Below are 72,089 nucleotides of genomic sequence, written 5' to 3' on the forward strand. Positions count from 1 at the left end.
TAATCACATATGGGTGTTATTATAGTATTTTTCACTCATTTAATGTAATGTTTAAGATATGAGGTTTTCCCTCTTTTTCTAAGAGCGCCCCTATTGTCATCAAATCACAGCGAAATACGTTTCTTACTATAGATTCTTTTTAGGGAGCAGCTATAAAATGATCCCAATATATAATTAGTTGGTTAATTTAGAGTAATCACAATTAGCATCACAAGGTATTATAGTAAGTGGCACAGAGTTTATTTGTAGCTGTTATCAGCTGCATGTACACAGTATACCACAGTGGCCTTAACTTTTTGAAGCTGCTAAATTCAATGTATGCGTCACCTATATGGTAATCAATGTACCCCTCCCCCTTTGGAATGCCCCGGGATATTTAAGAATCTGTGTATGTTTTTTTGGCTTTACATATGGAAACTTTACTGACGTTTGCAAATTTGCAGTTATCGTTGTATTGAATTTCATATACTCATCTAATAGGCTTATCCAACTGAACAGACCTCCACTTCTCCCCTGTGTGCTGTTTCCATACCCGCATGGGAATATGATTCTGGTGCTCTTCAGTGTGCTGGGTTCTCATCTGGGTTCTTAGGGTAAGCTCAAACTCTCCAATGATGAGTTGATTTTCCTAACATGTTGCTTGTACATATATATTTCCATATTGCTATATACATGTATTATGTCATATACATTTTTTCTAGATATCTTGCTTTCTCAAATACTCCCGATGAAGCAAAAGGACTGTAAAGCATGTTGAGAAGAACTGGCTAAACTATGTTTCAGATTGTACCATCTAGTCTATGGTGCTAATTAGTACCAGCTTATAGTAATATCAATCCAGTTGAGAGAGAGTTTTAGTGCCATTTTCGGCATGACTTTTATATATGTTTTTATTCCATTGATGTAATAAAGTACTTTTATTTTAACTTCATATATTTTGCAATGTCTATGGTGAAACCATGAAAGTCCCCACGGCCTCAAATACAACAATTGTGTGTGTATATGTATATATATATATATATATATATATATATATATATATATACACACCCTGTTTCCCCCGAAAATAAGATCTATCGTGATTGTCAGTGATGGCTGCAATATAAGCCCTACCCCCAAATAAGCCCTACCATGTTTCCCCGAAAATAAGCCCTACCCTGAAAATAAGACCTACAAGGACTTTAACTAGGACTTATTTGGGGGGTAGGGCTTATATTGCAGCCATCACCGACAATCACGCTAGGTCTTATTTTCGGGGAAACAGGGTATATATATATATATATATATATATATATATATATATATATATATATATATATATATATATAGTGCTGTGTTTACCTTCACTTTCAGCGCTCCTTTGGAGCACTCTGTGAAAGAATTGGAGGCCCAAGATCATTTCATCTTCTAGGCTTAGCACTGGATGCTGGATGCAGTTCCAGCATTTATCTGCGCAGGAACTTGCAGGAGCTGCTGAATCCCACTGCCATTTTAAACAGCACTGGGGCAAATAGCCACTATCCCAACGTAGCTTTAACGTGGTTGTATACCCTTTGTTTTAATGTTTACCTACAGGTAAGCTTATAATAAGGCTTACCTGTAGGTAAAATTAATATCTCCTAAACCTGTATGCGCGGAATGATGTAATCGTGGCTCCGGACACTCACAGCATCGGAACCGCGAACCCGGAAGAAACGCCGAGGGCAAAATGTCAGCTCCCTTGCCGTGGATCAGATACTGACGCCTTGTTCTAAGGTGAGTATTTCATAATGAGCTACATACTAGCTCATTGTGCCTTTGCCTTTCAGGTTTTTTTTTCTGTGCGGGTATACAAGCGCTTTGAAAATGGGCTGGGGACTAAAGTCGTTAAAGAGGCTTTCTTGCTGGTGGTGCAAACCTGTATGGTATTTCTGTTGTTAGTGTTCAAACTAAGGAGACAATTTGTTTTTCGGATGCTAAATGCCTGCTCAATCACCAAAAGATTGGGATTTTTATTTGTGTGGCAAATCTGTGTGATGTTTCTATTGTCAGTATCCAAAAAAAATACTTTATTTTTTTTTAATGAATGATAAATGCCTGTTAAATCACTGAATTGTGGCCTGCTTATACAGGCTTCATAACTGTACTGAAAAACTGTCAGGATTTTGTCCATCTTCCGTCTTCAAAAGAAGATACAGATTTTAGATTTCAAGGTGCAATCTGATGTCTCCCTCTTCCTCCAAAAATTGCAGCCTATCTGAAAAAGGCTTAAAAAATGTCCTTCAAAACTGTTACTTTTTCAGGCTTCAAATAAAAAAAAAAACTTTAAAAGGGGGCTTCTCGGGAAATGCATGTGTGTTTGTCGGGGGGAATTGCTAGGGAATGGGGATTTTTGTTGGTGAAGGGGGAAGAGTTTCTAGGAAAGAGGTTGTTGGAGATTTTGAAGGGGGAGGTTTTTTTTTTGCTGGAGTGGGTGGGATATAGGGAAGGAATTTTAATTGGGTGGAGGGTAAAATGGAGGAAAAATTTTGGCCTGTATACAATTGCCCATTTTTGTATGTATAATGTCAGAGTTGCCCATTTGTTGTCTACATATTGTCATGATTGTTTATTTGGTGTCCGCATACTGTCACAATTGCTTATATATTGTCACAATTGCCAGTTTATTGTTTACAAGCCACAAAAACAGTTTATTGTTCCTATATTGTTCCAATTGACTGTTTGTTATCCCTTCATAGTCAGAAATGCCTGTTTTTTTCCCACACGTAGCAACATTTGTGCATTTGTTGCACACATATTTTCACAATTATAGTGTATGTCACCCTATATATTTATTTGTTTCTATGTGTGTGCTTATATGTGGGCATTTTTATAAATCATAGTCTTTTTTATATTCATGTACATCTTCCATCTGAAGTACCTGGTTGATCCTGCCAGTCACCTTTTTTCTTTGTTCTAAACTGACCACACAAAGCGCAGAAGCTGATTTGTGCTTGTATGGTCAGTTTGTATCCTTTGGCTGGCCATTCAGAGGTACAGGACACTGTGCTTACACACGGGAAGGCTGTATTGGGTAGTTTGTTCATCCACCACTTCCCTGACCAATCACAGACTGCCTCAGACTCACACCCTCTTCCAATCAGAGTCTACCTCTTGAAAATGTCCCCTACTGAAGCACAGCCTGCATGTTGCCTCAGACTGAACAGACTATATAATACAGACATGCTGTATTGCACAGTGTCTGCACAGAGTCCTGTACACCCCCCCATCAGGAAGAAGAGATACATTGTATATTACCAACAACTTTAGTGGGGCCCCCGTATACTTCTCACTATCAAGGCATATAGTTATTATGTCCGTTTCACCATATGCACCACTATTAACCCCTTTGTTTTTGTTTTTTATTTGATTTAGTGTGCCATTATTTTCCCTGTTTCAACACTGTTTAAATTCTGCAATGTGTTTTTTTCCCCCAACATGATTATATATAAAACATTCCGTTAAAGAAGCCTTTACTACCATTATTTGTTTCTGTACATTATTACTGTTCACTTAATTTCATTATTACCAATAACATTAGCTTGATGCATGGAGGAGTATGGGGCATTAAAAAAGTATGGGTGTCAGCTACGCTAGGAACTCCACTAGAATGCAAGACATCTGATTGGGACAGAATAGTTACTATTGTACTTTGAGTGCTGCTGTATAGGATTTCAGGAAGCTAAAATCAAGTCTAACACAAGCATTTATAATAGTTTAATTTAAAAATGTAATGATTAAAAAATACATAACTGCATTTGTTGTTCATTTTTAATATCTTCCAAGCCCTTGTACACACGGTTGGACATTCCGACAACAAAATCCGTCCGATTTTTTAAGACGGATTTTGTCCGAAACTGGTGTTGCATACACACGGTCGGACAAAGTTGTCGGAAAATCCGAACGTTCAGAGCGTGATGACGTTCATTCGTTACGGCGGGACTACATTCAGGCTAGTAGCCAATAGCTTTGGTCTCGTAATTTGATCTGAGCATGCGTGGCACTTTGTCCGATCGGAATTCTCCACAAACGATCGGACAAAGTCCGATCGGATCATGTTGTTGGAAAGTTTTCTAGCCAAGTTCTCAAACTTGGTCCGTAGGATATTCTGACGGAAACAGTCCGATGGAGCCCACACACTGTCGGATTATCTGACAAACACGGTCCGATCGGACATTTTCCATCGGAATATCTGACCGTGTGTACAAGGGCTTAGCGCTATACGAAGAGAAAATTCAACATCAGAAATTTTCCATGAACACTCGGAGGGGTTTTATATTACAATCCATCTTTTAATTTATTGACATAATATACATACTATCTAAGCACCTTGCACAACTGTGTTTTGTTTAATAAGGGTTATCACGAATATGCTCCAGAATCTTTTTAAGAGCTAGATAGGTCTCCTGTGCAGTTGGTAGGATCTGAGAAGCTGGAAGCAAGAAGCCATAACGTCTTTGATCTCTCAACTCAAAGGCAAATGAATACTTAATTCCAATATCATAGCTCCAATCAATACTTCCTCCACTAGCTTGATCTGAAAAAATAATAATTATCAGAACAAAATTAGTTTTGTTACAATTAACATACTCATACAACATGGAGGCCCATGGGGGCATATTTAAAAAAAATAGTACAATAAAAAATAAGGGCGTTGCATTGTTGTTAACAGAAGATAGCTGGGAAAGCTGATAACATTGATTGCAATACCAATTATGTATTAGCCTTAAAAAAAACTAAAAAAAAAGAAGGCCATGCATTATACATTGAGCCATATTCACATCACCATTTTTGTAATGCAAACGGTCACTAGTGGAGGATTCGCATGGCCAAAGTCCTGACCAGGGGACCCCCTACAGACGTGCCAGCCAGATTGTTCACTCATTCACTGAGGTTTTTTAAGGTCACAAGAGCGCAACATTTTTTGTTTTTTATTGTATTTTGTGTGTATCCCACTTCGTGATGCAGCTATTTATTTTTAGTTTATTGTCCAGCGCAGTTTTTTCTTTTGCTACAATTTTCTTGTACAATTTTCCTTTAGATTTACCAAAAAACATATCATACGAGGTCAAACCTAACAACACTTTTAATTTGCATCAGGCAGGCCCATGCACTACATAGTTTGAAGTTAAATCTAAAGGAAATTGAACATACGTTGTATAAGAAAATTGTATAATGTATGGGTGTATAGAAGCTTGTTATTTACATGCTTGTTGATCTCTTTTAAAGGGATCAATACCATCCGGTATTAGGCCATTTTTACTTGTGGTGGAGGGCACGAGGTGTGCCTGGCTGTTTCTTCAAGATTTATTCACTTCACTGGTGGATGGTGTCATATTCCATTGTATTGGGACATATGTTGCTTTTCATCTTGTTTGGACATTTGTCATTTCTCATTGAGTAAATGCACTCTGAAGAAATGTATGTCACTGCTCTTTGAATATATTTTTCACCTTTAGTATATGTATTGCTGTTGAAATTGACTTGTGTTGATACGCACTTATTATATGTGTATACTGTGGAACGCTTGAAATAATTTTACGGAGGGCGCATGCGCGGAAGCGTCCAAGATGGCCGCATAGACCGGGAGCTCCGCGCCACCCTGGACTAACGCTCGCCGCCACGACGTTCTGAGCCCTCGTTTCTACCGGCAAACAGTCACTTCGGACTGGGGAAAACGCAGGCTTCACACGAATGCCCGGTTTTAGTCCCGACGGAACCCCAAACCCGCGCTTTCCACAGCGTTAGAGAGGTCAGGCCGATCCAAGATGGCCGCCGTTACCTCACAAAATACAGCCTGCAATGAGGAATCCATAGCGGACCAAGACTACACAGTTAAGCACCTCTCTTCAACCTCAACTTCAACTTCAAACGGCACAGTGAGTGAAATTCAACTCGGGACCCTATCCCCAGCATCCACAGACCCTCTTCTGAGTCATATTAGGGGGGAAAGTAACTCATCCATACAGCATATTTTACCTATAAGCTTTACCCCATGGGACATAGTTCCTAAAGATGCGCCCTCACCTCCCACAGACTTTGCCTCTATGATGAACGCATTTTCTCAAATGTTGTCCAGAGGTTTATCTCAGACTGCCTCACAGATCACAGCTTCCATCCATGCTGATTTGCAACAACTAGGAACCAGGATTGATGTAATAGAGCAAAAATCAGATCAGTCATGCCTACGCATTAACCAAAACACAGCCAGGATTCAAGAACTCCAGGATCATTTAGAAACAGCCACAGCCAAAATTGACGACCTCGAAAATAGGTCGAGGAGATATAATTTCCGTGTTAGAGGCATTCCTGAATCTATCAAGGACATTCATCTCGCTATCCAAGACCTCATCAAAAGCTTAATTCCCACTATTTCACAAGATCGTCTAGAATTAGACAGGGCTCACAGGGCTCTGCAACCTCTTCGCTCAGATGGTCTTCCTAGAGACATTATAGTGAAACCTCACTACTATTCAGTGAAAGAAGAGATAATGAGAGTTTCCAGAACCTCAGATTCTCTGACATTTCAGGATCATTCCATACAAATTTTTACCGATCTATCACCATACACAGTCCAAAAACGACGAGCTCTTAAACCTCTACTTCAAGTTCTGACGAGCAATGAAATCCCTTACAGATGGGCCTTTCCTCTCCGCCTGAATTTCTCTTATAATAATAAACCATACCACTTCTCGACGTTCCAAGATGGTGAACGGCTCCTGCTTCAATTGGGAATGATCACCCAGGAACTTCCACAGACTTCTACACCGAAAGGATCCTCGTCATCCAAACGCCCCTCACCGACAAGCCCCTTGACGCAAATATGGCAGAAACAGATGCCCAAGAGATCGAGGGAATCTCCACCAACCTGAAGATACACCTGAACTGTCCAATTTTTGTGGAAAGAAGGAAAAAAAAAAAAAAGGGACAGAAAAAAGGAAGAAAAAGTTTTTTGTCTTCCTTACGGTTTGTCCTTAGGGCCAAACCTTTACCAGGACCGGGTTGACATTTGGTCCTGTTTTTCCTGGAAACTTCTCCAGGCTTTTTCCCACAGAAGACATTAAAAAGGATATTTTTTTTTTTTTTTTTTTTTTTTTCTCTCTCTTTTCTAAAGTGGAAAATTTCAAAATATTTCTCCCTTTTGACATATAAATTTACTGTAATGCCTGTATTAGACCCCTCTTCCTTTATAATTTTATTTTTCTCTCCAACTGACCTTTCGGCTCTTTATCTGATGGTTTTTTTTTTCTTTATTTTTATTCTCATAATGGCTCTTTTTGACATTAAGTCATGGTCACTCATATTGTAGAGGAAGAGGGGGGCAGTTGCACATTATTTATACTTCCCCTATGTTTATTATAGTCTGGGCTCAGATTTTTTTTTGTTTTAGTGCCTTTGAGATAATCAACCTATGTGGCGAGGTTGTCCAGGGTGGGTACAATGCACCCCCCTGTTTACTTCGATAGGAGAACTATTTCTCCTACCGGGGTTTGTTTACAGCGACCCTTTTGGGCCGCTTTGGGATTTTTTTTCCCTTCCTATTTTATTTATTGTATACATTACTAATTTTTTTTTTTTTTTTTTTTTTTTTGGCTTGAATTGTTATTTTATATAATGCATATTCTGATGCACTTTTATTTGATTTCTATCTCCCTACTTTCTTCTTCCCCCTTTCCACTCTCCCTTTCTTACCCTTCCCAGTCTAATCACATCTTCCTTCCCATCTCCCTTGTACAGGATCAGGGCCTGGTTGGATTCTCCTCGTTTTTTTCTCACAAGCATTTCCTCAAAAGAACAGGTGTCATCTCCTATCTGCCAGGGATCACCACAAAGACAGGTATTCCTTTTGTTCATAGTATTTACTCCTACATGCTCTTCCCATGAACTCTACCTCACCGGTACAATCTGATCTCCGTATAATGTCCAATAATGTTCAAGGCCTTAATTCCCCAGTGAAAAGGCGTAAAATCTTGCAACAATTTCATGCCCTCAAAGCTGATGTTATCTTGATGCAGGAGACACACTTTCCCATTTCTTATAACCCCATTTTCCTTCACAAAAACTTTTCTCAATTTTATTTAGCTAATGCTACCAATAAAACAAAAGGGGTTGCGATATGCTTTGCCAACAAAGTTCATTTTCATCATTCTAAAACAATTAGAGACCCAGAAGGCCGATACATCCTGGTCTCTGGATCAATTAATACAGTAACATACACATTTGTTTCCTACTATGCTCCGAACTCCCGCCAGGACAAATTTTTTGAAAAGACTCTCTTGACGCTGAAATCCCATCTGAAGGGAATTGTTGTTCTGGCGGGAGATTCAAACATCTCATTTGACCTTTCCTCAGACAGATCCAATCCTACTAAGCCAATGCCCAAAAGACCTCCTAAATGCAGTCTTAGGGTTGCACATTCCATCCAATCAGCAGGCCTAATAGACATATGGAGAGAAATGAATCCCCGATCCAAAGACTACACTCACTTTTCTATCCCTCATAATACATTAACCAGAATAGACCATATCTTTATTCCTCCACATCTCATCTCTTTGGTTGAATCCTCCAAAATTTATGATTCCTCTCTCTCTGACCATTCCATCGTTTCATTAATTATTAGAGGGGGAGGAGGAGATAAACGACCGTTCCAATGGAGGCTTAATGAGTCTCTTCTAAACAATCCAGCTCACTGTGCGGTATTAAACTCAGCCCTTTCGGACTACTTTACAGATAATAATACAGACTCAATTTCGCCAGGCTCCCTGTGGGCGGCACACAAGGCGGTCATGAGGGGTAAAATAATTCAACTCTCAGCCCGACTCAAAAAGGAATACTCCGCAGAGCTTATACGACTCAAAGAGGAATTCCAAACACTTAGCAAAAGTCATAAAAAACATCCTACCCCAGAGAGCCTGGCTGAACTTGATAGAGCACGCATTGCACTTAATCTCTCACTCACTACCTCAGCAGAAAAACATCTGCGATGGACAGGTGCTCGCTTCTATTATCAAAAAGATAAAATAGGTGCCAAACTCGCGAGTAAATTGTGTCCGCGAACTCGTACCTTGGTCTTCCCTAAAATCAGACAATCATCGGGTACCCTTACACAAAATCCGGTAGAAATTTTGAAATCATTTCATGATTTTTATGAAAACCTCTACTCTAAGACAACTCATACACATTCCAAAGCTAGAAATCAGTTCCTCGATCACCTCGATCTACCTTACATACATCAAACTCATAAAGAACTAATGGATGATTCCTTCTCCCCTGCCGAAATACTTGACGTCATAAAAGCCCTTAAATCAGAATCAGCACCGGGCCCCGACGGTTTCTCAGTCAGATATTATAAGACTTTTGGACCAAAATTAGCTCCCTACATGGCTCGTTTCTTTAATTCTCTCCGGGATGGAGCCCCCCTCCCGAATGATTCTAATACTGCATTTATCTCTGTTATTCCGAAACCTGGTAAAGATACTAGTGAAGTGGGAAATTACAGACCCATTTCGCTGATCAATAATGATCTTAAAATTATGACTAAAATATTAGCCAACAGAATGTCCAGTTTTATATCTAACTATATTCATAAGGATCAGGTGGGCTTCATCCCGGGGAGACAGGGAACGGATCAGGTGAGAAGGGCAATTGACTTAATATCATTATTGAATTCGCACTGGGACGGGGGCCCGGCACAAGAAGGCCTTCTGCTGTCTTTGGACTTGCAGAAGGCATTTGATTCTGTTTCATGGCCATATCTTTTTGAAATTCTCACCAAATGGGGTTTCGGAGCAAATTTTATGAACATTCTGAAATCCCTATATTCAACCCCCTCTGCTCAAGTACGTCTATTAGGCCACCTCTCTCAACCATTAGATATCCATAGAGGTACTAGACAGGGTTGTCCCTTGTGACCGTTAATCTTTATTATAGCTATAGAAACTCTAGCCATCGCCATTAGAGCAGATATAAATATTAAAGGTGTTCGTTGTGGTTTAGAAGAGCATAAATGTGCTCTCTTTGCTGATGATATGCTTATATTTCTGACCTCACCCTTAATTTCCACCCCCAACTTACTTCATCTCCTTCGGGATTTCGGAACTATTTCAGGTCTCCAAGTTAACATTTCCAAGTCAGTTGCTCTCAATATTTCGGTTCCCTCATTAACCATCTCCCGACTTGCGCCCTTCTTTCCCTTTTCCTGGGCTAGAGATAGGATTCCCTATTTAGGTATTTCTCTCACCAAATGTGTCAGTAATTTATACAATGCTAATTACCCACCCGCCTTCAAATCTTTAGAAGCAGATTTAACTAAATGGTCTAAAGAAGGATTGTCTTGGCTGGGCAGGCTCAATGCAGTCAAGATGAACCTATTTCCTAGAATTTTGTACTTATTCAGAGCCCTTCCCATACCTATTAAAAAGTCGAATCTCAACAAATTCCAATCAAAAGTGATTGGATTTGTCTGGGGAAAACAGGGACATAGACTGGCGCGTGACATCCTGTTCCGCCGGACAACCCAAGGTGGTTTAGGACTTCCTAACCTCTTTTTATATTATCAAGCAGCACAACTAGCACAATTTTCAGCAATATATACTAAAACCAATTGTCCAGACTGGGTTTCTATTGAGAACCAGGCAGTACCTGACTACACATTAGATCATCTAATATGGAGACCAACAAAGCAAAGACCTGCCATATTGTCCCCAACGCTTTCTCAATCCCTAGCACTTTGTGACAGACTATACAAAAACGAACACCTGATTTCCCCACTGAGACCTCTCGTACATTTATTCCATAATCCTGATTTCCCTCCTGGCCTGAACATCCAAGATTTTCATTGGTGGTTGAACAAGGGCCTTTTCAGAATTGGACATTTTATTACACCAAATGGACCCATCTCAATGGGACACTGCTACTCCAAACTAGAGATGCCCGATTCAGAACGATTGAGACTTTCACAGATTAAACGTTTTATACATTCTCTTGAACTTGACAAACCAAATAGTTACAATGTTACGATTTACGAGCAATGGTGCTTAAAACATGGTCATCGCAAAGGAGGTATTTCCCTTATCTACTCGTCCCTGGCAGATAGGAGTGACAAACCGACATATGCTCGTTCTTGGGAAGAAGACTTGGACATCCAACTAGATACGGAATTGTGGTTTCAAGTTTTTAGACGTTCTTCCAAAGGTATTTTAAATATTTCCTTAATCGAAGCTAATGTCAAAATTCTAACGAAATGGTATTATGTTCCTGTGAGACTTTCAAAGATGTACTCAGAGATTTCACCGCTCTGTTTCAGAGGATGTGGTCTTTTAGGTACAATGTTACATATATGGTGGTCTTGTCCTCGCATACGAAACTTTTGGAATAACTTTATACATCTAGTGAGGAAGGTCACGAAAGCCCCAATCCCACAAGATCCTTCATATATCCTTCTGAACCGCAGGCTACACAATACCCCTAAACATACTCAACAACTAATCTTTTTTATGTGCTTGGGAGCCAAGATCACTTTAGCAAAAGCTTGGAAAACTTCTAGGGTTTCTCTTGTGGCTACCAGGCAAAAAATTTCATGGATTATGATTCAGGAACAAATAGTAGCTAAATTACGGAATACCACTCAACAATTTGAAATGACATGGGATCCATGGGCCCAACACATCCAAGTACAATTGTTTCCAGGACACCTTCTGTCTTAAATTCTACATGGATGGAGCCAGGACCCTGAATCCTGTACAACTCTCCCTTCCTTACCCTCCCTCTTCTCTCCTGACTACACTTTCTACTTTTCCTTTTTTTTGTTGTTGTTTTTCTTTAAGCAGGATTTCTCATATTTAGTAATTGATCAGATGTTACCTTATTCTACTACATTTTTCCTTAGTTAACCTTTGTGGTTCGGACTAGAGTTTACTAGTTCTAAAGAGTTCATTTGGAATTTAATTGGGAATTTTGCAGTCCAGCTGTTCACTTCCCTCCGGGGAGCACAATTTCTGGGTGCTGTCCGGGGGTTTAAAAGGACGTAGATGGGGAGTTCTTCGGCGGGAGTCCCCCGAGCTATCCCACTCCACAGTGTGAGCCCATTGGGGTGGAGTGGTGACCTTGGGGGTCTCCTTAGAAGTTGCCGATATGTTTATATCTTAAATCTTCTACACCTCACATTTAAATCTAATCAAATTCCTTCCTTTTTTTTTATCTATGTTTCTGTATGTATATTTATATATATATATATATATTTACATATATATATATATTTTTTTAATTTTTGTGTCCCTTTTTCTTATATACATCTTTATTACAAATTTTCAATGAAGTGGATCTTTACACTCCAAGCCCTTCTTGACATATAATAGCCCCAATTATATCTGTATAAGATACCTTGTATATCTTGACCTTTTTTTTTTTCTGATTGATGCATCCTGCGTCATTTGAATTCTCTGTTTTTTTTTATGTTATGTTTTTGCTTTACTTCTATTTTCTGTCTATACATGATGTATTTACCAAAGTATGAAATTCAATAAAAATTATTGAAAGAGAAATAATTTTACGGTGTCAGATAATCCCTGCTGAAAATGACTATATCTGATGATATATAAGCATGATGGTCAGTGGAAAGAATACTCCTTACACTTGTGGACATTGGGAAGAATTACCTAATTACAGATAGGTAAAAAAAAATCCATGGTCAGTGGGAACTTATCTGACGGGCAGGAATTGTTCATTGCACAAGGAACACCTAGAAACCTCTGGAGGAACCCTGGGTTTCTATAGAACCCTACTTGGGAAACTCTGGTTGAGAGCATCAAAAAACAAATTCAATTTTACAGTATTTTTTGGCTTTCTTCTTCCAAAGTGGCATTTCGTTATGCTGACAGGTTTGGTATAAATGTAATACACACTAAGGCCGCGTACACACGCGGGGACTGTTCGCCCAACTTTGTCCGCTGAACAGTGTTTCGGCGGACAGTCCGCCCGTGTGTGGGCTTTCAGCGGACAGTTTCAGCGAACAGTCTGTTGAACAAAGTTTTTCGGAAATTCCGAAAAACTGTCCGCTGAAACTTGGTTTCAGCGAACAGTCCCCTCGTGTGTAGGCTTGTTCGTCAAACTAAGTTCCTTGCATGCTCAGAAAGGATTTACACGCCGAAAGTTGTAATGCAGTGTATAGGACGTCGTATTTTCCGTCCCGTCGTACGTGCCGTTCACGTCATCGCGCACGGTTTCAGCAAACTGTTCGTTCGTCGTGTGTGGGCAAGTCCGTCCATGCTAATTTTGAGCGGACTGTTCGCTGAAACTGTTTGACGGACAAAGTTGAGCGAACAGTCCCCGCGTGTGTACGCGGCCTTACAGCCAGAGAAAATGATTACATTTATATTCATGGCATGTGAAGACATCAATGTATATGGTTGTCCTGTGGTAGTCCTGTGGCTAGAAGAGATCTAAAGATGGGTAAAGGGATTTTAGAAATTTGACTTACAGATAGTGGAGACGATTGTTCCAACCTTGTACTGGGTGCCATAGAGAGAACTCAGTGCGCTAGCAGCAGCTTTACCAACTGTGTTCTAGAAAGAGTAAAGCATATCCACTTAACATTCATTTATGTAGGCTGAGATAACTTCTGTAATCACCTTATTAGCTAGGACTAACCAATTGTTTGGAGAAGACTAGAAATTAAAAACAATTCAGTGGATGTATACCTCCTATCATTTTGAAATGCTATATAGACATACACAAACATATGCTTTAAACTGTGTTTCCCCAAAAATAAGACCTACCTCGAAAATAAGACCTAGCATTATTTTCCAGGAAAGCTGCAATATAAGCCCTACCCCGAAAATAAGCCCTAGTTTAACTGCTTAAGGACTGCCTCCTGCACATTTATGTCGGCAGAATGGAATGGCTTGGCACATCAATGTACAGGTACGTTGCTCTTTAAGTGCCAAGCTGTGGGTTGCGTACTCGCTGCCGGCGGCACACTCCCGACCCGGTCCTGAGCTCCGTGACCGTGGCCGCGGGACCAGCAAACCCGATCGCCGCTGGTGTCCAGCGATTGGGTCACAGAGCTGAAGAACGAGGAGAGGTATGTGTAAACAAACCTCTCCTCGTGCTTCCTAGTGCGGCTGTCACTAATCGTCTGTTCCCTGTTATAGAGAAAGGTGATCAGTGACGTCACATGCCAAGCCACGCCCCCAACAGTAAAAAAACACACACACATCACACTTAACCCCTCCCCACCCCCTAGTGGTTAACTCCTTCACTGCCAGTGTCATTTACACAGGAATCAGTGCATTTAAATAGCACTGATTGCTGTATAAATGGCAATGGTCCCAAAAATGTGTCAAAAATGTCTGATGTGTCTGCCATAATGTGGCAGTCACAATAAAAATTGCAGATCGCCGCCATTACTAGTAAAAAAAAATATTAATACAAATGCTATAAAACTATCCCCTATTTTGTAAACGCTATAACTTTTGCGCAAACCAATCAATCGCTAATTGCGATTTTTTTTTTAACAAAAATATGTAGAAGAATAGGTATCGGCCTAAACTGATGAAAAAAAAATGTTTTTTATATATATTTTTGGGGATATTTATTATAGCAAAAAGTAAAAAATATAGAATTTTTTTCAAAATTGTCGCTCTATTTTTGTTTATAGCGCAAAAAATAAAAACCGCAGAGGTGATCAAATACCACCAAACGAAAGCTCTATTTGTGGGAAAAAAAGGACACCAATTTTGTTTGTGAGCTACGTCGCTCGACCGCGCAATTGTCAGTTAAATCGACGCAGTGCCGAATCACAAAAAGGGGCCCGGTCCTTTGGCTGCAAATTGGTCCGGGGCTTTAGTGGTTAAAATACTTGTAAAATCCTATAATCCACTCTATTACAGTAGTATATAAAATGTACAATGTGTGTTCCTGTAATATAATTGCGGGGAAGAGAGCTCCGGCAGATCATAGAAGCACAGAGGGGTGCTATAATGAAGTCATTTGGCAAATTATATATTACAAAAACACACACATTATATTCTACTGTAATAGGATTTTATAAGCATTTTAACGGCGTTCACTGGGGATTGCTGGCAGTAAGACAGAGGGGGAGAGAAGACAGCACATTACATGGTAAGATCTACCCTGGAAATAAACCCTACTGTGTCTTTTGTTGCAAAAATTATTTTCAGGGAAACACGCTATGAGTATAATTACTGTGAAGATTGTCACATGGCCAGATATAAATATGGATGGATAGTGTCGTATAGGCTCAAATTGTGCAGGAGGTGAGGAGTCTTCAAGGGTTATAATGCAAATGACCATAATCAAACTGCTATTTTACATCTAGCCATGTGACATTGACAGTCATTTTTCTCATATCTTAAAGTGAATGAATGTTAGTAGCTAGTAATAATTAAAAAATTTTGTATTTTCCCCAGGAATGAGATAATCTGCAAAAATTACTCATCTAAACTCCTTATTGTAACTCTTTGAGATGAAAAATTAGCTCAAATAGTTAAGTGGAACTCCAAGCAAAGTCCCTTTTTATCACTGCGTAGAAAAGCTCTATTAGGCCTTTGTCAATGTCCGTCTATGTTCTGATTACTGAGATTTCCCAGATCTATCCCAGTGTCATGGCAGAAAGTGAGGATAAATCTCCCCATTGGAGAATAAGAAATGCGAAAACTAAACAGAAGTTCTTATCCCATTACCACTCCAAAACAACAAGAAATGTTTTTATCTGAAAATCCATGTTAAGTCTATCCCAACTCTACTCATTAAATGCAGCTTGTAAAAAAAGTTACATTTTCTTACTAATTCTATAGCAATAAAAAATGCATGAGAAATAACAGGTAAGTTGAGTCACCAATCTCTTTAGAGTTGTTCTGACAGTATTTATAATTCTAGTCATCAAAGACTGCTTTCTGTATATACAGTATTTCATTTTATTGCACAAGCCAACATGACTGACTACTATGAATAAATATTGTATGTAGTGCAATGTTATTAAGTGCTTTGAATCTAAGCCCTTGTACACACGGTCGGAGATTCCGACGGAATGTGTCCGATCAGACCATTTTGTCGGATATTCCGACTGTGTGTGGTCTCCATCGGACTGTTTGGTAAAATTTTCAGACAAAATGCTCCGATCAGACATACTCCGATCATGTGTAGAGAATTCCGATCGGACAAAGTGCCACGCATGCTCAGATCAAATTCCTACATCAAAGCTATTGGCTACTAGCCTGATGGTAGTCCCGTTGTAACGAAATAACGTCATCATGTTCTGAACGATCGGATTTTCCGACAACTTTATCAGACCGTGTGTATGCAACAGTTTCGGACAAAATCCGTCTGACAAAATCCGATGGATTTGGTTGTCAGAATCTCCGACCGTGTGTACAAGGGCTTAGACTTGGATAGACTTACCAGCTCAGTGTAGTCAGCAGGAAGGGTGCGCTTGTATCCGTAAGGGAAAAGCAGAAACTGAGAGTAGCTGTGGATGGTTATAAATCCTTTGATTTTGCCATGACTCCTAATAAAGTTGGCAATAGACTTTACTTCCACCTCTGATTCTGCACTGGGTCCATGGTATGCATCAGAACAGGGGTCAGAATCAGCTCCTGGCCCTACATTAAAAAAATAATAGTTTAGTATTATTGCTGCATGTATGAAGTTTGAATTTCTAGACCATACACATAGACATTCAGTCTTAGTTTTCAAACAATTCAGTGTAACTGACTGAATAAAATATGTATTTATCTATGTACAGTATTTATTTATTCATTTATTTATCTTTCTATCCCTTCTTTAGATATGGCATGCTAATTTGTTGGTTGTAGATTGGTCATTACAGAACTAATAAAATGCCTATATGTCAACATCAAGTTTTTCATGTGAAACATTTGTAAAAAAAAACAATGACAACTGAAGCCAATAGCTATACTTTCATTACAACTTTGCAGGTTGCATATAATTAGTATTATGATTCTTTGAACATATTGTCTAGTGAGAATCTGAATCCCATATTAGGTAATATTACACACCCTACTGTTGTGGTTTATCTTATCCTCTGTAAAATGTGAAATCAATAGTTTACAAAACATATCTGATAACAATAATAAAAAAAAATCAAAACCACCTTTTAATATTTTGGGGTGGTGGTAGTGGCAAACAGTGACTGAAATGTGGATATAATCCAAGGTTTGTAAAGTTGTAGTTACCTCCAAATCCTGCATCCCAGTTTCTGTTGGGGTCAACACCTTCACATGCACTACCTTTATTGATGGAACGAGTTTTGCGCCACATACGGTTCTAAAAATAATAATTAGTAATATGTTTAGAAATAATTAAAGGGGACATACAGGTATGCCAATTTGCCCACTGCTGCCATTGTGCCGACGTATATTGGTGTGCACCAGTCGGCGAGTGGTTAAAGTGGCTAATCTATCATTAGACAGTTCAGTCTGTAGAGACAGCCACAAGACATGCTCTTGCATTGCCTCTTTAGTTATGTCATAGTGCTCTGAAAATCTTTTTGTAATGCATTAAATGTTTATTTCTAAAACAAAGACTGTGTAAGTAAAGTAAATATACATATAACTCATAAACTAAAAAACAAAACAAAAAGAACATTACTTTAAAAGGTAACATAAAGGTTTATTTTTAACACAGCCATAGCAAATAGTTACATGGTTATACAATTAGTTAGGTTGAAAAGGACATACATCAATCATGTTCAACCAATAGAAGACTAAATAAATATATAAATAAATAATGCACAAGGAATAACAGTACGTTTGGTCTTAGTAATGGCATAATTTATAGAATAAAGCTTAAAAAAAACTGCTGGCTGAAATTCCACATGGATCTTCCTACCCAACCAGCCTAACCTGCAATACAAATATAAATAGAAATGCTCCCCTTGTTATTTTCCAACATACATTCCTGCTATAAATCCAGTTCCTTTAGAAAGGCAACTAATGAAAGCAATCTCAATTTATTTCACTGAAGAATTCTGCATGTATGTTTGTACTGTCACAGCAATTTACAAAGAATTATTGTATGCTTTCTTCTCATATCACCTTTGGAATACTAAGAAATAGACTCAATTTGGTATTGTTACATTGAATTGAACTTGGTACCACACAGAAAATATCATTAAGGTTAGATACGTACTGTTGTGTGAGAGTAGACATATCCATCAGGATTGGTGACAACCATGAGGAAGACATCATAATTATCCAACAAAGAGGTAATAGATGCGTCCTTTCCATAGTCAGAAGCAAGCTTTAAAAATACAAATCAGATTTTGATGTAAACAAATGTACCTTTAAAACAGGGGGGTATTGGCAGGGAGTTATTGTCTGGGGCTTTTACATTCTGTTTTTTAAGGATTTCGATTTGTTTAACATCATTCTCCTATATTTTACCAGTTGGTTGAGGTACTAAGAGGTTTACAAAGGTTAAAAAAATGTAAAAGTTTACCAAATGATATATATAAGTTAACCTATACAATTCTTCACACCTATGTCATAGTAAGGGTTCTGACTGTTATTGGATTATGGGAAGCACAATAATATTTGTTACCCTCCATTGTGTAGATTGTAGTTACCTTACGTGCAGTCCACAGGGCAGTAGCTTGAGTAACCCACTCACGTGAATGAATACCAGCATCTATCCAAATGCCAGGGTGGTCGGTTCCAGTGCTGAACTGTAAGTTGAATTTATGTAATTTTTTAGAACCTATCAATATCAAATCATTTTTTTTACAACCTATCAATATCAAATCATTTTTTTTACAACCTATCAATAAGGTCATGTAATGCATATTTCACTTTTTTGGTGTTTAAATATTGTTTCCTTCCCTAGAAAATCTAACTTTGTTATGTGCTTTGGTATTAAACATGTACTACACACAGCTTATGCCAACTATGGCTGTAGAAAGTCAATTTAAAAATATATTATCGAATATATAAATATGTAATTATTATCTACTGCATACTGTATCTCAATAATATAATCACCTTAAGAGCATTAAGGGGACGCCCTTCAAATGAGTTACCAATATGTTGTTTGCTGACAATTGAGCTGTAATCTGATATAATTAGGTCAATGGCATAGTTTATCTATAATAAATAAAGAAGACAAAAAAGAGATTACCGAAAAAATACATTGCTTCATACATTTAACAAATTATAATATTATATAATACAATACATATTATGTTCAAGAGAAAAGTGACTGAAAGTATACCTCAAGCCAAAATATAGGGAACTAATATATATATATATATATATATATATATATATATATATATATATATATATATATATATATATATATAATTTTTTCTTTCCGGCTCATTCCATAGATTTTTGCCTCGCTTACTGTTTTGTAGACAATGCAAAAAAAAAAAAAAAATAGGGAATTCCCCCTTTAGACAAATATCCATATTCGAGGATTCCTACTTTATTACTGTTCTAGTGACAAATCAAAATGTTGTATTTTTCTTCACTTTCAGATCTGGTGACAGTGGCCACCAGGACAAGTAATGGTAGTGAACCCTCCCACCTTCACAGCAGAGACAGCAATAAAACCCTGGCAAGGGTTTGGCATTTGATATACTTTAATTAGAGTTTGATTAATACAATTAGAAAAAAAAAATGGTCTTCCTTTCATATATATATTTTAACATAAATTATTCTGTTTAATGCCAGAGCCTGATGTAGAGTTAGACATATCTGACCTGTATATAGAGATGGCAAATAATACAACTTTTCTTGCAGTTTGGATGTTAAATAATGTTCTGCTGCCAGCAATGGAAAACCAGCTCATTGTGAGTCAGTTTTGGGCAGTATTATTTTTATTCTGTTTAACCGCTTCCCGACCGCCTCACGCCAGGCATGTACTGGCCATCGGGACTACCGGGAGTTTCCCGGTGGGCCGATGGCTCAGTGGGCCACTCTGATGTAAGGGGGCTGCTGATGGGACACTCTGATGTAAAGGGGCTGCTGATGGGACACTCTGATGTAAGGGGGCTGCTGATGGGACACTCTGATGTAAGGGGGCTGCTGATGGGACACTCTGATATAAGGTGCTGCTGATGGGACACTCTGATGTAAGGGGGTGCTGATGGGACACTCTCATGTAAGGGGGCTGGTAATGGGGCACCCTGATGTAAGGTGGTGCTGATGGGACACTCTGATGTAAGGGAGTGTTGATGGGACACTCAAAATGTAAGTGGGCTGGTCTGGATAAAGTCCAGGGCCAAATTTCTGTCTCAGTCCAGCCCTGCCTCACGCAGATATACTGCGGCAGAAGGGCACGTACAGGCAGATTAACGTACCTGTACATGGACTTTAAGAGGAGTCTTGCGGGCTCGCGCTCCGCCGGGGGCTCCATAACTGTGATTGCGGGTCCCGCAAACCTGAGGTCCGCAGGGATACCCACAATCGTCTCACGGTGAGGAAGAACGGGGAGGTGCTAATGTAAACAAGCATCTCCCCGTTCTGCCTAATGACACTGTCACTGATCAGCGTTCCCTGTAATCGGGAGCTCTGATCAGTGATGTGTCACACACAGCCCCCCCCCCCACAGTTAGAATCACTCCCTAGGACACACTTTACACTTTTTTTCAAAATTGACGCTTTTTTATGTTTATAGCGCAAAAAATAAAATCCGCCAAGGTGATCAAATACCACCAAAAGAAAGCTCTATTTGTGTGAAAAAAGGATATCAATTTTGTTTGGGAGCCACGTTGCACGACTGTGCAATTGTCAGTTAAAGCGATGCAGTGCCAAATCGCAAAAAGTGCTCTGGTCAGGAAGGGGGTCAATTCTTCTGGGGCTGAAGTGATTAAAGTATACGGTAAAAGTAATGGTATATGATGTGTAACTGATTCATGCATGGGCCTTAATGTGGAAGTCCAGCCCAGTATGTAAAATATTGTTATCTTTGACATTCATTTTCTGTATAGCTGATTGCTATCAGTCAAAGCCAGACAATCAGCTTCTTCCTGTTCTTCAGGGACAACCTTATTTCCCTTTATCTGAATTCTGCAAGCTGCCTCTCACTTCCTGAAAACGTTATCCTTCTCTTTTACACAGGCATGCCTACTGTTCATTCTAACTGCCCCTGTCTTGCCCAGCTCTGCCCCATCCCTTCTCTCCTTAGACAGGCAGAGAAGGATAATGTCCCCGTTTTGGTTCCTAGGTGCCTGAGAGAGACATAAAACAGGCAAGCCTGGTAAGTATGTTCTGTTCACTGCAGCACATGGCACACACAGAGACACACACACTTCTCACAAACAATCGTCTCACGGTGAGGAAGAACGGGGAGGTGCTAATGTAAACAAGCATCTCCCCGTTCTGCCTAATGACACTGTCACTGATCAGCGTTCCCTGTAATCGGGAGCTCTGATCAGTGATGTGTCACACACAGCCCCCCCCCCCCCCCCACAGTTAGAATCACTCCCTAGGACACACTTTACACTTTTTTTCAAAATTGACGCTTTTTTATGTTTATAGCGCAAAAAATAAAATCCACCAAGGTGATCAAATACCACCAAAAGAAAGCTCTATTTGTGTAAAAAAGGATATCAATTTTGTTTGGGAGCCACGTTGCACGACTGTGCAATTGTCAGTTAAAGCGATGCAGTGCCAAATCGCAAAAAGTGCTCTGGTCAGGAAGGGGGTCAATTCTTCCGGGGCTGAAGTGATTAAAGTATACGGTAAAAGTAATGGTATATGATGTGTAACTGATTCATGCATGGGCCTTAATGTGGAAGTCCAGTCCAGTATGTAAAATATTGTTATCTTTGACATTCATTTTCTGTATAGCTGATTGCTATCAGTCAAAGCCAGACAATCAGCTTCTTCCTGTTCTTCAGGGACAACCTTATTTCCCTTTATCTGAATTCTGCAAGCTGCCTCTCACTTCCTGAAAACGTTATCCTTCTCTTTTACACAGGCATGCCTACTGTTCATTCTAACTGCCCCTGTCTTGCCCAGCTCTGCCCCATCCCTTCTCTCCTTAGACAGGCAGAGAAGGATAATGTCCCCGTTTTGGTTCCTAGGTGCCTGAGAGAGACATAAAACAGGCAAGCCTGGTAAGTATGTTCTGTTCACTGCAGCACATGGCACACACAGAGACACACACACTTCTCACAAACCATTATATGGCTTCAACATTAATGACGGCGACTGGTTAGCACGATCCGCCGGCCACGAGCAATCACAGGCATGAGAGGCGAACAGGTATGTGTGTGTAAACACACAAATCCGTGTTCTCTCCTGTGAGGAGAGACAGATTGTGTGTTCCTAATAGCTAGGAACCACGATTTGTCATTTCCTCTAGGTCAGTCCCTTCACCCTACAGTTAGAAACACACACAGGGAACACAGTTAACCCCTTCATCGCCCCCTAGTGTTTACCCTTTCCCTGCCAGTGACATTTTTACAGTAATCAGTGCATTTTTATAGCACTGATCCCTGTATAAATGGCAATGGTCCCAAAAATGTGTCAAAAGTGTACGATGTGTCCGCCATAATGTCGCAGTCCCGATAAAATTTGCAGATCGCCGCCATTACTAGTAAAAAAAATATTAATAATAAAAAGGATATAAATCTATCCCCTTTTTTGTAGATGCTATAAATTTTGTGCAAACCAATCAATATACGCTTATTGCGATTATTATTACCAAAAATATGTAGAAGAATACATATCGGCCTAAACTGAGAAAAAAAATTGCTTTTTTTAAAAAAAAAATTGGCATATTTATTATAGCAAAAAGTACAAAATATTGTGTTTTTTTTCAAAATTGTCACTCTTTTTTTTTGTTTATAGCGCAAAAGATAAAAACCGCAGAGGCGATCAAATACCAACAAAAGAAAGCTCTATTTGTCAAAAAAAGAACGGCAATTTTGTTGGTACAGAGTCGCACGACCGCGCAATTATCAGTTAAAGTGAGGCAGTGCCGAATCACAAAAAATGCTCTGGTCATTCAGCAGCCAAATCTTCCGGGGCTGAAGTGGTTAAAGTGGAAGTCCAGTCAAAACATTTTTCCCCATCTATGCACCTTTGAAAATCAGCTACTTTGAAAAGGTGCCTGCACTACTTTGCTGCAACTTTCGATGCAACTTTGATCCAGGGTATAGAGTTGGACTCAAAGTCGCACTCTAAATCGCACAGCTTTGTAGTCGCACTAGTGGAAAGGTAGCCTAAAGCCGCGTACACACGGGCGGACTGTCTGTCCAACTTAGTCCGCTGAAACACATTTCAGCAGACAGTCCGCTCGTGTGTGGGCTTCAGCGGACTTTTTCAGCGGACAGTCTGGCGGACTAAGTCTTTCGGAATTTCCGTAATATTGTCCGTCCAACTTTGGTTTCAGCGGACAGTCCGCTCGTGAGTAGGCAAGTTGGACGGACTAAGTATGGCGCATGCTCAGAAAGGATTTACACGGCGAAAGGTTACATTGCTGTGTATTGGACGTCCTATTTCTAGTCCCGTCGTACGTGCTGTACACATCATCGTGCAAGCTTTCAACGGACTGTCTGTTCATCGTGTGTGGTCAAGTCCGTTCATTCAAAAGTAGGACGGACTGTCTGTCGGATTGTCTGACGGACTTAGTTGGCCAGACAGTCCACCCATGTGTACGCGGCTTAAGGCTAAAGTGCAACTTTGGAGTGTGACTTCTGACTTTGAGTGCAGCTTTGATCCAACTTTACACTCTCTGGATCTAAGTCACATCATTAGTCAACATCAAAGCATTACAGGTACCTTTTCAAAGTTGCTGATTTTCAAAGTCACATAGATGGAAACTGGTGCCATTGAAATCAATGGGCTATGACTTGTCATGCAGCTTTATGTGTCCAAAGTCGCATGACAAGTTGCACTAGTGGAGACAGAGGCTTAGTGTGGTTCCTTGTACTAATATCATTGTAGACTGTGAGCTGAGAACCCTGAGCACTTCCAGCTGCACTGACAGTCCCCCCTCCCCCAGTGTCCAGCTCCCTTCTCCTGTGCAAAGCTATACTGAATTTGTGCAATATATAAAAAAAATGGATATTTATTATAGCAAAATTAAAAAAAAGTAAAAAATATTGTGTTTTTTCAAACTTGTCCCTATTCTTTTGTTTAGAGCGCAAGAAATAAAAAACACATTATTTAATTAATTAAATAAATTAATTTGGGTACAGCGTTGCATGACCGCGCAATTGTTATTCAAATTGCGACAGTGCTGAAAGCTGAAAAATGGCTTGGGCAGGAAGGGGGTGTTCATGCCCGGTAGGCAAGTGGTTAAAGTTATTTACTGCCAGAAACAAAGCATTGATATTATACTGCTGGACACCATGCACAGAAGGTTATGAATCAGTAGTTTGTAAAATCAAATAGATTTGATTTCTTACAGTATCCAAGGTGTGATAAGCTCCAAAGTCAAAAGAGCCAGAGTTGCGTTCTTTTCTTTCATTGCTTTCCAATTCTTCTTTCTCTTTGTTGATCACTTGCTACAAGAAATATGTAACAATCAATAACTAGAAAAAGCAAATCCAGTAATCACATTCAAATATTCTTATAATCATTACGCACATTTCAAGTTTAAGTAACCTACCTGCAGGTCTTCTATCATGATAGAGTAGTCAAAGTTGTTGTATTCTAGATAGGCTTTCACAAACTGAAGACTTGTGAAGGGAACTCGGACATCAACTGGAATATCAGGTTTGGCAGGTTCAGTCCAGAAATCAAGCTTTAAAATGTAAAAAGGGACTTGTTATGCATATTACCAGTCAGGTAGTATCTGATACGAGGTTAAGTCACTATAAAGTTTTATAATAAATATTGCTATGTAATATGTGACACGTATCACTAGTGGTACATATACTGACTCTGCATGGCACATGTCTGGAAGCCACTGAAAGCCACTAGAATAATCAAATGTGGGAACATATATTTATGCTACTAAGGACCTGCACACACACGCCCACACATGACCGGACTTTTCCGGGCAGACTAGGTCTCTCCAGCCTTAAAGAAGAGGAGGAGAAGAAGAAGAAGAAGAAGAAGAAGAAGAAGGCAGTGGCGACGACAGCGACAAGACTGGGCTAACACTCGTTAAAGAGCTGGAAGAAGAAAGCGGAGGCCCGGCAAGAAGAACCAAAGAGCGGGACAAGACCCCAGAAGTTGGAAGAAGACCCCCGAAGTCGGAAGAAGACCCCCGGACGGCAGCGGTGACGAAGGAGAAAGTCAGACTCCTCTGCTAGTAAAAGAGCTAGCAAAAGAGCAGAAGATAGCGGAGGAGCCTGGCCAGAAGACCCCATGAAGACGGAAGAAGACCCCCGGAGCTGTCTAATAAAGTACTTTAAAAACCTGTGTTGTGTTTTTTTTATGTACATGTTTTTCCCCAGGTGAATGAGTAGGGGTACATACTCATTCACATAAGGTAGGGGGCCGGAATCTGGGGGCCCCTTTATTATCAGGGGGCTTCTGGATTCTGATAAGCCCCTGCCCGCAGACCCCGAAAACTATCGCTATGAGTAAGCACTGGGTTTCGTGTGATGTTTCGTGTGATATGGAATCCTTTTACTTGAAGAAATAAAGGCATTTTCATTTTTTACTTAATCCGGAGTGCGGCTGTCCAGAGTTTTGTTCGTTTCTTGTATACCCCGAAAACTATCGGCCGGGGTTGTCCGGAAGAGGCCCTTGTCCTCATCAACACGGAGACAAGGTGCACCCCCCTGTTGAGGGCACGCGGCCTGGTACAGCTCAGGAGGGGGGCATTTGCTCATCTCCACCCCCTTTCCTGACCGACCAGGCTGCATGCTCGGATAAGGGTCTACTATGGACGCTGTTTTATCTGCGTAGGGGTTCCCCTTTAAATCCATACCAGGTGACGGGGCTAGCGAGGTGTCAATCTTGTGGATGGAGGCTGTGACATTGACTTCTTTCACTAGTTCTACCTGGAGCCACGTTCAAAATGAACGGACTTTACTCCATGTGTGGGCAAGTCCGTTCATTTCAAAAGTCCGGTGAACTAGCACACAGACGAGCGCATTGTCCGCCGGACTTTTGGGAAGAAAAAGTCAGCCGGAGCCCAAACATGGGCCAATTGGCTGCTGGACTCTCGTCCGATCATGTGTACACGGCATAAGAATCACTTTTGGAGGAACAGTGTCTGATTTAGATGCTGAATGTTCTACAGGCAGAGCGTGTCAGGCATATTGAGCAAATTTGAGGACTGGGAAAAGGGACTGTTTTTAAAGACCCTGAATGAAAATTAGGTGCAGACTTGCTAGAATGTGAAAGGATGCCTAAAAAGCCAGAGTATAGTGGAAATAAGCTTTAGTAAGGTGCAAAGCTCTGTATTGCTACTAATACTTAGTACTCAATTTACTTCTATATGAAAGAAAACAACCACCAAACCAGGTAGACAAACCTAATATATTGTTACCCCATTTGGTCTGTATCTAGGCAAGCATACAATGGATTAACAATGGTAATAACATTGATGACTAGACATAAGATGACATTTGGCATCCATATCAGCATAAACAGTAACAAGGCCATCTTAAGTGCAGCAGTGAGCAGTAGTAGAGCTTAATCTACCAAGAGCTAGAACTATACTGCCAGAGTGCATTCATGGTGGCGATCCTATCGTGACTGGGTATGCACTGTCTAAATGAAAGGAAGGATGATAGTGGAGGTAACATGGGGACAAAGGGGGGGGGTTTGCAGAGTATCTCTGGGTGTTAGTGCACTTAACAACAGTCTCAGTAAACCTGCATGCAGTATAAGTAAAGTATAGGTATGGTATAGTCTTGACACAGATGCAAGGGTGAATGTGGTTCAAATGCGGTAAAGATTCAGTATAATGCGGTATAGGTTTCTATATGTGCAGTCTAGTTTTGGAATAAGTGTAGTATAGAATGCAACATGAGTGCAGCATGGATTGGGTACACTTGCTGTCTTGGGCTGAGGGGCCCAGTCCTCGCTAGTTGTATCAGTAATGGGCAAATAGCCCTCTCACCAGTCCCCAGGATGCAGAAGTGGGGTCCCCTTGGTCTCTCTTCAAAAGCCTTCAATAATCGGTGGCGGGAAACAGGAATGAGTGGATGCTTCAGTATGCCAGTGGCAGTGGGGTGTGTGCTGTGATGTGATTTGGGCAGTGCTGCACTGCCCCCGGGTGTCTTCCCTCCCAGCCTCAAGCTCATATGGACGCTCTCTCTCTCACTCTAACTCGCTATGTGCCAAAAGGAAGAACTTTCCTAGGCAGTTTAATAGTGTAGCCATTACATGGCTTCTGTCTCAAACCACAACTCTCAGGACTCCTGGGATAGAGGTCCAAGGCCTTGCTTGGCTTTAGCTCTCCCCCTGCTGGTGGGAGGATGGTGCAACATAACATCAGTATCTCAGTAAAGGGAGAGAAGAATAAAGGGCAGTCTCTCCATATCCATATTGCAGTAGCCCAGACCCTGGCAACAGCTGAAATAGTTTAGTTGGTGGACACTGGCAGCTAAACAAGCTAAGGAAAAGTACCAGTTATCAGGAACAGGCTAGGAGTAGTATCTGGGCAGAGATGGTAGAATAGAATAGAAGAGAATAGAATAATAGTACGAAGAGTAAACAGAGGCCATCGTCAACAGCAACCAAAGCCAAATGCTAAAATTTAAGCAAAGCCTTCATTTTATTTGCTTTTTTCGTGATTGAAGAACTTGTGAAGCAGCAGGAAACAATTTCAATAGGCCTGGCAGCTCCCAAAGAAATGTCAAACAGTAAAGTGAATAACAGTCAAATCTACATAGTCAGGGTAAATTTAAAAAAGAATTAAGGAAAGTACATTTTTAATGCAAGTCTACTGTAATAGACCTACATCTATATGAGCCCTATGGCAGGAGTTATGTTGATAAGTTTCCTAAAATTCTTTCCTGACTGGCAGGAAAAGTGGACAGCATACATTATTTTTGTGGCTGCAGCATCTCTGCTAGACTATAATATCACTTGTAGCGCAAGTAATAGAGAAAAGGTTGACAGACTGGGCCCCTTCACATAAAGGAACTTTAAAAAACAAAAACAAACATTTAATCTTAACATTTTTGGGGGGAAAAATGTTTTAAAGTTATATACTGTAAAGAACATTTTTGCAAATAATGTGCTAGTGTTTGTACCTGCAGATGTGTAAAAGTTTGTAAATCTTGCAGCAGACCGAGTTGCTCATTGTTGTTTGCCTTGACCCGCAGTACCTGCTCTCTGCAGAGGAGAAACTTATAAAGTTTACTATATTGTGTAATTTAAAACTATGGCACAATGCATCCACCTGCGCCACTAAAATGAATATCCCTCTGCTTTAAGGACAACCATTCATATATATTTTATATCACGTTTAACTCACAATATATAGTAGAGTAATAGGTCTCATGTAGAAATTAAAGCCTATGTTTTATCCAAATAAAAAAAAAAAAACTGAAAAATCTGCACAAGAAACATTAACTTACTATCAGTAGGATGTGTCCATTGTGCTGATGGCTCTTCTTTTTGGAAAAACCCTCTTCCATCTATACCACCTACACTGTAATCTTCTGGGGTGGTAGTAAATAGAACTAAGAGACCCGACTAAGCCCGCCCTTTACGCCCAGCTCTGCGATTCATAGACGCTGTAGTAAATTAAACGTGATCGATGAATGGAGTATGAGTAGATGATTGAACGGTTCTGGTATGAATGGACTCCTCATGTACTAAGATTGGGAGTAGGTTATCAGCTCCTGGGACTTTAACACCAATGTATTTTGCTGAAACAAACCTCTTGTTTTACCCATAAAAATTCTGACTTCAATACATTTGTAGTACATTAATTGTCAGCTCCTGGGACTTTAACATAGATTAAACTATGTTGTCATAAAAATGATTTCTTCCCAAGGTTCTACAAAAAGTAGTGAGCAAATATATGTTCTTGCAATTTGTCTGCCTAACAGACTACCCTTCCCTGTCTTTTCCATTTTTAACAAAATGTGCCAGCATCCAAGATTTTATATGGGTTGAGTTTCCCCCTGTTAATTGAAGGAGGCAGGCAGGCTACTCGGGTAGCCAGAATGGATGCTAGGATTATAGGGTGGTTTATTGCTTAAAATATGGCTATATCACTTGTTATCCATGCATAATTGAAAGATTTGGATTCACTAAGATACCTATGCCCAGTCATGAGCAACAACAATTTATTCATTTTAAATAATTTTTTTAAAAAGGCATATGCTCTGTCTAACTCTGGTAACAATAGACAGTTATTTAAAATCTTTTTATAGCATGTGTCTCTTCGATTAACTTTCCTTTCAGCTCCATCCATGTACTGTATAGTAGTTTAAGAGCCATTACAGAAATAAACTACTGTATTTATCGGTGTATAACACGCACAGGTGTATAACACGCACATTCATTTTAATAGGGAAGTTTCAGGAAAAAAACTAAAATTTTTGTATTGGCGTATAACACGCACACGCTATTTACACCCGATTTTCATGGTGAAAAAGTGAGTGTTATACGCCAATAAATACTGTATTTATAGAATTTCCAACTGTGCAGAAAAAAAATTGTTATATACGTGCAAAAAAAAAAGATATTTGGCATTTATGCCATTTTTCTGTTCCTTGTTCTTTGTTATCTGTAATGTTAAAGTAGAACTCCAGCCAAAAAGTCTACTAAAAGATAAAATTAAAAGTATTTTCAGTCTGGATCTCTCTCCATGGCCAACACAATTTAACCCATTTTCTCTGTGCTCAGACTGTCCTAGACCCACCCCTGACTCAACAGTAAAAGCAGCAGTGCCGGCATTATTATCTATTAGGGGCGCGTGGGCGCCGCCCCCCTATCCCTGCGTCTAGCCACCTGATCTACATCCAGGGTGCCGGACCATGAATTCCAATGGGGGGGGGGGTTGAAGCATGTGATTAGAGCCAGAGGCTCTAATAGGCTTCAAAAAAGGGTGGGGCCGGGCGCAGAGCACTGCGCTCTGAACCCACCCAGGTGTGTGATAATAGAGAAAGAATATTTGCTATCGGCACGCCAATCCTCCTCCCAGCCAATCAGGAAGCAGATTTCGAGACCTATTGGACACCTAGGAGGAGGAGGGAGGATACAGACAGCGGAAGCCGCCGTGATGCAGAAGAGGAGGAAAGGGTACAGGAGCCACTGCCTGTAGGAGCCCGCAACCTGCCCACAACCTAGTTGGGGTAAGTACCGTGCTTGATGACTGACCGGGGGGGGGTTCTGCTGGTGGTTGTTCGCCACCCCCCCAAAAAATAAACACCAGCCGCCACTGAAAAGCAGACACAGCCAGTGTTAAGTTCACCTCCCTGTCACTTTGCTTTTTTTATTTATCAGCATGTTCCTTCTCAGCACAAGTACTGATTGGCTCTTTCTGCTGCTTCCTCTCACACTTGAACCTCTCTAAAAGGAATGCAAGAGGCTGATACCTGGTCATATTCAGGCACTTACACTGCTCGGATTTAAGAAACAATATATATTTAATGATGTTTTAATAATTAGCGAGCTGCATACATGTGTGTCTATTATACATGCCTAGACTTCAGCTTTAAAAAACATCAAAATTGCCAGTTTATCATGTTTTTTGACAAGAAATCAACAGCATTTAAAAAAAAAAATTCTGTTGGAATAATCCCCTGAAATGTTGAAAATTTTGAAACATTCATACATGAATATGCTAAAAACATCTTTTAGACCAATTTACAGTTCTGTGCACTGGGTATATTTTCCTGCATCTTAAAAGTTACGTTTACTGAGAAGAAAACTTTTAGTGGACCACCCTATATAACAGTGTAAGGGTCAGCTCATTGGCCTTTCAGGCTGTCTTGGGGTGGGCAGAACGATTCATGGCTTTACTTTTACATTGTCTACTATCTTTTTACTTAGCTTACTTTAAAATGCAGTTAAAGTTTCAGTGGTTTTGTTTACACCAATGTGTATTAATGCAATTGGATTCTCTTCAGCTGAGGTTTCTGGCAGGAATATGTTCCATAGGGATGACTAGTGTCCAGGGGCGGACTGACAACTCATGGGGCCCCCGGGCAATAGGAGATTATGGGGCCCCCAGGCAATCAGAGATTATGGGGCCACACAGTATATACACACACAGTATACAATCACACAGTATACACATACATGTACACACAGTATATACAGACATGTTTCTATTGGCTGAGAAGGTACTGGAGAGGTGGGGCAGCTATAATTTCAGGATTTTTAGACCAAAAAGATGTCGGTAAGGGACATTTCAGAGACAAATGCCAAGAAATCTTCACTGAAGGCACAAAGTGCCGTATACCAACTTATAAGAAAATAAATAGTAGTCCATTCATATAAAGGCAACAAAGAGTACTGCTGTATCTTGTGATCCTTATTTTATGTTGACTATCTGTGCATATTCTGAGATATCTGCCCTCTCATGAAGAGGGCAGATGTCTCAGAATTGTATGCTAAAATATATGTCTAGTCTAACTAAAATTGTATTACTCATTACTGTAGTACTCAATACTTCAATAGTCTCCACATTAATTTAGCTTTAGTTGGCCATTAAAGGTTTCTGAACTGAAATTTGCCTGGGACAATGACCCTTAGTAAAAATTTTAAAAGAGGAACTAAAAACCTATTTCTAATAGTTTTTTTAAATGTTGTCTTTAACTTTATAACATCTGCAAACGTGTCAGCAAAAATCTGGTTGGTTGTGTGTAACACACTTTGTGAGATTAGTTCTAGGAAACATCTTCAAAACCTAATCTAGTACCTACCCATGTCTATTAAACTACACAAAAATGCTAACATTTTTGAATATCAGCAATATGCACTCTGCCATCTTGTATACTTACCCTATGAATGTTTTCTTGGATAGAACCCCTGCCACCAGGGCAGTGAGGAGCAGAAGAAGTTTCATGATGGAAGTTGAGAATGCTACAGAGTCAGTGAGGAGTATTTATGCAAATTAAGATGGAAACCAATAGGTCAGATTGATAAGCTACAGATGGTTTACTTATCTCAATGTCACTGATACAAGACTTGTTACTTCATCTGACATGTATATTTAAACTAAAAATACTATTTAAACAAGTAAAACCTGTTAAAGCACTGAAATCTAGACTCTAGCCGTGGAAAAAAATCAACTTTACATCATGGTACAAAGCTTATCTTTCATTCAGGAAACTTGTGAATGTTAAATAAATGTTTCAGCTAAATTGGTAAACTATATCAAGTGTTTGAATTTAAAAAGCCTTGTGAAGAAATTCCACTACGAAACATTCAGCTATTTGTTTGGGCACACTTTGTTTCGATATTTATATGTGGAACCCTCAACTCTCTAAAACACACACTAGTCACCCCCATACTTAAAAGCCTTCATTGGGCCCCACCAGTCTTAACAACCTATGCCCCATCTCCTTGCTCCCCTTTTCCTCCAAAGTCTTTGAACGTCTAGTCTACTTCCAACTGAGCGACCATCTTTGTAAGGAAAACCTTGGCAACAAGTGCACAGTGGTGCGCAGACATGGACAATCCAGGAGATGCTCAATAAAAGACATGTGCGAGGGCGCATGTGGTACCAATCCGCCTATTTAAACCTGCTAGTGATATGCACAACTTGCTGAGTGGTCTCTTCAGCTAGTGCTTGATTACCCGATCCTGAACCAGTTTCCTGCATCCCGACCCGGCTTGCCTGAACCACCTCTTGAACTCTGCCTGCCTACTTGTGACCCCGGCTTGTGTTTGACTCAGCTTCTGCCTGATGTTCCTGTGCCTCATTGCCCACATGTGTACCGAACCTTGCCTGTGTCCCGTCTTTGCCTCTGCCTCACGACTCGGTACCTGCTCTGCCCGGCTGCTGATGAACCCTTGGCTTATGTCTCAGCTACACTTCCAGCTACTGATTCAGCCTGTCCTCAGTTCCGGCCCAGCGCTCTTAAGTTACCTGGTTCCTGGCAAAGTACAGCCAGAGTCATCCGCCACATCGGCCCTAATGCCACTCTGTGTCCTCCACTCTCTGTCATCACTATCAGGGGTGTTGGACAGGAAGTGCAAGAGAAGCCCCCTCAGGAGCTCGATCTCCACCAGGTATGTGACAATCTCACTGCATTTTGCCCTAAACGCTCCACAAAAACTGCTCTTGTAAAACTCACAAATGATCTACTAATGGCTAAAACACAATGGACACTATTCTGTACTTTTAGTCTTGGACCTCTCTGGTCCCTTTGACACAGTGGTCCATCCCTCCTCCTTAAAAAAAATCCACCCCTTTGGTCTCCATGACTGTAATCTTTATTGGTTTTTATCCTACTTATCCTACTGCACCTTCAGCTTCACTTACAATTTTACATCCTCCTCTCCTCTTGCCTTCTCTATCAGGGCTCCCCTAAGGTTCTGTTCTTGGACCTCTTTTATTCTACATCTATGTCTCCTCCCTGGGCCAATTAGCTTCCAATACCATTTCTACACTGATGACACTCAAATATATCCCTCTACCCCTCAGTTCACAACATCAGTCTCCACACACATCACTAATTTACTAACAGATATATCAGCCTGGATGTCACACCACTTCCTCAAACTCAATCTATCTAAAAACTGAGCTCATAATATTTCCTCCCCCACATGCCTCTTCCCCTGATTTCTCTAAGTCGATGACATTTCAACCTGTCCCCCCATGCCAAGGTGCCAGGTGTTACCCTGGACTCTGAATATTCGTAATCGGCCCAAAATTGTAGGTGCTGGTGTATCTCAGGGGTTCCCGATGTAATCAATAAATGAGTCCAAAAATGTCCATAGATGGGCTCACTTGGGTGGCAGCTCAGTGTACAAGCAAGAAGCAGCTTGGGGGTAACTGGGGAGAAAGCAGAAGTGCCATAATAAGTGTAGCATATATGAAATTTGATGTAAGGCCTTAGGAACCTGTGGCTACTTCCATAGCCATATAAGTCCTTATCCAAGAGGGCACTGTAAAGATCTGAAGAAGGAGAAGAAGGAACGCATGCTCCACAAACACATTGCCTACGACATCCCATCACATTCGGGAAGTGACGCCACGAGTAGCAGCATGTGCGTTCCACGGCTCCAGGAAGTGTCAGGAATCCACCAGCAGCGTCCCTCTGAGCACCAAGCCACAGAAGGCCATCCTGACACACTGCTCCACTGATGGGAGGATCTACAGTGCTTTATGCTTTTGATGGTTTTACCGTTGTAAGTGATACTCTTGTTCCTGGTATCAAATTCTATATATGCTACACTTAGTATGATGCATGTTTCTCCTCAGTTACCCTGGACCCTGAACTATCCTTTCAGCCCCACTGTCCAAAGCTTGCTGCCTCAACCTACGCAACATCTCCATTTAGAAAATCTGACAATGGGGTCACACCAGCTCAATTATGCAGTAGGCACACATGGGAAAATGATATGGCAGATCCGACTATAAATATAGTTAGGACCCAAAGGGCATGTAGCACCAGCAATACATAGCTTCTACGAGATTGTCTTCAAAATATTAATGCGCATAACTTGTGTTGTGAGATAACAAAACATAACAACTCAGCTAGATCAAGGTTACTATAAAAAAATAAATAGGAAATAAAAAGAGGGCAGGAAAAAATCAAAAAGGAAAGAAAGAGAAAATCTAAGGTAAAGAGAGTAAGTCCAACCAGGAATCCATCTCTCACAAACCTAGGAGTCAGCGCCTTGCGTCCAGAACTTGTAAATAAGTATGCCAGGGGGTCAAAATCTTTTCAAAAGGGGTTTGTTTATCCCGCAAGACTCTCACAATATTCCACATAATCCAGATGAGCTTACGTTTCATCAGGGCTAAATCGATAATCAGGCTTTTCCAAGCGGCAGCAATAGCAATTTTAGCCACTAAAAACATAAAGTAAATTAAAGTTTTCATGTGTCTAGGGATATTTTTAACTGGTTTATTTAACAGGGCAATGCAGGCATCTTTAGTGATATTGACCATGGTGACTGAATATATAAGGGAATGAATCCTCATCCAAAACATGTCCACCATATGCGTAAAGCTGTGCCCACCTGATCACAACCCCTGAAGCAGGAAGCCGACGAGCCCAAGTACATCTTTGAAACACGATCTGCTACCAAGTATCAACTGGTGTAAACTTTATACCCTGCTTCAATTGGGGCAACATTCATAATGACTTTGTAAATATGCGAATTCCAGGCCCGCCGATCTTTTGCCTCAGGAGCTATACCCAGATCAATCTCCTGTGCTACCTGGTAAGAGAGTTTGTCAGATGGGATGGTGAAAAGATTGTACAGCATGGAGTTGCACTCCCGCATTTGAGTCTCTTGCATACATCAATTTTCAACCATGGTACATACAGCTAGGTCAGGACTGTTTGTCTGTAACGTACTTAGTAAATGATAGATTTGCTGGAAATGAAAACTTTCCGAGGAGGGCATCTCTGAGCTACGCAAAAAAATACAGCAAGGGGCATACTTCTTTATGGTCAAAAAAATCTCCTATTCTGTAAAGTCCTTGTTCAATAACCAACTATATTGATTAGATTGCATGTCCCGTGGGAATAGGGAGTTATTGAAAACGGGGGTTAAAGGTGTGTGTGGGGAGTGCAGGGGCCATGGTTTGAAGCTCAAATTCCATAAATGTATAGAGTTGAAGGGCGTAGGGCACAATATAGCTTTGAAATATCTCGGGGGGGATACATAGCATGAGATCCATGGGAAGCTGGGAGCAAGCTTTGGCCTCTAGGGACATCCAGTCTGGCCTATAACAACTATTATTAAGTAGGCATAGTTTTGTAAATTGTGCCACCACATAATATTTTTAAACACCTGGGACCCCCAATCTTCCTAGATCCTTAGGAGCATATGGACACAGCCCTGCCACACCTCCAGTTACTGGGTCTATGAAGAATTAGTAAGCAAAAAATTATTCACTAAACCCACAATATGCTTATTTCATCACTAAGTTTCCTTTATAATGACTTTTTAAAACAATAGTGTGATATTAAAAAGGTTTGTGTAAATGGTTTAGTGTAGTGTAAAACTTTTGCTAGTTAAGTAGTGCATTTTTTATAGAGGCCTACACATCTGTCTAAAAAGAGAGACAACTGAGAAGGAAATATGGACAGAGGGATTTGGCTCTTAGTGGGGGAGAGTTGGGAGGTATGTGCCTACATTGTGCCAAGCTAGACCAGCATGTAAGTATACAGTAGAGATGGAGTTCAGCTTTAAAGTGGAATTAAACCTCCGCCATTTAAAAAAAAAAATGTGGGCCTCTGGAGCTTTTAGCCATAATGTGCTATTAACACAGCATATTAGCACATTATGGCAGACTTTCCTGGTAAATGATCCCTCCAGCATCGGTCACAGGAGCTGCCATCTCCTCCTGGTCTTCCAGGTTCTGACTCTCTGTCAGCTTGGTTCACTGTGCTGTGATGATGTCACTCTCACATTGGACTTTTTTTTTCACTGAAACGTGCCAGTACTCCATTCTGACACCTTCAACACAGTCCAATAAGTGTGCTGATGATCGAGGAATTGGCAAGATTAGTAGGGGCTGAAGTCGGCTTGTGTTCTCTGTGTCTTTTGTCTGTGACATCACGCTACTCTGCACTGCACAGTGCAGGGCTTGCCTCAGGAGAGGATTTAACTTCTGTCACGGAAATCCACCTCTTTGAGAGAACCCATAGAGACCTGCTCTGACCTTCCTGACTACCTCCCTCTGCTTTACCATGCTGCCTCTCTTACCTGTAGTGGGAATGCAACTAAGGTATTTCACACCTGGATATTAGGCTTGTCTGCTCAGTGATGCAGACGGGACACTTCTTAGGGGTGACTCCAGATATAAAGGGGGTAATGGGGACTTTGATATGATGGTGGGATCCAGACGTAAAAGGGGGGAGGGTCCTGATGTCAAGGGGGCTTCAGATGTGGAAGGGGGAGCTTGATTTGTAAGGGGAACTTTTAGATGTGAAGGGGGGACTCTCATATGAAGGGAGGGCCCTCATGTGAATGGGGGATCCAGATGCTCCTGGTGTTAAGGGATGTAAACACATTCAGTGTTGATGGGGGAATTCCTTCCTCTGTGCTATTGTATTCTCATAGCAGGAGGTTTCTCCACTGTCTAAATACAATGATTACTTATGCCAGCTACAGCCAATGGCAGTAATCACAGGAGAAAAAAACCTGATAGGCTTGTTATTCTGAAGTCGAATGAAAGATTGACTTCAGTACAACTAGCCTGCTTATAGATAGATCGAAATTCATCCAGGTTCTGCTGAACTGGCCAAATTTAGATCAGTCTATGGCCGGCTTGATAAACCCACCAGTTGCACCAGCATGTTATACAAACCGTTTCATTGCTTGTATTTTTTTTGGGGTGGGGGGGTGCTGCTGGGAGTTGACTAGGGACAAGGGAACTACTGAGGGGTGTGTGGTTGGGGAGACAAGGGTGACTCATGAGCGTGGAAGATTACCTGCACCTACAGTGCCTTAAAAAAGTTTTCCTACTCCTCAAAATTTTCCACATTTTGTCATGTTACAACCAAAAACGTAAATTTATTTTATTTTATTGAGATTTTATGTGATAAACTAACAAAGTGGCACATAATTGTGAAGTGTAAGGAAAATGATAAATGGTTTTTAATTTTTTTTACACATAAATATGTGAAAAGTTTGGCGTGCATTTGTATTCAGCCCCCCTGGGTCAATACTTTGTAGAACCATCTTTTGCTGTAATTAAGTCTTTTTGAGTATGGCTCTACCAGCTTTGCACATCTAGAGAGTGCCATTTTTGCCCATTCTTCTTGCAAAATAGCTCAAGCTCTGTCAGATTGGATGGAGAGCATCTGTGAACACCAATTTTCAAGTCTTGTCACAGATTCTTAATTAGATTTAGGTCTGGACTGAGCCATTCTAACACATGATTATGCTTTGATCTAAACCATTCCATCAGGGGTATTGCTAGGTCTACAAAAGATCTGGGGCTAGAGCCCATAGCAGCGTAGTAAAGAAAGTCATACGCTTGGGTGAGCATACACATGTATATACAGTAATATACGTGTGTGTGTGTATATCCCCAGAGAACCCCCCAACTTACATCAGAGTCCCCAGAGAGCCCCCCTTACATCAGTGTCCCCAGAGAGCCTCCTCCTTACATTAGAGTCCCTAGAGAGCCTCCCCCTTGCACCAGGGTACCCAGAGAGCCCGCAACACTTACATCAGGATTCCCAGAGAGCCCCCCTTACATTAGGTTCCCTAGAGAGCCTCCCCCTTAAATAAGGGTCCCCAGAGAGCCTCTCCCTTAAAATTAGGGTCCCCTGAGAGCCTCCCCTTTGCATCAGGGTCCCTAAAGAGCCCCTCCCTTACATCAGGGTCCCCAGAGAGCCTGCCCTCCCCTTGGGGATCACTGCAGGGACTCTGGGCTATGGGCCCCAGATTCGGGGCTATAGCCCCAAAAGCCACCCCCCCCCCCCAGTGATGCCATTGCATTCCATTATAAATCTGACTGTATGTTTAGGGTCGTTGTCCTGATGGAAGGTGCAGTCTCAAGTCTTCTGCAGACTCTAACAGGTTTTCTTCTAAGATTGCCCTGTATTTGGCTCCATCCATATTCACATCAACTCTGACCAGCTTCACTGTCCCTGCTGAAGAAAAGCATCTCCATAACATGATGCTACCACCACTATGGGGATGGTGTGTTCAGGGTGATATGCAGTTTTAGGTTTCCACCACACATGGTGTTTTGCTTTGAGGCAAAAATTTTCAATTTTGGTCCCATCTCATTTGGTCTCCCTGGAGTACCTTCTTCCACATGTTTGCTGCGTCCCCCACATGGCTGCTTGCAAACTGCAAACGGGACTACTTATGGCTTTCTTTCAAAAATGGCTTTCTTCTTGACACTCTTCCATAAAGCCCAGATGTTGTCCTGTGGACAGATTCTCCCACCTGAGCTGTGGATCTCTGCAGCTCCTCCAGACTTACCATGGGCCTCTTGGCTGCTTCTCTGATTAATGTTCTTGGTAGGTTTGCAGTTGTACCATACTCTTTCCATTTTTCGGATGATGAACAGTGTTCTGTAAGATGTTCAAAGCTTGGGATATTTTTTTTATAAGCTGACCCTGCTTTAAACTTCTCTACAATTTTATGCCTGACCTGTCTGGTGTGTTCCTTGGCGTATACGATGGCGTTTTTTTTTCTAATAAACTTCTGAAAGCATCACAGAACAGATATATTTATACTGAGATTACATTTTACACAGGTGGACTCTATTTACTCTTTGATGTTGCATACTTACATGTGTTTAACATCATTAATACACATGTATTACTATTTGAATTTATGTATTAAATGTAATATTTTTTGTATTAAAAAAATCATTTAATAATATACATATTGTTGAACAGTGAAGGTTTATTGGCAACACATGGAAGCAAGTCATTGTAATTATCTGTGTGGATAATTGCCTTTTTTATTTTAACCACAAGATGGCAGCATGTGCCTCTTTGCCATGGGTCTATCGTTTTAATTTATTCTTTGCCTTCCTGAGGTGATGGACATGTGGCTCTACCAATGGCAGCATGGAATACTCTATTCACTTTATCCATGATGGGCTAGGCTTTTTTATCCAATGGCTGGCTTAGCCCTTCCTTCTCTGGGCTGGCTGCTCAGCTGTCGGCTAATTGCCAGCTCTCATCTCTCTCCACAGTTACCAGCTGTTCCGGATCATGCTCGTCTGACCTGCCTACTTAAAGCTGTCCAGCTCACTTCACCTCTGCCTTCGCCTTGGTCACATCACAAGAAACCATCTCCTGCGGTTCTGTTTAAAGACTGGCTTGTTGACATCCCTTCTGGCTCCTTATCCTGCTTGCTGTTGCTCTACTTGGATCCCTGACTTCTGGCCTGGCTGATTACCCGATCTGGTTATTGAACTCTGGCCTGGCTGACTACTCAATCCGGTTACTGGACTCTGGCTATGCTTTGACTATGCTTTTTCTATTTACCTTTTTATTTTTATGTAATAAACAAGTGTGATTTAATTGTACTTCTGTCTCGGTCTGATTCATGGTTTCTGACAGGGCCTTTGGGTCATTTCGTTTGACCAATGACAAAGCTACCTTGTCTTGCCAATGAAGTATATATAGCATGGGTGCAGGCGGGTAGGTATACCCCTGATGACGTCATTTATGATGAAACGATTGTCGGGACGCTACGCACACACGCTCTGCGCATGTGTGGTTGCCTTTATGCATATTTTATGGACCTTTAAGGAATTCTTTTTGCTTGTTTGTACCGGAGACTCGTTTTGAGCCATAATTTGTGTATGCAGCATTACAGCATTTGCCATTAAAAAACACCTAAAGAGACATTATCACACTATTTCCTGATCATCGCCCAGTGTTTGTAGAGGTTTTTGGTGGGTGATGCCCAGAACATCGGGATATTCTTTGCAGTGGATCTTTGATCCAACAAAAAGCTTTGTGACCCCCCTGAGTAATGCTGGCCATACACTATACGAAAAATCGGCCAAATTTCGGTTCTTTAGACAAGTATTTGATCAACACTCCATATTTCACATGGGATCCCCTCCATTGAATTACAGCCATATAAGAACTTTTCACATTTTGCACTGTTATTTTAACCATATTTGGCACTTTATATGTTATTGCACTTTACAGTATAACGTGTGTTTTTTATGCATTGTGTTGGTTATACATGCATTCTTTTTGTCTGTATTGCTATTGCATATAATTTACAGCAGGTATTGCACATTTGCACGTTACAGATATCACATGCTACACATGCACAAATCGCATAATTTTTAACGTTGCACTTTATATTTTATATTTTGGTTTAGTGGCCAATATCTGGGTTATAGTGTTCAGCTGCTGTATTATTTTAACCTTTACTCACTAAGTGCGGATATAATTTTATACATAAAGCATGCATGTGTTAATATAACCCAGCAGTTTATCTTGATGAATTGTTTCTCTCTCGAATTCTCCCTTGACGCTGATTATGGTAGCCATAAAGCAATTCATCATGAATCATCATGTAATAACAACACATTACCACAAGGTGTCAGAAGATAATAAGGCTTTCTACATGTGATCTGACTTCTTGTCTTTTTAACAACACAATCAAATGATGTCAGTTTAATAACTGCAGCAAGGGACTAACTCGTCCTTTTTTTTTTGTAATGTTTTGGCAGCTCTGTATTTCTGCGATTTTGCTGCACTTCTCTGGAGGGCTGGTTCATTTCTGCACGATGCGGCTACCAGAAGTTACTTTACTGTTCCAGTCCTCGGGGGCAATACCGAAGTGTCCCTGCACATTATGTGATGTTTTTGTCTGGCCTGTAGTCTAAACTAAGCAGAAAATATGTACAAAACAAAATAATAAAACAGAATGATACCAATGCACCTAGAAGTAAGACAAAGTCCTGCTTTGCAGAGGTCAGTAAGTTTGGTAGAAAGTAATGAGATATTTATGTAATATAGTCAAATATAGTGAATATCTGGAAGAGTCTAGTTTTGAGAATTAGAATTCATTACTGAAAGCTGATCTTGGTGAACTTGTGGGAATAGGTTTAATTGCTAAGCTGTCCTCTGTTGGTCCTTTGTGGTTAGTATGTCGCACTACTGAAGAGTGTGACACACTTACCATATACAGGGGAATCCCACCCTTCTCCTCTGTATTGACAGTTGCAAAAGCACCGCTTTAACACTCTGCTAAATGCAGGGCCGTCTTTAATATTGATTGGGCCCTGGGAAAAAGTTTCTTGCCCCCCCCCCCCCATGCAATTTTGCTCTCCACCTGCTCTGAGACATACAATAAATAGCAGCTAGACTTAAAATCAGTTTACTGTATCAGATCAGGCAGCAATTGCGATTGGTTGCCAGTGCTTACAGCATATCATTACTGCTTAATGACTGGTTGCTAGAGGTTGCAGCACACATTACGGCTCACTGATTAGTTGCTAGAGGTTACAGCAAATGATTTCTGCTTGTTAATTGATTGCTAGAGATTACTGTTAAGTAATACTGCTCACTGATTGGTTTCTAGAGGTTACAACACACCATCTCCTCACTGCAGGGGAGCATGATACACATATGAATGCCACCTTTATTTACATATCAATGCTGCCAGCCGCATCTATTTACTTAGTAATGCTGCCAATATTTACATATGAATGCCGGTTATTTACATGTAAACACAGGGTCTGCAGGTGAGTCATCTGTACACAACAATAAGGCAGATCTGGGCAGCATTAGTACCATCACTTCACACTGAGATATCAGTACACAGTACAGGACTAAAACTTCAAGGGACAAGGGAATTTAAACTGGGATAGTTGGCAAGTATGAGGCAGCTGCTTTGGGTCCCACAACAATGACAGGGCCCCTTTTGCCCTGCCTTAAAGACGGCCCTGGCTAAATGATATCATGAAATATTACTGGTACTGATTATACAGTACTAGAAGTCATACACATGTAAAAATATTCTGCATCAGGAACAAAATTAGCTTCTCTCTATATACAGTAGAAGTTTACCTACTTCATACAGTGCACCTGGAAAGTATTTACAGTGTTTCACTTTTTCCACATGTTGTTATGTTACAGCCTTATTCCAAAATGGATTCAATTAATTATTTTCCTCAAAATTCTACAAACAATACCCCATAATGACAACGTAAAAGAAGTCTGTTTGAAATCTTTGAAAATTTATTAAAAATCAAAAACAAAAAAAATCCCATGAAAATAAGTATTCTCAGTCTTTGCTCAGTACTTTGGCACCATTTACAGCCCCAAGTCTTTTTGAGTACCATGCTACAAGCTTGGTACACCTATTTTTGGGCAGTTTCTCCCATTCTTCTTTGCAGGACCTCTCAAGCTTCATCAGATTGGATGGGGAGCATCGATACACAGCCATTCTCAGATCTTTCCAGAGATGTTCAATCGGGTTCCAGAGTTCCAGAGTGCTCTGGAGCAGGTTTTCATTAAGGATGTCTCTGTACATTGCTGCATTCATCTTTCCCTCGATCCTAACTAGTCTCCCAGTTCCTGTCACTGAAAAAATATCCCCACAGCATGATGCTGCCACCATCATGCTTCACTGTAGGGATGATCTTGGCTAGGTGATGAGTGGTGCCTGGTTTCCTCCAGACAGGATGCTTGCCATTCAGGCTAAAGAGTTCAATCTTTGTTTCCTCAGACAAGGGAATTTTGTTTCTTATGACCTGAGAGTCCTTCAGGTGCCTTTTGGTAAACTCGAGGCGGGCTGTTATATGCCTTTTACTGAGAAGTGGCTTCCGTCTGGCCACTCTAACATACAGGCCTGATTGGTGCTGTGTTCTTTTGAAAGGCTCTCCCCTCTCCAAAGAGAAACACTAGAGCTCTGTCAGAGTGACCATCAGGTTCTTGGTCACGTCCCTGACTAAGGCTCTTCTCCCCCGATCGCTCGGTTTGGTTGGGAGGCCCGCTTTAGGAAGACTCCTGGTGGTTCCACACTTCTTCCATTTATGGATGATGGAGGCCACTGTGCTCATTTGGGACGGGTGTGTGCCTTTCCAAATCATGTCCAATCAACTGAATTTACCACAGTTGGACTCCAATTAAGTTGTAGATACAATTCAAGGATTATCAGTGGAAACAGGATGCACCTGAACTGATTTTTGAGCATCATGGCAAAGCCTGTGAATACTTATGTACATGTGATTTTTATTTTTTTGTTTTTTTATTTTTAATAAACTTGTAAATATTTCATACAAACTTCTTTCACATTGTCATTATGGGGTATTGGTTGTAGAATTTTGAAGAAAATAAAGAATTTAATCAATTTTGTAATAAGGGTGCAAGATAACAAAATGTGGAAAAAGTGAAGCACTGTGGATGTCTGTCTACTTTGGGAGACTACCCGTCTACCCCTGTTCTAGTGACAGCTGTATAATTTTAGATTTCCCAAGGTAAATATTGAGGATAGATCTATCTTAAAGAGGAACTAAACCCTTCCATCCTTCACAGCCATGGAAGCTGCCATATTAGCCTCTGTTTGATCTGCAGTTGCCATGGTTTTGCACAAGATCAGTTATGACACCAGTCATTTGATGGCTTGACAGTTCGGTTGCGTTTACAAGCGACTGTGAAACTGTGACAGTTATCATTCACGGCCTGTGTTTTGGGAAATCATTAAATTGATGGGTAAATCTATTTTAAAGCGTAATGAAACACTTTCATCTTTCTATCCTTCACAGCCAGGAAAGCTGCTTTCTCAGCCTCCGCTCAATCTGCAATTGCTATGGGGTTGCACATGTGATCAGTTATGACACCAGCTATTTGATGGCTTGACAGTTCGGTTACATGTACAAGCAACTGTGACAGTTATCATTCATGATCTCTGTTTTGGGAAACCATTAAACAGATGGGTTTAGTTCTGTGTTAATAGGGCAAAGGGTTACATCCTGAAACACGACACAAGTTCCAGCCATCTAAGTGCCTACTATATGTTATTTATTCTATCGAACCCGGTTTTGGGAGTCAAGCTCCACTGGCAGGATCAGAGAGTCAAAGTGTAGCCATGTTTTTTTCAACACTGGATGGTAGTCGCATTTCACTTTTTTATTATCCACAGCGTTATTTCCCAAAATATATTTCTAAAAATGCGCAAATGCCTAAGCATTCATATAGCTGTTGCAAATAATGCCTGCATTGTGTCTAATAAGTGCATTTCCTATGATCATCATCTCCATCTAGTGGTCATAATGCAATGTTTTCCTGATTGTGGAATTTCAGGAAAAAGCCAATGGTTTGTATGAAGGAATATATACTTCCAGCTATTGTATTCAGACAACCACAGCAGCTGTGGCTGTGTGAATACCTGAACAGTGACTGTATCTGATAGGATGCAGTCATTGGTCAGCCGACAATTTTTCATACAGCTCCTTTGATTTTTCAATTAAAATGTATCTAGCAAGACAAGGTCTCCCACAGCTCAATTTTTGGCAGATTCTACAGTGCCCTCAATACGCTTTAAGTTTTAGGGGCCCTAATGCAGTACCATCTTCCTATAGGTGATTGGGGGGGGGGGGGTGGTATTTGGTACGATTACCATGTTTAAATACTTAAGTTGTCCATATAGTGAGCTTGGTGTAAAGTTATTCACTTTCAGGTCATAACAGAAGGCATACAAATGTAAGAGCTGTAAAAAATAAAAAATGTGGAAGTGATTCCCTCATGATCTAGTACTGGCCAGCACAGTAGATTAATGAAAAATCTCCTAAATGCACAAAATATAACTGGATATTAACATTTATAGTTAATAAAGATAATAGGTAATTGCTCCAGGGAATATTTGATTGCCCCCTGGTGGATCTGGAAAGATCCCCACTCTCCAGTGGAGCAATTTGGAACATGTTTTAATGAGGATTTGTTTGCCTTCTTCTGGATCAACTGTGGGTATATGATTGTGTAAATGGAAGTTTTCTATTTTTATTTTTTCTATTGGTTGAACTCTTAGCCCTTGTACACACGGTCGGACATTCTGCCAACCAAATCTGTTGGATTTTGTCCGACGGATTGTGTCCGAGGGATTGTGTCCGAAACTGTTGCATACACATGGTCGGACCAAGTTGTCGGAAAATCCGATCGTTCAGAACGTGATGACGTTATTTCGTTACAATCGGACTACGTTCCGGCTAGTAGCCAATAGCTTTGGTGTATGAATTTGATCTGAGCATGCGTGGCATTTTGTCCGATCGGAATTCTCTACACATGATCGGAGTAGGTCCGATCGGACCAGTTTGTCGGGAAAATATTTCCAAGTTGGTAAATTGGGTCCGACGGATATTCCGACAGAATCAGTCCGATGCATACCACACACAGTCGGATTATCCGACAACACGGTTCGATAGGACACATTCCAACGGATTCTCCGACCGTGTGTACAAGGGCTCAAAGTGGTTGTAAAGGCAGAAGGTTTTTTTTAATGCATTAGGATAAAAAGCCTTCTGTGTGCAGCAGCCCGTCTCAGCCCCCCTAATATTTACCTGAGCTCCCTCTTGATCCAGCGATGTTGCACAAGAGACTCGGCTGTCCAGAACTCTCCCTCCTCATTGGCTGAGACAGCAGCCAAGCACCGTTGGCTCCCACTGCTGTCAATCAAATTCATTGAGCCAATGAAGAGAGGGAGGTGGAGGGTCCGGGCTGTGGCTCCATGTCTGAATGGACACAGGGAGCTGCAGCTCGGCTCAGGTGCCTCCATAGCAAGCTGCTTGCTGTGGGGTCACTCAACAGAAGGGAGGGGCCAGGAGTGCCAAAGAAGGACCAGAGAAGAGGAGGATCAGGGCTGCTCTGTGCAAAACTACAGCACAGAGCAGGTAAGTATAACATGTTTGTTATGTTAAACAAAAAAAAGGAGACTTTAGTATCACTTTAAGCCTGGTACACATGGTGAGATTACCGGATGAATGATGGTCTGTCTTTTTTGCTAGTCTCCATATCAAAAATGAAGAGGTTACTAAAGTTACAAAAATTCTCACACGACAGATCAAAAATTTGGAAGTGATGCAACACATTGTATTATATTTGTATTGTATCTTCGGACGAAAACCGTACTGATTAAATTAAACTCAGATGATCTGGTATCATACGAGAAAAATTGTTATGCTTGTCCCATGGGATATTCTCAAATCACTTGTCGTGATCATCTTTTATATTATTATTATACAGGTTTTATATAGCACCAACAGTTTGCGCAGCCTTTTACAACAGGAGGGCAGACATTACAGTTACATTACAATTTGGTACAAGACGAATCAGAGGGCCCTGCTCATTAGAGCTTACAATCCAAACTGTGTACTTACAATCAGATTATCGTACGATCATTTCAAAAGCAGTATTTTTCGTACAATTTTATGACCATGTGTAGGGGCCTTAAAGCAGACCTTCAGTCTTTTTTTCAACTTTCCATCTATCAAATCTCCTGCCCTTGTGTTTTTAACTTTGGATAGTAAAACATTTTTTTTTTTTTTGCTAGTAAATACCTTATACAGCCCACTTCCTGTTTCTTTTCTGGTAAAAAGCCTAGGCTTATGACATCATGCACAGCTCTCTCTCTCTCTCTCACTCCCATGAGAGTTTGTCAGGAAGGGAGGAGGGATGAGTCATAAGAAGACCAATGAGAGCAACAGGGCTGCATACCTGGAGGTGTGCCTCTGTGTGTTTGTGTAAATCCAGGAAGTGAACAGGCAGCAGCTTCAGCTGCCCTCAGTTAAAATGGTTGCAGCCATATTCAGTGAAGGGAGATTTTTGCAGCACATATGGCAAGTTCAGAATCACAGTATGTATAAAATAATATGCAAAGTGGTTGGAGGGAAGCTTCAGAATTGCAAAGATGTTTTTATTACAAATTATGTGAGCAGACTGCAGTTCCTCTTTGAGAACTTGCTATGCATAATGATCTCCATCCTGATATAAAGACTACTGGTTCAATAGTTGATAAACTATCGGATGAATTATTTAATTTCAGTCTAGGTAATTCCATTGTATCTCACTGTAACAAAGGATAAACTACAAATACTTTATGAGATATTTCTGTATAGCAGAGCAGGTCAGAACAACTAGGTTTCCATTTATCCCACAAAATGGTAGTAATATGAATTCAGACTAAAGCCTAAGTGTAATGTATTATCTAAACCTTCAACAGAAACGTCAATTTAACCACGTGAAAATAAAAAGGACGCTTCCCAGGAGCATTATCAGATGTCAGTTACTATTATGGTTTGTAGGCATTTGTTTCACTACAGAATGCAAATATGAACTCTGGCAGAACAAGACTAGCTGATAGCTTTATTTTACCAGATGTTATTCAGCACGGCAAAGCTTCTAAAAAAAAAAATCTGGTTTTACAAGAAGTGAAACAGCTTTCTTTAACAATATGGTTTTTACAACAGTGCTTTGACTCATATGAAACACAGGAAATAAACGCATTCATTACTGACATCCTTTTCTCTAAGCATTCCTCCGGTTGACAATACAGAGTTTTGGTTTGTAAAAATCACAAAATACCATATCACTTTAAAAAATACTAAGTACATGACAGAATTAAGCCACAAGATGTAAGATGGCTTGAAGGTGAACATCCTGTAACTGTTTTTACTAGAGAAACTAGGTTATCTAAAGGGTCATTCTACACACAAATATTTCAGCTTTTGGTAGATGGAGATTGGAGAATTAACCCACCTGATAATTTCTTATATCTTAGGGGGAATGTGACATTTGCCCATTTCCAGGTCTGGCGGGGCAAGTATGGATCTGAGAGAGCCGCAGAGAGGAAAGCTGTCCTTGTAAAAACAGAAGGCTAAAAGAACAGTAGCGCTACCCAAACAAAATAAACAAAAAAGAAAAAGAAAAAATCCTGAATAAATACCTGTGAATGAACACAGTCAAGCCGCTGGCACACAAACAAACCAAGTTTAAAGTATAATAAATCAAAAAAGTGCAGCACTAAAGTACACCTATGTGTGAAAACTGGTGTGTATGAAAGACAAAAATTAGGATATAAGCAGTCCACCAGCAATTAGAGTCCTAGGAAAAAAATGCCCACTATAATGGAACAACTGGGATTTCAATTTTCAAGTAACACTCCTGGGGTTGAAATTTTCAAACATCACATGCCACTGAAATTCTTGTAACCAACTACTGGATAATCATTGAAGATGGATACTCTTACCGGATAGGTTGGACATATCCACCATATAGTAGTGTGTCTTCAAGGCTTAAAAGAGGCTCTGGTAGCCCAATCGGAGGAAATGCCGGCCAGGTGGTAATTTGCCGGCCAGGTGGTGCCAGCCAGGTGTTAAGTCTGCCCCAGTAGACGACGTTGTGGTCGAAATGCGTAGGGATAGCATATTCCTGCTCCCCATATTGCTTTTTTTGTTTTTAATTGTATTATCACGTGATTTTTATGTAATATATGCTTTTTAAGAATTTTTTTTTTCAAAAACCATCATTGGTTGAATTTCACCATGAGAGGCACCTTTTATGCTTTTTCCCTTCATGGTGAGTCCCTATGAGATTTCTCGTGCCAAGCTCTACGGCCGTTCGAGGTCTGGAAAGTTTATCCACCTTCCTCCACTGGGGACCGCAAAGGACCGAGATTTGAGACGAGGAACCCCGTGGCGACTTACCACCTGGCCGGCATTTCCTCTGATTGGGCTACCAGAGCCTCTTTTAAGCCTTGAAGACACACTACTATATGGTGGATATGTCCAACCTATCCGGTAAGAGTATCCATCTTCAATGATTATCCAGTAGTTGGTTACAAGAATTTCAGTGGCATGTGATGTTTGAAAATTTCAACCCCACAGTGGTGAGCGGAGTGTGAGACCCAGAGTTCCAGCTGAAAAAAAAGCCCTGGGTGCAAAGTTGGATTGCCACTTTCCCCTTTCCTCATCCCTTTAAAACCAAACACATATTAATTACACGGGTTCTGTGGCTGATTAAGGTGATAATTAAGAATTATATTTTTTACACTTCTTATGTATTGTTTAAAGTGACACATGTTCTTTGCTACTTTTTAGATATTTGGAAAATTTAAATCTTATATATTAATAAAGGAAAAAGTATTTAAAAAAGGAAAAAAAAAAAAGGTGATTATTAAACTCACTTGGTGCCTTATCTGCATTAAATTATCCTCAGAACCTGTGTATTTTATATGTGTTCGGGGTTTAAGGGGATGAGGTGGCAACTCTAGTGCAAGAGCCACATAGAATGGCATGGAAGGCGGGATTCAGCCTTGTGTTTGACACGTGGTCCAGACACAACTAAGAAACATAGCTGGATAAAAAGGATTTCGATTCCATAGGTGCTGCACCCTGCATAAACCCTTAACAAAGCCTTGAGGAAGGCGAAATAGGTGTGATTTCATCATCCAGGGATGTGGTCTGCCATAAGAGGTGGTTGTAAAAGCTGTTTTTTAAGTCAGATCCTATATGAGGCAATATAATGAACTCCAAGCAAGCTAAAGAAAGATACTCCATCAAAACTTAAACATATATCACAAAAATGCAACATACCTAATTTCTTTGAAGCATGGTTGGAAATTAAAAGAAGGCACTATTGATTTCTGGTAAAGACCTTTTTACAATAAAGTGAAGGTCATTAAATAAGTGAGGAACACCCCATTACATGAATAATAACTGATTTATGATACAATTACACGTGATTGCACTTTGTTACATCCAGAGTGGTCAGTTCTGCTTGTAAGTTGGAGACATCTTGTAAGAACTTTATTCCACTATGTAAAGGGTTGACTTACTAAACCTGGGGAGTGTAAAATCTGATGCAGCTGTGCATGATAGCCAATCAGCGTCTAATTTCAGCTTGTTAAATTAGGCTTTGACAAAGATCATTCGTTTCTATGAAGAGCTACACTAGATTTTGCACTCTCCAGTTTTAGTAAATCAACCCATGTCTTCTGGAAACACAGAAATTATGCCGTTAATCCCAAACTCTATATGATTTCAAAAAATAATAAAAAGTGTCACTATGCTGAACCTTGGGGTATATAACTATTAACCTTAGACCATTCAGAGTATGATTCATTAATCACTGCTTTCTAAATACTGTCCTTAAGCCTGTTTTCTACCAATTTTCGAACTTCAACATACACATTAGCTGTTTGTGGGGAACTCAAATGCTTTTTTAGATCCAAGTATACTATATCCATAGCCACTCTTTTTCTTCCTCATAAAAAAGAGAGTAGATTTGCTAGACAACTTCGGTCTTTTGAGAAGCCATGTGGACTATCGCTTATAATATTATTTTCTAGCAAAAAATCTTCTATGTGTTTTTTTAAGCTTTCTAATATCTTTCTGGATATAGAAGTTCAGCTTGCAGGTTTGTAGATGCTTGGTAAAGACTTTCAGCCTTTTTTAGGATAAAGGCACCATGTGGGCCTTGCACCAATCTAGTAGTACCGTGTCAGTTAAAGAATCACCAAAATGTAGAAACAATGGCTTTGTAAACCACCTAGATAAGGTGCTTTAGTCATCTTTATTTTGTCTGTTTCTGGACCATATCAGTTCCTAGACATTTATTTGTGATTTATAGTGAATTAAATGAACAAGTAACCATGTGAAAATATTCTAAGGTGACATATGAAAATGACTTCCTATTTACAGAAACAACTATTATTGATGAGAATGACCTTGCTCCTCATCCGGAACTAACACGTAACCAATATCTTGGGACTAAACTAAAAAATCTATATACATTAGGTATTATACTATTTACATGTAGTTAAAACACTCCATGGAAGATAGTTAATTGAAGATTTACTATTAATTATATCTCCATGGAGTATTTTAACCACTTATGAGCCCATCTTTCTTTTTAAACTAACTGAATAAAATAAAATGTTATGGCTTTAGTATATTGATATGTGAGGTTTGTGCTTCTTTTTCTCCTCTGATCCATTTAAAATCCTGGTTTCTCCTTGATGGGTGCACTTATTAACTCTTTGTACATTGTGGGATGGTACCTTTGAAGAAATTATATTGTAGTATGTTAACAGTGTCCATACTATTCGGTATACTAAACTAATTAAATATTTTCTGATTTTAATTCTCTGTTGTGTGTATGGTGGGGATCACTTTATTGGAGAGTAATATGAAACGATATTAATACCTTCAGTTATTTTTCCTTAATTATCTTTTTTATTTTTTTAGAGTGCTCTTCTTTTCCAATGTAAGTAACTTTTATTATATAAATGGAAACAGGAAAATCTTGATAAATGTTGTATCATGTTTGGAAAAATTCTATAAACCTTTCTTATTATAATTAATTTAAAGAAACCCACTTGTATTATTTAGAGTATATTCATTTTTGTATCTAATCGTATTCCTATTTACTCCTCAAGCCAAAATAATTTATTCTCAGATATTTCCAAAGCCAGCTTCCAAATAGATAAAAATAAGAGAAACACCGGCCTAGAAGAAGATAGATTAAAACAAATGATGCATTTTATTTTAGATAATAACACAAATCTTTTTTTTCTTGAACACTAGCTTCTGCATTATAAAGAACTTTTCAAAAAGAGTCATTAATGTGTGTTTTGAAGAGCAAGGAACTGTACTTTGTTGTTCAGCGTACCTTCACATGAAACATTAGGAGTGCAGTGTTTACTCACTACCAAACAGCATAAAAGGACTCTGTTCAGTCTCTGCCTCGCATTGATTTTTATTGCGGGCTTAAATTAGATACTCATTTGAAAAGCCTGAATGCAAAGCCTCTGTTGCAGCAATGCTTCTCAGTCCTCTATTTAGCCACAGTAAATGCTCTTTTGTTTACAATGCACTCCACTAAAACTCTCACTTGAATGTTGTCATGTTTTATAGATGTACTCTTTGATAAAATAAGCATATTAATCTAGAGATACAAGAGTGTTTTAGAATAAACTGGTGGACATTTGGTAAATCAGACTTTAGCCTGTGAAAGAAAATATGGAAACGCGGATAATTTATTTATACTATTCCAGTATGTGACAATTTTAAAAGCTCAACTTCAGACAAACAGCTAAACATACAGATGAAAAACATATAAGAGAGATATTCTAACTGCCAAAGGATTTGTATTTCTGTTTATCCAGTCCTTTGACTTACACAGCTGAGCCAGACAGCACAGCCAGGTGGATTTAGAGTTAAAGTGTATCTGCAGGCAAAACGTTTTTGAAGGGAGGATGGTGTTTAGAAAGGTTAGAATCTCTGTCAAGTTTTATTGCTGTCTGTGTCACCATTGGGGAGAGTCATCTCTCTATTTGTCCTCCCCAGTAGATGATGTGAGGGGAAATCTTTCAATGCGGGCCAATCTTAGGAAACAACCATCTAAAAAGGATATTCCCAGCACTTTGGGAGATTTCCTCAAAATTTCTGTTGGTTCTTTGAGATGTGAATTGTAGGAATGTTTTCTCAATGGAGCACAGACAGAAAAAAATAAACTACCAGGAGTTTTACACCTTTTCTACGCTATCCAAATTAAATTGAATATGTATATTTGATAGCTCAGTATACTGAAGCACTATACTCAGCCAGTCTGAGGAGCTTGGCACTTTGTGATTGCTGTGATTGGTCATCACAATGATCACATGCTGTTTTAGGCATCGCTGTTCCTTCCTAGTCCTCTTTCAAAAGAGAAAGGAAAGAGATGAAGAAATAATTAATATATCAGCAACTACAAACCTACTCATTCTGTTTCACTGACCCTGGTCTTTGTTTCTTTAACCCTTTCATGCCCTCCTTCTCCTCTTTTGCACATATGATCTTGTGTCTGTCTCTCTATTGATCTGTATATTAATGCTTCACCTCCCTTATCCCGCATAACCCCTTTATTTCCATCCTACTGCTGTATGCAACCTGTGCATGAACCCCTTAAACTCTTCCATCTGCTGTGTTTGAACTGTACAAAAATGTATCTTTAAATGTGTACCAAGAAAATGGCGCCTTGTGGGGATGAGAACATATAAACAAACTGCTGCCCCCTTTAAAGGGAACGAATCTCGGGAACTGTGCAAAATTATAAAATAAAGAATAAGGCGCTATACACTGCATCAAACCTAAATGTGCACATTAATAAGAAAATAAGCAAGCATAAAGTCCATAAGTGAATAAATCCCAACACCAAAATGAAATACTCTGAGATAAAACTTTTAGATCTTCCACCAGGTGTGCTCAGTATGAAGATGGCCACTCACAAGAGTTTTTTTTTACCCCTTTTTACAGGATGGTCAAGAAACACTTTGGGAACCCCCGATTGGTTCCACTAATGGCATGAATCCATTCCAATGGCCACTCAGGAAGGAGCTAGAATGTAAAAAATGACTCCACAGGAGACACGGGTGACAGTCTCATAGTGTAGTAATGTTTAATAAAGTAAAAACAGCTGCAATGATAGCAGTTACAACATGGGAAAAGCCATTCATGGTGAAACATATGTCGGAGCGGATGATCTGTCATTTCCGGGTCCATATTTGATACCCCACACCACGCTTTTCACCTTTGGAGTGAGACGTGGAATGTACGCTACCCCCAGGAATCAGCTGACTCACATACGCTGTTCAAACCTAGTACCAGGTCAGACACTATCACATGTGACCAGGTCACCAGATGAAATTAAAAGAAAGAAAGTCTAAACAAAAAAACATAAACAAATGCAGCCACTCCATCTAAGACAGGTAACTGGACAGTGTGACAGGAGGGGGGCATTGTGATGGATGGGTGGCAGTTGGACAAGAGGGGGCAGAGTGACAGGAGGAAGGCAGTGTGATGAGAGGTTGGAAGTGTGATGCGAGGGGGACATTGTGAGGGGAGGGAGGTAGTGTGACAGGAGGAGGGTAGTATGACAAGAGGGGGCAGAGTGACAGGAGGAAGGCAGTGTGATGAGAGGTTGGAAGTGTGATGCGAGGGGGACATTGTGACGGGAGGGAGGTATTCTGACAGGAGGAGGGCAGTATGACAAGAGGGGGCAGAGTGACAGGAGGGGGAGCAGTGTGACAGGAGGGGGACAGTGTGACAGGAGGGGGAAGTGCGACAGGAGGGAGTCAGTGTGACAGGAGGGGACAGTGTGACAGGAGGGGGCAGTGGAGGGCACTATGGGTGGATAGTGTGACAGGAGAGAGACAGGAGAATGCAGTATGACAAGAGGGCGCAGAGTGACAGGAGGAAGGCAGTGTGAAGAGAGGGGGGAAGTGTGATGCAAGGGGGACAGTGTGACGGGAGGGAGGTAGAGTGACAGGAGGAGGGCAGTATGACAAGAGGGGGCAGAGTGACAGGAGGGAGTCAGTGTGACAGGAAGGGGACAGTGTGACAGAAGGGGGAAGTGGAGGGCACTATGGGGGGATAGTGTGACAGGAGGGAGACAGGAGAATGCAGTATGGGTGGGGGCAGAGTGATAGTTAGGACACACTATATTGAGTGGGTAGTGCACTGTGCATTCTTCTACAATCTCTCTTTGTATCAGAGATTGTATTTGTCCCTTACCAGGAGTGGCGTCATGGCAGAGAGCATTTCTCCTATCGTTCCTGGTGGCAGGAACAGCCATGAGGCAAGAAGCAGGAGTCTGAGTCAGAGGCGGAGTGGGGGTGGAGCTGAGAGGCAGAGCTTCCGATTCTAGATGGTGCTAGCACCAGGCTGGATAGGAGGGCTGGCAGGGCAGCATATAGGAGAACCAATCTCCTAAATTTTCCTCCTGCAAGGTTTTCAGTGGCTGCAGGAGTGGGATTAGTTCTTTTATATGCCACCAGCCCTCCTATTCAGGTGTAGACATATTTGACAGGGAAGCTGCATGGGTCCCCGGCAGCATGGGGCAGGGTCACAATTGCGACCTGTGCGGCCCCTATAGTTACGCCCCTGGCCCTATGTTTTAACACCCTCAGTATCAGCATGTTTCTTCATATACAAAAAAAATAGTGGCAAGAATTAAGATCACCCTGGAGTGTCTAATTTCTAAAAGGGGTAATTTCTGGAATTGTCATACTCCCCTGGCATTTTGTTATGTTTTATTTTTTCAATGTTTGGTCTTTTTTGCTTTTTACTGTAAAAAAAAAAAAAAAAAGTCCAGTGGTTAATAAATACCAACAAAAGAAATGTATGTCTGTCTCAAAAAATCGTATAGAATTCATTTTGGTACATTGTTATATGACTGAGTAATTGTCAGCCAAACTATCACAGCACAGAAAACTGAAAATGGCCCGTTATTAAAGGGGTATTACAGGTTAATACACAAGTGATTAAAGAATACAGCAATGCCCTCTCTCCACCACAGCCTGCTGACCGGTCAGTAAGAGAGGAGGAGCTGGCTAATAAGATCATCAGCTGCTTACTTCGCTTTTTGCTATCAGCATGTTCCTTTTCAACTCATCTGTATGCAGCACATCTCATTGGCTCCCAGCCTTTTCCCATCCCTTTCAAGTTTGAGAACTGCTGTATAGAGTTACATAGTTACATAGTAGGTGAGGTTGAAAAAAGACACAAGTCCATCAAGTCCAACCTATGTCTGTGATTATATGTCAGTAGTACATTGTATATCCCTGTATGTTGCGGTCATTCAGGTGCTTATCTAATAGTTTCTTGAAACTATCAATGCCCCTCGCTGAGACCACCGCCTGTGGAAGGGAATTCCACATCCTTGCCACTCTTACAGTAAAGAACCCTCTATGTAGTTTAAGGTTAAACCTCTTTTCTTCTAATTTTATTGAGTGGCCACGAGTCTTGTTAAACTCCCTTTTGCGAAAAAGTTTTATCCCTATTGTGGGGTCACCAGTATGGTATTTGTATATTGAAATCATATCCCCTCTCAAGCGTCTCATCTCCAGAGAGAATAAGTTCAGTGCTTGCAAACTTTCCTCATAACTAATATCCTCCAGACCTTTTATCAGCTTTGTTGCCCTTCTTTGTACTCACTCCTTTTCCAGTGCATCCTTCCTGATGACTGGTGCCCAGAACTGAACAGCATAATTTAGGTGCGGCCGGACCAGAGTCTTGTAGAGAGGGAGATTTTTTGTTTTATCGCTGAAGTTGATCCCCTTTTTAATGCATGCCAATATTCTGCTTGCTTTGTTAGCAGCAACTTGGCATTGCATGTAATTGCTGAGCCTATCATCTACTAGGACCCCCAAGTCCTTTTCCATCCTATATTCCCCCAGAGGTTTTTCCCCCAGTGTATAGATTGCATTCATATTTTTGCCACCCAAATGCATTATTTTACATTTTTTTTAGGGGATTGGAACATACAGATACCTATTCAGATACTAACAATGGTGGTGGCACTGGATCACGAGATATACATATACATATACACGAGATATACGAATAGACATGGCCAAAAACTGTGAAGGATGGCCCTCTCTGCTTCTTCACATCACCACATCACCAGTACACCAAGGGTATACCAGGAGAGATATTATGCATGAGCTTAGGAACCCTGTACCATCTCGTCCTTAACTTATAATTGGTTTCTTAATAGTTTGTGCTGCTGGATGTGGAGTATGAAAATTAGATGGTCTATCTTCCTTCTCTGGTGTACAGCTAAAATGCAGCTCATCTGCCCACTGTTGTATGGATGGTAGTCAGGTCGTGTTATGGTCTTCTAAAAGCAAGATATATAATCTGGATAGTATGTGTCGAATTGTGTGTCAAATTGGACCTTTTCCCAAGCATAGTTTGCAATCATATTAAACAAACTGTCACGTTTTAAATAGAAAAAAATGCTAACATTTTCTGAAAATAACTTTCATAAAAAATCTCCTGAAAATAACTTTCCATTGAAATAGTTGACTTGACTCATGATCAAGAGTCTCTATGAGCCTCTTTTCAATATATCTTTCTTCTAACCTCCCTTTTACTCAGCAAAACCACCCCCTTCCTTCTGAAAGCTGCAAGCTACAGCTCAGCCTCCTCACCCTTTTCCTGTCCAAATCTCATCATTTATTCACTACACTATCTGTGTGGAATGTCATATAAGAAGAGTATCCTAAAGTGCACATCATAGTTCAGTAAAATATAATACAAAAACTTCACACTTTTCATGAATTTGAGCAAAAAAGAAGATATTACAGAAATGGCAGATCTTTCTAAAGTTTATTTTTCAGCAGATTAGACAGAGAATAAAGGCAAGTAAAGTGTAAATCAAATACTTAGCTATTGCAGAACCTTCGCCTTTTTTATTACGCTTTGCCAACATCGTTCTTTGATTTGCGAACCGTGTGCCATCGCAGGGTTACAGGACCTGTCACATTGCTGAATATATGTGTGCTGGGTCAGTCGAGTTAACAAGCAAGCACTTGGATTCTGCAAAAGCTGGCTCATTTGGTTGCATGTGTTATTAGGAGAGGTTATGGTGACTTGTGAGTTGGAAAAGTTCAGAACTTTTGTGAAAGTGGGTCACACAGCTGCCCATATCAGGATGCAGATATGATTTTTTTTTTTTTTTGGAAAGACATATTTTCAATTTTTTGGTTTATTTCAAAAGGCAACCCATAGAAATGTGTTGTAATCCAGAACAACCAATTAGAATTTAGTGCAATGATGACAGAACAGTTATGAGTGGCATCTAATTAGTTGATATTAGACAATCCGTGCATGCCAGTTTAAGGCTGGATTCACACCTATCCATTTTTAATGCTTTTTGCATTTTGCAGACTTGCACTATAGTCCATTTAACATTGGTTCCTATGGAACACGTTCTGTAGTGCAAATCTGCAAAATGCAAAAAGCATTAAAAATGCATAGGTGTGACTCCAGCCCAATACACACTCCTAAAGTACAGATGTAAGTTAAATAAATGGATTTAGTCACAGGTATATTTTGCATGTTAGATGCATGCATGTTAAAGAGGAACTTGATGAAAAATAATGTTCTTTAGCAAGTAACATACATTACACATTAATAATTATGCAACCAACATTAATGTGTGCTGCAAATTGCCTACAGCATTGCGCCCGTTTCTTCTTCCTGGAGGCTGCCGTTTTGCTGAAGCCCAGAACCCTTGAACAGCAGTAAATCATAACGCAGAATTAAACACATCAATTATGCCCTGTACACACGGGCGGACATTCCGGCGACAAAATCCGTCGTTTTTTTTCCAACTAATTTTGGCCCAAACTTGTCCTGCATACACACAGTCGCACAAAATTGTTGGAAGATCCGATCGTTCAGAATGTGGTGACGTACAACGCGTACGATGGGGCTATAAAGAGGGCAGTAGCCAATAGCTTTCATCTCGTAATTTATTCTGAGCATGCGTGGCACTTTGTCCATCGTGAATTGTCTACACACAATCTGAATTTAAACGATCGGATTTTGTTGTCGGAAAATTTTAGATCCTGCTGTCAAACTTTGTGTGTCAGAAATTCCGAAGGGAAAAAGCCCAATGAAGCCAACACACGATCGGATTTTCCGACAACTAGATCTGATCGCACATTTTCCGTCGGAAAGTCCGACCGTGTGTACAGGGCATTAAACAGTTTCAACAAGTATTTACATTTCTGGAATGTTGGGAATGCTAACTGTCACATTTTACTTGTGTCTACAACCAAACTGTCAAACTATCAATCAAATGGCTGGTGTCATAACTGATAACATGTGCAGCATCATGGCAGTTGCAGATCAAACAGAAGCAGCTTCCTTGCCTGTAAAGGATAGGAGGGGCCAGTATGAAGTGATCTTGCAAGACTTTATTTTCCGACTAAAGGTCCATTTTAAGTAACATGTAAGTATGACAGAGAACACATTTCTTCCTGTACATCTGCTTTTCACTCTAGAAGGAGTGAGTCATATTTGTTGGAATGCTGCAATGCTGCCTAGAGATGACTCTTCTAAATACCAATTCCTGTGTAGTTCTTGGCTGTTCAGAAATATCTGATACAGGTCAGCCATCTTTTGCAGCTTCTCTTCTTGTGACTTTCTGCAAAGCAACAATGATACAATCTGATCAGTGAGGGAGTGGAGACTGAGGAAATATTTTTTTCTCCATGCAGCAGAGTAATAACATCATCCCAACCTAAAAATGCACATCTGTCCCTCAAGACAGCAAAAAAGTATAAGGGATTTTGGGGGTGTATTATCTCTCAAAATATTAACATACATTAAGTATGTTCAAATCCAAAGTTTTTTCAGCCCGACTTAACCCAAGCATTGTATTTAATACATATTGATTGTATTAAAACACAAACAAGGGTACTAAAACCATGTATATGGTATTTGATCCAAGATGAATAGAACCCCATAAATGCAAATTCATCCACAGCATATATATGGCCATTAATCAGATGTATCTGCTCCAGAAAGGGCCATGAACTTGGTCATCCAGATGTATAGCAAATGCATTATGTGTATTATATAGTGATTGAAAATGTAGGCTATGGAGGAGCCAATATCTCCCAGGGCAGTGTTTTTTTATGCACTGATCGTTGAGGATGCATAGGCTTTTTTTTTGTTAAAAAACTATTTTATTGATTACAAAAACAAAAGTGTTACAAAAAGTAAAATGCATTACATTTACAGGTAAGGAAAATTATGCTAATGCATAGGCTTTTCATTGCATTCAGCCACTCAATATTTGCCACAAATTTGCCACATAGGACCAGGATAATATATTTTCTGGGGGACTGCAACTCCCCACGTTTCCTCCGCTTGTGGGATTGTGTCTGATGCTTGCTTTCATTGCCTTCTCCTCTGCCTGTGTGTCCTGGGTGTAGTGTATTTGTGGTGCCTACAGTGTAATCATTTTGGTATTTTTTATTAAATTCTCTCTCCTGAAGAAGCACTTTGCGAAACATGTTGGTACTCCTCCCCAGCCTACGTTTTCAATCACTATGTTACACACATAATGTATATGCTATACATCAGGATGGCCAAGTTAATGTCCCTTTCCAGAGCAGATACATGTGCCTGCCTATGTATATGATGTGGACGACTCTGCATTTATATGGTTCTGCTCAACGTAGGTCAGATACCATGTACATTTAGTACCCTTGTTTGTATTTTAATACAATTAACCTGATATTTGGGTTGGGTAGGGCTAAATAAACTTTGGATTTTGATATATTTGATGTTTTTTCCTTTATTGAGAGACACTACACCTCAAAAATCCCTTTTTGCTGTCTTTGGGTACAAAAGTGCATTTCTATAATAAATGGGATGTGGTGATTGGCATCACTAATGGAACCTTTGACATTGATTGATTAGATCATCCCAGCTTGGGAAAAATCACCTGACTGAAGCCTAGGTTTTCATAGGTTTTCAATTTTATGCCTCTTTTTAATGCAATGCTAAACACTTTTAGAGATATAAAAACAGACCAAAAGGATACAAATAAGAGACAGTAGTTGTTATGGTTTAATTTTACTTAGAGAGTATGTCAAGGCAAGAACAAAAACAAACAAACATGTTTTGTACATCTCTGCAACATAGGCACATTTTCCAATATTTTATCTTATTTAATTATTTATTTTTTATTCTTTTTCATTTACATTTTTAATAAAATAACAACATTTGTGTTGTACAAACAGTAGATAATACATAGGTAAAAAAATCAATCCACAGTTAAAAAATACAACACAAGTAGCTATGACAGCACAGTTGGAATCCTAACCAGAGGCAGTATACCATCAAATTTACATTCAGTACATGCAAATCTAATAGATAGATAGATACAATATATTACCAAAAGTATTAGGACACCTGCCTTTACACACACATGCACTTTAATGGCATCCCAGTCTTAGTCCGTAGGGTTCAATATTGAGTTGGTCCACCCTTTTGCAGCTATAACAGCTTCAAATCTTCTGGGAAGGCTGTCCACAAGGTTTAGGACTGTGTCTATAGTAATGTTTGACCATTCTTCCAGAAGTGCATTTGTGAGGTCAGACACGCAGTCGCAGTCTCTGCTGTAATTCCTCCCAATGGTGTTCTATTGGGTTGAGGTCAGGACTCTGTGCAGGCCAATCAAGTTCCTCCACCCCAAACTCACTCATCCATACCTTTAGGGCCCTTGCTTTGTGCACTGGTATGGAATGTTGGAACGAGAAGGGGCCATCCTCAAACTGTTCCCACAAAGTTGGGAGCATGAAATTGTCCAAAATGTCTTGGTATGCTGATGCCTTAAGAGTTTCCTTCACTGGAACTAAGGGGTCAAGCCCAACCCCTGAAAAACAACCCAACACCATAATCCCCCCTCCACCAAATGACTTGGACCAGTGCACAAAGGGTCCACAGTGCACAAGGGTGAACACAATTTAAATCCCACAGAATGTGAGCAGGGGCAAGCGTTAAAGGGAATGCACTTGCTTTTAACATGGTCAGGGCTAAAAATACAGATTTAAAAAATATTTTTGTAGCTGGATAAATATGAAATCTCATTGAATATCATGCATTTAGCCTGCAGGTGGAGCTTTTTTCATGTTGAGATACTATCTCCTTATCTCCTTACAGCCTTTTGAAACTCTTGTTGTCTACAGACCTCAATAACTCATGCTGCAATGTACATTTACTCATTCCACTGACCCATCTTGTATTCGACTGTTCCATCCAAAATATCAACTTGGTAAACTGAGGTAGGGAAGTAGGCAATTTCCCATAATGTTCTAGAAATCCTTTTGTCATTTATTTTTTACCTGTAAATTAAAAAGTAAATACATACTCATACTTTGAAAGATATCACAGAGTTTAAAACTATATAAATGTAAATGCAAAGGATATACAAATCAGAAGTTGACATTTTTTTAGAGGGATTCTCTCTATAGGAATCTGGTGAGGTGTCTGAAACCTCACATGGGCAGATGTGGTATGTGCCTGTGACTGGAGTCTACAATTAAATTATATGTGTAATAATATATATTTTTTTATAATTAGTATCATTGTCAGTTAGCGTCAGTGTGTTTTAGTTAGGATAAAAAAAAAAGCAAAATGCACGCTATTGATTTTGGGCTGTACTACGGGTACAAACAACAAATAACATACACATATGTGGTATCGCTGCGATCGTCATGAGCAGGAAAATTTTATTTGGGTTGTTGTTTGGTGGAAGGTTATGGTAGTATCAAGAAATATACGGCTGAATTAAAAAATATATATATTTTTTTTAATATTTTGGGCCAGTTTTCCTTTGATAATAAAAAATATAAAATAAAATCAGGAGATATCTATTACCCTTTACCAACAAATGAAAGCCCAATTTGTTTTGAAAAAAAAGGTTTAATCCACCTGGATGCACAAAGCAGTTGTGATGATATGTACAGTTTTACTAACACATGGCAAAATTGCAAAGTTGCAAAAAGGTCAAAGTTGCTTTACCCTTAGGCACGCACATTTTTTGTTCATTTAACGGTTTTTCATTTCTTTTTGAGCACCACTACGTTTAAAAAAAAAAAACACAGATATAACAAAACTTTTTCAATGGTATATTTAGCAAACCAAAAAGGTACAAATAAAAAGTTAATTGTTAGGGTTTACATACACTTTACTATTCCTGATCAAAAAAAAAAACCTATTATGTCAGCATCTATACTGAACACTTTTTAAAATCACAATTTCACTCAGCTCAGGTTCTTACATCGGTGAGATTTCTTAGAGTATTGAAATGTGTTAGTGCAGCATGTTTTTTTTTTTTGTCTATTTTGCTAGTTTTCCATCATAAGGCAGCATGAAAAAGGTTATTGCGTAATTCTTATATAAGTAGCATAGAAGTCATAAGCACAGGGCGAACGTTTAGTCTATCTATACAAGAAAAGCATGTGCCTTACTGGAAATCTCATATGCTTGGAAAAATTACATGAATGGACGTCTATTTATACAGGTTGAACCTTAAATAACCCATTACGATAACGGCCTCACTACTCAATGTAATGTCCATTCCCTTTAACCTGGATTTTGAAGGAAAATAATGTACAAAATAAATGAAAAAAGAGAATACAGTACTGTGCAAAAGATTTAGGCACTTGTTAAAAAAACGCTGCAAAATGAGGATGTTTCACAATAAATAAATAAATAAATAGCTTTTATTTATTAATTAACAAGCTACAATGTGTATAAACAGAAAACAAAATTAAATCGGATTAATATTTGGTGTGTCCATCCTTTCCCTTTAAAACAGCATCAGTTCTTTCAGGTAAATTTGCACACAGTTAAAGTGGCATTAAACTCTGCTTTAAATATATAACATTATATTCAAGTATGTATTTTTAACAAGGCTGTTACTGATTAACATTTTCGTGTTCGATTAATCAAAAAAAATTTTAATCGATTAATCGACTAATTTTGATTAATAATTATAACGCACATACAGATCCACTGTACTACTTTTCAGCTGATCTCCTTGCATTGCAACTCTGCATTAGTCAGTGGTAAATGTGGTATACACTATATACAATCACCCGACACTAGTTAGTTTCCACAATCCATGACTAAACTTCACAGTTCACACAAATAAGTTTTAAATTCAATCTGTAGCACTGAGGTAAGTAATTGTTTTTTCCACAGTAGCGTGACAATCCCTCCACCTCCGGTCTAACTAATCACTTTCACCTTATGGCATGGACCCCTGTGCAAACAGGTGGTCATGCAAGCGGGTATCAAAAGGGTTAACATGGACCATAAACTTCTCTCACATCTCCTTAGATCTCAGCAAGGATGCCAGGTCATGGGTAGAAAGAAAAGATCTGGTGCTCACCGCTTAAGTATAGATTTAATTTTTGTGTTCAAACATAAACTACTCACATAAAGATGATAAAAACACAGCAAGTAAAGCCGACAATCGTGTTAGTTCCGTAGGGCAGCAGCAGGTGACGTCATGCGTAGCTCCTCCCCCGTACGTGTTACATTCAATCAGAACTTGGACATCACCAGACCCCTGCCCCCTTCCCTTCGTTAGCAGACAGAGGCACTTGGGGAACGGGGGAGGAGTCCAGTGACGTTGATTTCCGTGACGTCTCCGACGGAACGGGGAGGAGTCCAGTGACGTCGATTTCCGTGACGTCCTCCCTGAAGACCCGGAGAACGGCGGAGAGGTGAGTACCGATCAAAAGAATTTTGACCAATCAAAAAAATGAATCGATTAATTGAGGAATTGATCTTTAATTTCCACAGCCCTAATTTTTAACTCAAAAATGACCCTCTATTGCTATCAACCTCTTCCAAATTTCTATACTTATTTTATTTGCTGCTGTGATCTGACTTGCTGTCAGAGGGTGGCCATGTTTATTATCCAGGATCACACTGTATGAAGGAATGTAGCCACCTTCTGCTCATTCCCGAGATGGACTATGAACTATGGGATTTGTAGTGTGCATATTGTAGCTCATATGACAGCAATTATTGTATGCTGTTCCAAACAAACGAAAGTGAGGGGGAAAGAAACAGCTTGGGAGCTCACGGAGGTCATTACAAGAAGGCGGAAAGGTTTAGGGGTTGAAATACTAAAGGCAAATAGACTGTGCACTTTGCAAAGTGCAGTTGTACTCAGTGCAGTTGCTCCAGAGCTTAGTAAATGAGGTAAGCATTACTTTGCAAAGAATACTCAATCACGATCAAGGAAAAAAAAAACAGCATTTTTGCCTGCACGTGGTTGCATGATGGAAGTCAGCAGAGTTTATGTACATTTACTAAGCTATGGAGCAACTGCATTTGCAAAGTGCACAGTGTATTTGCCTTTAGTAAATCAACCCCTTAGGCCGCGTACACACGGGCGGACTGTTCGCCCAACTTTGTCCGTCAAACAGTTTCGGCAAACAGTCCGCTCAAAATTAGCATGGACGGACATGGCCACACACGACGAACGAACAGTTTGCTGAAACCGTGCGCGATGACGTGAACGGCACGTACGACGGGACGAAAAATATGACGTCCTATACACTGCATTATAACTTTCGGCGTGTTAAGCCTTTCTGAGCATGCGCGGAACTTAGTTTGTCGAACAAGCCTACACACGGGCGGACTGTTCGCTCAAACAAGGTTTCAGCGGACAGTTTTACGGAATTTCCGAAAAACCTTGTTCGTCAAACTGTCCGCTGAAACTGTCCGCTGAAAGCCCACACACGAGCGGACTGTCCGCCCAAACACTGTTCAGCGGACAAAGTTGGGCGAACAGTCCGCCCGTGTGTACGCGGCCTTAGTGTCACTTTAAGGACTTTCCAGGTACACGGTCCAGTGCATGAATGAACTGATTTACCAAACAAGTGCAGATGATCAATAGAAAATATGTAGGTTAAATCATTAAAAGAAGCAGAATCCGTTTTGTAGGTGGAACAAAACTTGATAAAGAAAAACCATGTTCTATTGCAAGTAGAGGCCGCTAAAGAAAATTTAGCAGAAAAAGATCTTACACAATGCTGAGCACTGGTAAACATTTTATGGAAGACGTGTGTTTTGAGATGTGCTGTCCAAACTCTACTGCAGAAGCACAAAGAAACAGACAACACAGATGAATGATAATAGAGTGGTATGCCAAGTAAACATAGTTCAACAGATGAAAAACGCATCGTGTTGACTTCACAGGGGGGGTAATTTACTAACATGAATGCACTGCGCCGGTTCAAACCTTAATTTGTGCACCAGATAAATTATTAATTGAGCGTATGAACCGGCGCACGCATATGTGCAACAGATAATATGCCGGCGCACGCGATAATGATATGCCATTGATAATAGCGCACGCCGTATCATTAACAGTCCATTCACACAGGGGCAACACGACTCCCAGCGCAACTTTGAGAGGCAACTTGGACACGACTTGAATATGAATCACAGAGCGACTTGGGGTCGACTTACAACACAATTTTAAGTCGCCCCCAGGCCAGGTGACTTTAATTTTTTTTTTTAAAAGCGGCATGGGTTCCCCTCCAAGAGCATACCAGGCCCTTCAGGTCTGATATGGATATTAAGGGGAACCCCGCGCCAAAAAAAAGAAAAAGCGTGGGGCCCTCCTTAAAATCCATATCAGGCCCTTCAGGTCTGGTATGGATATTAAGGGGAACCCAGCGACAAAAAAAAATGGTGTGGGGGTCCCCCTCAAAATCCATACCAGACCCTTATTCGAGCACGCAACCTGGCAGGCCGTAGGAAAAGAGGGGGAGCAAGAGAGCGCCCCCCCTCCTGAACCGTACCAGGCCACATTCCCTCAACATTGGGAGGGTGCTTTGGGATACCCCCCAAAACACCTTGTCCCCATGTTGATGAGGAGAAGGGCTTCATTCCCACAACCCTGGCTGGTGGTTGTGGGGGTCTGTGGGTGGGGGGCTTATCGGAATCTGGAAGCCCCCTTTAACAAGGGGACCCCCCTCCCCTCCTGTGTGAAATGGTAAGGGGGTACAAAAGTACCCCTACCATTTCACCAAAAAGTTACAAAAGTGTTAAAAATGACAAGAGCCAGTTTTTGACAAGTCCTTTATTTAAGTGGTCTTCTTTTCATCTTCTTCGGGTCTTCTTCCTTCTTCCTTTCTTCATCCATCTTCTTCTTCCTCCGATCCTCTGCTTCTTGCTCCGGTGTAGTCGTCCATCATCTTCCTCCACGGCGTCTCTTCTTCCTCGCTTCATTCTCGGGTTGCTCCGCGCAATGGGAGGCTCCCACTGTGTGACGCTTCTCTTCTTCTGACACTTATATAACGGAACCGTGCGTCAGAGGGGGCGGGGTTATATAAGAACTGTCAGAAGAAGAGAAGCGCCACACAGCGGGAGCCTCCCATTACGCGGAGCGGCCCTGAGAATGAAGCAAGGAAAAAGAGACACTGTGGAGGAAGATGCCGGACGAGAACACCGGAGCAAGAAGCTCCATGTGCTGAAATGCTATAAATCTATAGCATTTCTATAAATCCTGCACGAATCCTCCACCATACTTCATGGTTGCCTACAGTCACTCATCCTTGTACTAATCTCAAGGCCTTCAGCAAACAAATTTTCTTCTATTACAGCCAAATATTTCAAATTTGGATGCATCAGTCCAGAGTACCTGCTTTGTATTTTCATGGATATGCCAGTCGAATGTCCTTGTTTCTGGGAAAGAGAAATGGCTTTCTAGTGACAAGTCTTCAATGAAAACCACACCTGACCAGACTTCTCCAGACTGTATATGGGTATATCAGAGTCACTGGTTTCTCCCATGTCTGAGCTGATGGTATCACTGGACATATTGGGGCTGATTTACAAACGGTTTGCGCCATGGGTTGCAGCGCACACCGATGCGCAACGGCTGTTCTCGTATTCACAAAGCATTTGCGTCTGTAACACAGCGCAATTCCCCATTTACTATCATGTTGCTGGCGCAAGGGAGGCGGCGATCGGTGTGCCGCTATAGATATAGGGCTCGCATTATTCAACTCAGAATTAAAAGACGCTGGAAGTGCCAATATTATGGGGGTGATGTGAGGAAGTATAGTTAGAACTGTCCAAGTAACAAATATGCCCAAAATAGAAGTAAAAATGTACTTTCTCTGAAAAGGCTGCTGTGCCTACAAATACACTTGGAACTGTGCGAGGTCAATTTATGCACTGCGCATGCGCAGGCGGCATTTGCGCACATGGTTCACTGCACCAGCAAAATCGTAATAAATGTCAAGCCATGTAGATGCATTTGCATAAGTTGAACAGGCGCACCTCTCAACTTGCCTTTTTATTTTTTTTGCTGGTTCACTTCTATGTTTTTAAGGCTATTTGCACACAGGTCATGTTAGCATTAAGAAAAAAAAAATGTTTGGGATAGATATTATGGTGAACCTCGCTCCGAAAAAAAAAAAAGAACAAGAAGCAGAGGATCGGAGGAAGAAGGGGTTGTTTTATAAAGACTTTACATTTGTATATTTATTCTGTATTCTGTTTGTATGGGGCAAAAAACAAATGTTATTAAGCTACAGTATCTCATAACAGTGACTACACTCCTCACATTTTTGTAAATATTTTATTCTATCTTTTCATGTGACAACACTGAAGAAATTATACTTTGCTACAATGTAAAGTAGTGAGTGTACAGCTTGTATAACAGTGTAAATTTGCTGTCCCCTCAAAATAACTCAACACACAGCCATTAATGTCTAAACCACTGGCAACAAAAGTGAGTACACCCCTAAGTGAAAATGTCCAAATTGGGCACAGTTAGCCATTTTCCCACCCTGATGTCAAGTGACTCATTAGTGTTACAAGGTCTTAGGTGTGAATGGGGAGCAGGTGTGTTAAAATTTGTTGTTATCGCTCTCACTCTATCATACTGGTCACTGGATGTTCAACATGGCACCTCATGGCAAAGAACTCTCTGAGGATCTGAAAAAAAGAATTTTGCTCTACATAAAGATAGCCTAGGCTATAAGAAGCTTGCCAAGACTCTGAAACAGGGTGGCCAAGATCATAAAGAGGTTTAGCAGGACAGGTTCCACTCAGAACAGGCCTCGCCATGGTCGACCAAAGAAGTTGAGTGCACGTGCTCAGCGTCATATCCAGAGGTTGTCTTTTGGAAATAGATGTATGAGTGCTGCCAGCATTACTGCAGAGGTTGAAGGGGTGGGGGGTCAGCCTGTCAGTGCTCAGACTATACGCTGCACGCTACATCAAAATGGTCTGCATGGCTGTTGTCTCAGAAGGAGGCCTCTTCTAAAGATTAGGCACAAGAAAGCCTGCAAACAGTTTGCTGAAGACAAGCAGACTAATGGCATGGATTACTGGAACCATGTCCTGTGGTCTGATGAAACCAAAATAAACTTATTTGGCTCTGATGCTGTCAAGCATGTGTGAAAGCAACCAGGGGAGGAGTACAAAGACAAGTGTTTCTTGCCTACAGTCAAGCATGGTGTTGGGAGAGTCATGGTCTAAGCCCTTGTACACACGGTCGGAGATTCCGACAACCAAATCCGTTGTATTTTGTCCGTCGGATTTTGTCCGACGGATCTTGTCCGAAACTGTTGCATACACACGGTCGGACAAAGTTGTCGGAAAATCCGATCTTTTAGAACGTGATGACGTAATTTCGTTATGATGGAACTACGTTCAGGCTAGTAGCCAATAGCTTTGATGTAGGAATTTGATCTGAGCATGCGTGACACTTTGTCCGATCGGAATTCTCTACACACGATCGGAGTATGTCCGATCAGAGCAGTTTGTCGGAAAATATTTCCAGCAAGTTGGAAAATTTGGTTCCGACGGATATTCCGATATACCACACACAGTCGGAATATCCGTCAAACCGCTCCGATCGGACACATTCCAATGGAATCTCCGACCGTGTGTACAAGGGCTAAGGCTGCATGAGTGCTGCCGGCACTGGGGAGCTACAGTTCATTGAGGGAACCATGAATACCAACATGTACTGTGACATACTGAAGCAGAGCCTGATCCCTCCCTTCGGAGTCTGAGCCGCAGGGCAGTATTCCAACATGATAACAACCCCAAACACACCTTCAAGACAACCACTGCCTTGCTAAAGAAGCTGAGGGTAAAGGTGATGAACTGGTCAAGCATGTCTCCAGACCTAAACCCTATAGAGACCTAAACTCTACCTGTGGGGCATCCTCAAATGGAAGGCTGAGGAGCGCAAGGTCTCTAACATCCACAAGTTCTGTGATGTCCCCATGGAGGAGTGGAAAAGGACTCCAGTGGCAACCTGTGATGCTCTGGTGAACTCTATGCCCAAGAGGGTTAAGGCAGTGCTGGAAAATAATGGTGGCCACACAAAATATTGACACTTTGGGCCCAATTTGGACACTTTCGCTTAGGGGTGTACTCACTTTTGTTGCCAGTGGTTTAAACATTAATAGCTGTGTGTTGAGTTATTTCTAGGGGACAGCAAATTTACACTGTTATACAAGCTGTACACCCGTCACCATTTTACATTGTAGCAAAGTGTAATTTCTTCCGTGTTGTCACATGAAAAGATATAATAAAATATTTACAAAAATGTGAGGGGTGTACTCACTCTTGTGAGATACTGTATATGTATATTATGTATATATATATATATATACATACCGTATATACTCGAGTATAAGCCGAGATTTTCAGCCTCTTTTTTGAGGCTGAAAGTGCCCCCCTCGGCTTATACTCGAGTCATCGCTGTCTGCCCGCTCGATCAGCGTGTCGAGCAGACAGACAGCGGCCATTCTATTCAAAAGCCGCGCCTCCGGCTCCGCCTTCGCCTGTGATAGGCGGAACACTGAATTTCCCAGCAGCCTGTGTTCCGCCTATCACGGACGTCGTATCATCCTCGTACTACGGACGAGGATGATACGACGTCTGTGATAGGCGGAACACAGGCTGCTGGGAAATTCAGTGTTCCGCCTATCACAGGCGAAGGCGGCGGCGCAGCTTTTGAACTTTACAATGGCCGCCGACGAAGAGGGCACGGGACGGCACGGCACGGGACGGGACGGGACGGGGGCAAGGCAAGGCACGACACGGGACGGATGCAAGGAGGCAAGGCACGGCACGGGACGGAGGCAAGGAGGCAAGGCACGGGACGGAGGCTCGGGACAAAGGTAGGCTGGACACACACACACACACACACACACACACACACACACACATGGATGGAGACACACACAGGGATGGATGGATGGATGGATGGAGACACACACACACAGGGATGGATGGATGGATGGATGGAGACACACACACACAGGGATGGATGGATGGATGGATGGAGACACACACACACAGGGATGGATGGATGGATGGATGGACACACACACACACAGGGATGGATGGACGGACACACAGGGATGGACGGACACACAGGGATGGACGGACACACAGGGATGGACGGACACACAGGGATGGACGGACACACACACAGGGATGGACAGGCATGTCTCACCCTCGGCTTATACACGAGTCAATAAGTTTGCCAGTTTTTTTGGGGGTAAATTGGGGGCCTCGGCTTATATTCGGGTCGGCCTATACTCGAGTATATACGGTATATCTATATCTATATATATATCTATATATATCTATATATATCTATATATATATCTATATATATCTATATCTATATATATCTATATATATCTATATATATCTATATATATCTATATATATCTATATATATCTATATCTATATCTATATATATATATTGTTTAAAGTCATCTCAAGGTATAATTCCCCACACTTGAGTTCTGGTAATACAGTCCGTGCAAGTTAATATTTAACAAGCTGCTTTATGCTTCTTCAAATAAAAGCTACAGCATAGAAACCTGAACCTTTACATATTTTACCTCAAGTCTGTCTATGTTTGCACTGATAACAGTATGTGACGCAACTTTTCACATAAGTTAGCAAGCATGTTAGAGAAAAAGTCTAACATGCAATGTAGTATTTATGGAATTACATTGTCTCTTTCTGCAAGTTACACTGAGTTTTATTTACTAGCAGAAAAAGGCATTTTTAACAAAAAATAGTGCTGTGACTTACATTTTGCTTTTGGTCGTGGCTTCAACAGATAGCTTCATCAGGAAGGCGCACTATTTGGACACACTGCATCATAGCATATGGAATATTAAAACACATGAAAGGCACAATAATTGCATATACTCCAGTAGAGTAGTACCAA

At 40.6% G+C, this 72,089-nt stretch overlaps 1 protein-coding gene across 2 annotated transcripts; it reads right to left on the reverse strand.

The window, feature by feature from the left end:
• Window positions 1–4,289: 4,289 nt before the first annotated feature.
• Window positions 4,290–31,958, reverse strand: LOC143963909 (carboxypeptidase A2-like). 2 transcript variants are annotated; one of them, XM_077473645.1, is made up of 11 exons: window positions 31,877–31,958; window positions 28,169–28,250; window positions 24,619–24,753; window positions 24,416–24,514; window positions 19,035–19,136; window positions 18,623–18,721; window positions 18,187–18,297; window positions 17,232–17,322; window positions 16,438–16,637; window positions 13,496–13,580; window positions 4,290–4,555 (listed from the first exon to the last, which is right to left on the reverse strand). In XM_077473645.1, the coding sequence occupies exons 1-11, from the start codon at window positions 31,939–31,941 to the stop codon at window positions 4,368–4,370; spliced, it is 1,257 nt and encodes a 418-aa protein (XP_077329771.1). In that variant the 5' UTR covers window positions 31,942–31,958; the 3' UTR covers window positions 4,290–4,367. The 2 variants fall into 2 exon arrangements, with proteins under 2 accessions (XP_077329771.1, XP_077329772.1); XM_077473646.1 differs by lacking the exon at window positions 13,496–13,580.
• Window positions 31,959–72,089: the final 40,131 nt, after the last annotated feature.

The sequence above is a fragment of the Lithobates pipiens genome, unplaced genomic scaffold, assembly GCF_037356315.1.
Source record: "Lithobates pipiens isolate NorthernLeopardFrog02 unplaced genomic scaffold, aLitPip1_a1.2 Scaffold_8, whole genome shotgun sequence".
NCBI lineage: Eukaryota > Metazoa > Chordata > Amphibia > Anura > Ranidae > Lithobates > Lithobates pipiens.

What these genes read in the sequence shown, in the direction of transcription:
- LOC143963909 (XM_077473645.1), bottom strand. Translation starts at nt 31,941, where the DNA reads ATGAAACTTCTTCTGCTCCTCACTGCCCTGGTGGCAGGGGTTCTATCC. An exon ending in TCCAAGAAAACATTCATAGG is followed by an intron (nt 28,251 to 31,876) that starts GTAAGTATACAA and finishes TCTCCTCTGCAG; the next exon opens with AGAGCAGGTACTGCGGGTCA. An exon ending in CTGCTGACTACACTGAGCTG is followed by an intron (nt 13,581 to 16,437) that starts GTAAGTCTATCC and finishes TACTCTTTCTAG; the next exon opens with AACACAGTTGGTAAAGCTGC.